The 72,089-nt window shown below is 39.3% G+C and overlaps 1 protein-coding gene across 1 annotated transcript; it reads left to right on the top strand.

The window, feature by feature from the left end:
* Positions 1-35,099: 35,099 nt before the first annotated feature.
* Positions 35,100-35,928, top strand: LOC148008716 (uncharacterized). Its single transcript, XM_087674041.1, has 2 exons — positions 35,100-35,286; positions 35,416-35,928. The coding sequence occupies exons 1-2, from the start codon at positions 35,208-35,210 to the stop codon at positions 35,691-35,693; spliced, it is 357 nt and encodes a 118-aa protein (XP_087530167.1). The 5' UTR covers positions 35,100-35,207; the 3' UTR covers positions 35,694-35,928.
* Positions 35,929-72,089: the final 36,161 nt, after the last annotated feature.

Here is a 72,089-nt window from a genome sequence, read left to right on the forward strand (position 1 = left end):
ATAGGTTTAGCAAACAAGCATATTTCATTCCATGCAAGAAAACATTAACTACATCTCAAGCTGCTCGATTGTTCTTGAAAACTTTTTTCACTAATCATGGTTTGCCAGAAGTTATTATTTGTAACTGTGATTCTAGATTCTGCAATAATTTTTGGATTACTTTGTTTGCTAATTTAGGAACACATATTGATTTTTCATCTGCATTTCATCCTCAAACAAATGGGCAAACAAAAGCTACTAACAGTACCATTTTAGATATTTTGCGTACATACACAATTTCAAAACCACAAACATGGGATACACATTTATATTTACTTCAGTTTGCATACAATAACACACCACATATAGCTACACACAAAGCACCATTTGAAATCATTTATGGATATAGATTACCTATCCCAATTACATCATTGTCAAACAAAGTTCAAGCTACTGATGATATTGCTAACATGCATGCTACTAATTTTAATGAAGTTAAAGATATGATTGTGAAAGCCTAGCAATCATACACAAAACAAGCTAACAAGAAAAGAAAAGCTATGAGTTTCAACGTTGATGATTATGTTTGGTTACACATTGAAAAGATAATATTACAAACACCCTGTTGTAAAGTGAGCCCCTAGATTTTATGGACCTTTCAAGATCATTCACAAAATCAATGACAATGCATTTAAACTAGAATTACCACAACACTGGAAAATCCACAATACTTTTCATATTAGTTTATTATGTCCTTTTAGAGGCCAATTACTTTTATATCTTGTCTATGAAAACCCTCCTTTGCTAGAAAGAGAAACTGAAATCCTTAAACCTGAAACTATTCTAGATACTGACTTTATGACCACTAGAATTGGCCGTAGATATTCTAGATATTTGGTTAAGTTTAAAAATCATCCTGTTGAAGAGGCCCAATGGATGCACACTCGAGACCTAAGTGCTTACCCTTCACTGCTCGCTCCACATTGAGCTAATAGCAATTGAGAATAATTGCTATCCCACCCCGGGGGTATGATGCCAAGAGGCATATTTCACGGTGGATTCCGTGAGGTTTGTGGCAGATTTCGTAAAATTATATTTGTTGTTGGGGCTCATACACAAGGTGGATTCCTTGTGCAAAAAGTCGATGGGGACGCCTGTCCTTTTCGGGTGTCTTGTTAATTTAATGTGCAAGTGGGTGATTCCATAGCGGGTAATTCTACAAAATACATATTTAAATTAATGGACGTTTATGAGTTTAGAGTGTGCACTCGTAATAAATTAAGGTTAGAATTGAGTTCTAATCAATTTATTTATTTTGTAGCTGAAGGTTGCTAGGTATTTAATTTTGTTGATTTAATTTTATTAATTTCTAACAATTGTGAATGCTTTAGTCGATGTGTAGAGCAGGCAGCAGTGGCGTTGGGAAGCACTAGGCGATAGCATGTATTCAAGTTATTTAGAAGAAATTATCATTTTGATGGGTGCATATCTTAGGGGTGGCGCCAATATTTATTTTGAAGTGCTTATTTATTGAAGCACCTGTCATTTATTTATTATTTTGTATGCGCATGGACGCACGATTTAAATATTTGTTATTCGAGATTGTATTTGGGCACAACCTGACTCTTTGGGCACCCAATCGCTTTAATTCATTAGTGGGACAAAAGTAAACACAAAAGCTAAAGCGTGCTAATTGTAAAATGGGTTGGTTTTTTGAGCTTCGAGATGAATAATATATCAAATACATGCTTTGTGGAGTGCTCACACAAGGCATGGGGGGAGATTGTACCCAATTAGTCTTTTGCTTCATGTTGTGCAAGTCCTCTCTCTTGTTTTTTGTGCAAAAGTAGAGTTTTTTTGTTCTTCGGGACCTTTTAGCACTCGCTACTTATGCATACAGTATTCGATCTGTGCACCACAATTGCAGGGTACTGATGTGTTGGTAAGAAAACATAAATAATGGCATCATTAGAGAAAGCTACCAAATAGAAGAAATGGAAAGCATTCAGAATCATGGAGGCTATCAATAAGATATGCAATATGGCGAATGTTGATATTGATCATAGATAGATGGCAATCAAAACGTGATAATGACGACCAATATAAGTCATGTGACGGCATTTTTGGCAGGGATGTTACAGTTTCGGACAGGAGGGCGATTATTCAAAACGACATCACAACAATGATAGTAATGGTAGTTGAAATCCATCGACTAATGTGGAATTAAGAAGGGTGTTAACGTGGCAGTTCTATTTGGGAAAGCATAGATTTGATGGCAATTATAGCAGCACACTAAATGTAGGGCAGTGTTATATAGCAATATGGTGGCTTTTTCAAAGGTCATGGCTAGGTGACATGTCATTGATCATTGGAAGACAAGGCAGAATATTCTATGAATGGCAGGCAGTCCAGAAGTTTTTGGTAAAGATAGCAGTTGTTGATGAGCACACGACGGTGTTCTAAAAATGCAACTTGATAATTAAAAGCTTGAAGACTAGAAGTTTTTGAAGTTATTAAAAAAAGGTGGAAGGGAAAGCAATGTATTAAAAATCCCAAGGCTTTTTAGGAAAGAAGAAAAAGCCTAAAAGCCTAACGTGTGTGCGAGTAGAAGGAGAGACTATATAAGGAGATTTGAGGAAAGAGCAAGGAGCTCCCCCTTGGAGTCTTCTTGTATCTTGTGAGAGATGTGAGAGGAGGGTCACATGCAAGAGAGCAAACTCTTGTTGTGCTAACTTCTAAAGTGGGAGAATTTGGATGTTGTGGTGTCGAGCGTCGGTTCAAGGCTTTCAAGGTATGAGAATACAATTCACTTGGTTTTGTCTTCGAAGTGTTGGTATTTCTTGAATTTCATGTTGAGTTTGTGTGATGCTCTACCCAAAATTAAGTTTCTTTCTCGTTTGTGAGCTATGAGAGGCATTGTGTGGTCTTTGGTTTCATGTGTGTTTCGTGTGGTGTTTGTCGAAATATTTAATTTTTTGAGTTGTGTTGTCATCTGACAAAGTCAATTTCCCCAACCGACACTCCTTAACGTCTCGTCGAGTTGTGAGTGAGGCTTGCTCTCGATCACCAATCACCTAACAACATGACAATGTAAAATGAGAAACATCAAAATCTAATATACAATTAAATTGTAATTTCAATTTCCTTGTGTAAGCAGGTAGGTATCAAACATTGATCCATTATAAAAATGTAATGTTTTAACAAGAAACACCAAAATCCAATTAGTTCAAAAGCACCACCACCCTATAAATATTTACTAGTATAGTCTCTAGTTGAAATGTTGTAAAATAAAGCATTGACCATACATGAAAGGATGTTACTAAATTCTATCTTTCTTAGGACATACTCAATACCATAAAGCATTTGAGTGTGCCATAATAGAATGTCAGTGAATGTCATGTTATTATATGTTCTTTTTATTTAAAGTGCCACAAGCTTCTTACTTTTATTTATGCATGCTTCACATATATAACAATATAAGAAGAAAGGACTTGCCATAGTAGATTGTCATGTCAAGAAGGCAAATGAAAAGAATGACACCATGAAGACTAAAGGGAAGAAGATAGTTAGTATGGACGAAGCATAGTTAGAGTTAATCATGGTGACCATTGAGGAAGTGTCTTCCTCTCGGTGTAAGAAATATCTAACACTAACTCATGGGGTATTGGATAGTGGTGCCTTCCATCACACGACCAACAAGAAATGTCTATATAGTTCTATGAAGCCTCTGTAAAAATCCATCATTATGACATTAATGATGCAAAATGCCTTGTTAAGAGCACATGTAATATTTCCTTTGTTACTGCAAATCGTGAACTCAAGAATCTTTCAAATGTATGATATGTTCTAGAGATTACGAGAAAAAAAGTGGGGTAGCTCTAAAAGATGAGCAATAGGACTAATGAAGGTTAGGATGATACAAGAGGTTGCAATATGGTGAAAATGCAGCCTCCCACAACATATAGATTGAATCCAATTTTATCATTAGTACTACAGAGCAACCTTAACTTTCGCATCTTGATGGTTTCTTGAAGCTCCTTGATCTCACTGGTTTGGCTAAGGATGGGAATTTGAAATGAAGCTTTGAAATTCTTTGGGTTGAGAAACTCTTAGCAAATATACTAATCTCTTCTTGCAAAGCTTGCAATAGCATTGGGGCACTAGAGAAGGGCAAAGAGATACATACTGCAATAGTTAGGGAAGGTTACTAGTATAGCTGATAAGCCATAGTACTACTGAGATCCAACTTTTGTGTAGGTAAACAACATCCATAACTTTTGTAGAAAATATTGTTATCGGTAAGCAGTCATTCTTGATTGTTGATATGCTGCACTATGTGAGTAGTTACATGATGATAGCTATGATTGATTCAAGTAAAGAGATAAATTGAGGAAACATTTTCTTTCAAGAAAAAAAAAAGCACATTGTTATATTCACTTAACTCTCAGCTAGTGATCTTGTCTAGTCTCTTGTTGACTCTACATCGCAAGCAAGGGCTAATGGAAACCATAATATTGTGCTAGGCACCACATTTATGTGCATTTAAATTACATGTGTTGTGCTTGGATGAGCTTCCATCATAGGATTTAGTATTGGACTACAATAATCATTGAATATGTTGAGCATGGACAAAATGATGATGCTTTGAAATGATTTGGGTGCACAAGTCAAGGCCTTGTCGCAAATTGCTACCAACTTTACTTGCATTTTGGAAGATTTTGGCAACATAGGAGCGATTGAGAAAGCTAAGAAATACTTTTTTTTTCCATAGTAAAGGAAAATGGAAAATCATCATATTGAGCAAGGCATTCCATTTGCAAGCATATATGATAACTGTGGTCCACTCTCAAAATCCATGAATCATATATTTGCAAGCATATATATGATACTAAGTTTGGTTTGTGGGGCATGGACATGCCACCATTCTATGCTAAAAGCCTGTGAAGGATGGTAGAAATTGTAGAGTAGATTAAAATGTATACCTCCAAGGATAGCTCGTTGTGAAGGTTAAAGATGATATTCCTTCCCTTCTCAATGATCAATGATTGTGGATGTGATTAATAGTTGGTGGAAATTCCTCCATAGTTATTAGAGTAGAGGAGCTACTACAATCTTGGAGTAAAGTTAGAAAGTTGAATTTTTTAATCTTTGTTTAGTGATAAAAATCAAGAAGGAATAGAAGGGAATGATGATTTTGTTTTAGTACAGGAGAAGTAGAAGAACTATTTAATGGGAAGAGTAACAATCATGCAAGTTATGGACTTCTACAATTTGTAGCAATCTTCATGTTAAAATGCTAGAGTTGACTATGCTAGCAGCTGGTTGATACCCCTAATGAGTGCAAAAACAAATGTATTTGGTATGAGGATGCTTCGAGATTCCTTCTTGGTCCAGTCCATTTTTTTACTAAAGATAGAGGAGTGTGCAACAAGACCTAAGGCTTAAGTATGTCATTGACTAGACTAGATCATCAAGTTGTATATGGGGGAGTGGCAAGACTCCTTATGGCAGCCACCCTTGTTCAATTCATACTAGGTATTTTCTTTTCTCATAGTTGCAAAAAGTCAAGTATGTATAAGCTTTGGAATAGGCATAGCAAGTATGCTGGTAGTGGGTCATTGAATGATAGCATCAAGTGCTACTGAGGTTTGGAGTTGACTTAAATATTTTGGATATGTATGGAGGATACTCTACAAATATTCTATGAAGTATGTGCTTAATTTGTATGCTTCTATGTGAGCAAACATCAATTAGAGGTGTGGAAGTGATGGAAGCACCACCCTTTATTGTACAATTGTTGGTGGATCGATAGCTTGAACAAACTCACAAATGCTTCTGATATGGACAGATGGTACCAACTCCATGATGCAAGATCATAGTAAAGGGTCTAGAGTTAATGGTAGTGTAGAATAACATCACATCTCCCATGTTATGCCCTTGTAGTTAACAGATTGTCTTAGCAATCACTTTAACATTGAGAGTCTAGAAGCGAGGTAGGCCCAATGATGTCCTCCCCACCAAGTTCATGAAGATGGAAGAAAATTAATGACATATGAAAATTTGGTTTCATGCTACTTTAGGTTCTAGTGTGGCACTAGAGTGGACCTTTAGAAATCCAATGGCTGTTGAATTTATAGGATGTGGATAAAAGGTGCATTGTTTGGTTTAGCCTTAAGGTTTCCATTTACTATGATCAGTTTTAACACCTTCAAGGTGTTCTCATGTCACTAGTGTCCCTTTGGTAATAGTTAGGGATTTACATTTATTAAAGGAAAACACATGCAATACATGCACTGATTTAGAGTGACTAGATGGAGGAAAAGAGGTCATCGTGTGGTATATTACCAGCACCTCTTGTAACATGAGAATATGGACGTACAGTCCTTTCTGCTTAAAATCCCAGATGAACATATGTAGAGGTGGTGATTCTCAACGAAAAAGGAATAACAAATAATAGGGATTGAATCATTACAAAGAAAATCTTACATAGGCTTTTGGCATGATAGACCTTGGACATTATTTGGCATGTACCTTTCAAACAAAAATAAGACCACCACTTGAACATGAACATGCACAACTACCTATCTATCGTTATTGGGGGAAGTATGGCTTAACACTAAATGAATATTCATTAACTTAGCCGCTCACTCTTTATGCATGCTTACCTCATGAACCTAGGAATGAGTAGGTGCACAACTATGGAGATAGATGTTTTTCTCAATGCCATGGAAGGAAAGTATTGAGATAGGGATGATCACAAGTTTTAATGATGGTGTGTGCGAATGAGTTAAGGGGGCACCTATATCTTATAGGTGCATTCCATAGCAAGTGTGTATTAAGAGGAAGCCTTAGAAAATGGGGAAGCAGGTTGTGCTGAACACACCATGGATAGGGATAACGCACATTATCAAATCTAAAGAGGATAAATCCTTGGAAAATTGGGAAACAAGTGAAGTGGCTACTTCAAAACTGGGAAAGCAGGTTGTTGAATAGGTTGCAGATAGGGATAAAGCATGTCATGAAAAATGAAGGGGATAAAGCCTTAGAAAATGGGAAAGCATCTCAAGCTAGTGTTGAATAGGCCAAGAATAGGGATAAAGCATGTCATGGATGGGTTGTGGCCATGCCAGTCATCTACAAAACTTAGTAGTATCAATCTCTTGTGAACAAAAAAAAGTAAGTGAATGCATATCTCCAATTATAGGTACTTTATTGGAGATAAGTATATTCATCTAGGCAAGATAAATCTTCATCATTTTGAACTTTGATCATTTCTAAAGCTCAAATGTGATATCAAACCACCTAGAAATTTTAGATCAATGCCATGTCTAATTCAAAAGGCTATATTAAAGCTATATGATCATTTGCAAGTATTTGTTTCAATCCAAAATTGTGGATAATTTTCAGATGTATATGACATGCATGTGATACAATGAACTTGATATTTTAGAAGGAACTTGACATGAGTGAGCTATGAGTGAAGTTCTTTAGACATGAATAAGCTAGTGTGAGGTTTTGAGGCTTGCATCAGGGTCTATTATCATATGTCTGTAGGATTCATGCATAAGCTAGTGTGAGAGGTGTAGATACCTCTATTTTTTAGGTACTAAGTTATGAGTTACTACACTCAACATTCAAAGAAATAAAAGAGTGGATATGAAACTGTCAGACTTGCAGATTGTTCACAATAGAGTGGAATCCCAAGCCTCCCAGATTAAATAGTTAAAGGACCAATTGGTGTAGTCACGATCCATTCCCCCAAGTCCGAGTGTCCCCATGATTCCTTCTATGTCTCAGTAGGACTTGGCTGCTCTTCAATGGAATGCCACTCTATGTCCTTTATTTCAGGCCAAGGTTGAGAGATTGTAGTCTAGAATGGATATCTTATGAACTACTTTTGAGCAGTTTATGGAGTTTGTTCCTCCTACTCTTTCTTTGTTCATTTATCAACAACAGAAGTTGGCCTTTTATGTTAAACTCTCAATCATGGATTTATCTCCTGTAGCAGATGGCTGGAGTGGAACCTCGTTTGCCGATCTGTTGTCTGAAGTGGTGAGGATGGTGTTTGAGGATGCAGTAGTCCCAGATTCAATGTTGATGTCCTATATGTACCTCAGAGGTGACTTGTTATGTAAAGAAGGACTAATCTATCACTTCAAGAGAAAGGCCCTATAGACGCGCACTGTACACGCGAAAATGCGGGCACGTTTATAAGCGCGCGTATCAGCGTGTCTATTCACGCTAGTATAAAAAACGTGTCTATATATCCGCACTGATAAACACGCTTATAGCTGTGAAAATACACGCACATATTTTTCATTTCTCATAAAGTCCCTGAATATGATCAAACCTCTTAACAGCTAGTATTTTTTTGAATAGGGCATGATTGGATGTATATACGACATAATTACACATGGATCATACGCTAGGACATGATATACATGTATAGGATCATACGTTAGGACATGATATACATGTATAGGATCATACGGACATGATATACATGTATATATGACATGATATACATGTATAGGGCATATACATGCATAGGACATGATATACATTACCAACTTTACTTCTTTCTGAGTATTACAAATATACATCCAATTATTCAAAGCTAATTACATATATGTGATTTCATGCCCTATATACATCCAATCATGCCCTATACAAATGTGATTGGATAGGGCATGATGATTGGATGTATATATAAATCAAAGGTTGACTTGTGCATTTGCAATATATATATATATAGAGAGAGAGAGAGAAAGAGAGAGAGAGAGAGAACTGATCAATACACTCACATGTCTCATTTAATGTTGTGCACTTAACCTAGCCATGCATGCCAATTCATAGCATGAGTAGATTGATGTAAATCAGTTGGCTTGTGCATATGCAAGCTATTCCAATCATGTCAAGGTGCACTTATAGCTCACATATAATTTTAGATAAGGTGGACCACATGTAACCAATCTGCACATGTCCTCTTTTCATCATCTTTAGCCAGTGTGTCCACTTGTTGGTGACTAATACCAACAAGCCAACTACAAATCTCTTATCTATGAAATGTATAAGTAAATTAACTTGGTTAATTTGATGAGGCCAAGTTTTCCTTCCATGGACAGTGTGGTTGGCTATATTCTACTTCAAGGTTATAGGAACTTGCAGAAGTCAATGGAGCATCCTAAAAATGACGATACTTTAATTACTATATCAAGTCACTTCATGTACATATCTTTGATTGATTGATGGATAATATGCCTTTCTCTATCTCTTTCATGTACACCTTCATTGCATTATCTTTCTCTAGCTAAAAACCATTCATGCTTTATCCACCTATTGATACTTGCATGCAATTGTAAGTGGGATGGTCTAGTAAGTCACTACATATGTGCCAATTGACTTGCCAATGTGTTATCTCTTATCCTCAAGCTTTGTTATATATGTCACCACATAGGTCAATTGATTCCCTAAATGCATGCATTGATTCCTTAAATTGTTCCTGTGCGTCTGTAAGCGCGTGTAACAGGAATTATCTGCGCATATACACGCGCCATTACACGCGCTGACAGACGCGCCACGCAAGTATAGAAAAATTTTAAAAAAATTGTGGCTTTCTTTTCAAACCTGTGCTTTCCTGTGTTTTTTGCGTGTCTTCTGCAGTTCGAGCTCGACATCACTACTCGTGTCTATCTATCACTTCATGAAGACAATGAGGCAAGGAAATAAGAGTAAAAAGAGGATAGGAGGAAAGAAGAGCCAAAGAGTAAAGAACAAGAGCCAAACAACAAGGAAGAGAACAAGATTGAAGCAACTTACCAAGGGAAGGGAGAAGGAGGACAAGGAGCTTGCAACCTAGCCATCGCCACCCGTTGGAACAAGTAAAGAAGGTGAGTTCTTCTTCTCTCTCTCAATATTGTTTGCTTTCTCTGTTTGTTTGTCTCTCTCTTCTCTCTCTTCACATGCTGGATCTTGTCATCTATGGAGGTTTTTAGCTTTGTTTTTAAAGCAAGTTTGAGAAGAAATGGTGCGACTGTGCGCGTCTGTCAGCGCGTCCAGATGACAGTGTAGACGCAGCTATAGACGTGGAAATAGACGTGCTGATAGACGCCCACAGAGATGCGTTGACAGACGCTCACAAAGACGCAAGTGTAGACGCGCACAGAGACACAGGTATAGACGTTGTATGTAATATGTTTTATCTACACAGGGTAATATGATTTTTCTTGTGTAGATGTGGAATCCTGAATCCTCCAACACCCCATTCAACAATGAGCAATTCATGGGGGAGATGACCAATTATCTTGGTCTCCCTCCCACTGCAGAGGAGGTTTTCAGTGTGATGTGTGGGACACCTATCACATCTTTGCCTACACAGGGATCAGCTGTGCTGAGGTACATGGATCAGCGGAAGCACGTGCATCTGCAGAAGCATGTGTATTAAGTGAGGTAGAGGGTAGTGCACGTCGAGGGAGGAGAGAGAGTGGTGCGGGAGGATGAGGAGGTCGAGGGCTTTGTGGGGGTTGCCTAGGTGGTGGCTCTCGATCACCCTCACCGGAAAATGAGAGAGGTGAGCCTCCACAAATGTACTACTCTATCACTGATGTTGGTGGTATCTTGCATGACTTTGAGGGGAGGGAAGTGATAGCCTACTTGAGGAGTGTCGTGCATGCCACATACAAAGATTGCATGATTCCCTTCAAGCACCAAAAAAATGGTTTGTGGCAAGAGGTGCTGCGGGCAGTACATAAAAGGTACCCTAATCCCGAGAATTCACGATTCTGAGATGATTGGGGACGGTCAAAGGTGAGAGATGCGCTTCATAACAAGAGGTCTCACCTTATGACGCACACCAAGGAGTCATTGTGGAGACAAGAGCAGGGGCGCCCTGGATATGGCCAACCACCCAATTGCCACCGCAAGGAGTGGAAAGAGGCCAAGAAGAGAGCAGCGGAGAAAATGACAAGTCGCCAGCATGCAGAGGCGCGACGTATCTAGATGGCAACCATGGGATCGTCGCATTATGGATCGGGTGGCAGGGAGTCATGGGAGGCTGAGTTTGTAAGTATTATTTGATTTCTTTTTTAAAATTAAATTTTGTAATTTATTTCACTTCATTATGTAGTGTGTCTTAATACGTTGTATGTTCAAATTATTTTGTAGTATCATATCGTTGGTAGGATGTCTACTCCTAGAGAGGTAGGCTACCATCGAGGTCATAACCGGGCGTTCATTTGGCAGTATTTCTACGAGGAGGGACTCATCACGCACGAGCAATATAATCGCGCCATGAGGATTCCACCACCAGAAGAGGTATGTTTTATTTTTTACATGAAAAGTATAGATAACTCTAATTTATTGTTTGTAATGGTATTTATATATCGTAATCCTTTGTGTAGGCGAACCCTGATGCAGTTGAGGATAGTGAAGGGGGGACTAGCAGTAGCGGTGGCGACAACGGCAGCGGCACAGGCAGCAGTGGTGGTAGTGATGATGATGCCTCTTCTGAGGAGATATAGAGGAGCCCCATGCATGCATGCCTCCCCTTGGCTTGTAATTTTCATTTTTGATATGTATTACTTTCAGCTAGTATTTGCGACCATGACGTCACAAGCACTAGAACTCATAATGTAAAAACGTTTCATCTATATATATGAAATTTCGTGTGCTACATACATTGTTTTGTTTTTAGTATCCAATCTTCGAAATAATCTTTCTCTGTTTTCCCTAAGCATACAATTTGATGTTGATGGGGGGGAAAAAAACCAGAGAGCATGCTTGCAAAGCCACATGCTCTCTGGTTTTTTTTTCATACCTCTGTTTTGCGCGTCTATCAGCGCGTCTAAATTGCAGGATAAATGCACGTCTATTCTTGTCAAAAACTTTCAGAGTAAACGTGGTTTTAGACGTGTAGATATACGCTTGTATAGACGCACAATATGAATATGTCCACTTTTTTATAAATATGATTATATATTTATGTAGCGCGTTTATACGCGCGTCTATAGGCGCATCTAAGTGTGCGTGTAACTCTGATCATAAGCGCGCTTTTAGACGCGATTTTGTAGACGCGAAAATAGACGCGTTAATAAATGCACCCGATATTTTTTTTCACAATTCAAATATTGCGTCTAGAAGCGCGTTTATGGAGCCTTTTTGTTGTAGTGTATCAATGGAAATGAACAGGAAATCAAACTAATCTAAGCTATAAATGACAATAAATGACCTAAACTAAGATTCCAACATGGCCATGCCATGGAACAACTTCCATTACCATAGCACAATGTTGCGTCTCAATCATTTTTGTCTGCTGCTCCATCTGCTTAAACAGATCGGAAAGAGTGTCCTTGGCAAAGGCTAGCTCTGTGGTTGCTTTATTCATCTAGCCTTTGGATTGCATCAATTCTTCATAAAAAGAAGAATATAACGGTTGAGCACAAGCTGTCACTAAGAGTTCAATAGAACTCTGGATGCCTTTACAAAGGAAAGGAATGGCATCCCCTGTCACCAAGCGGTTCAATGAAGGAACTAGTATATCCAAAGAACCCTCTCAATGTGCCTTGAATAAGTTATTGCATGTGAGGAATTTGTCAATAATAAGAGTATAGTAAAAGACATAAGTACATGTTTTCCTAAAATGCAAACATTAAATTGAGGAAAGACCATCCTAATAATGACACAAAACAATATATTTTACTGGAAAAGACAATAAATTGAAAAAGCACTTTGGTTGATATATACGTAGCTACTAGCACATACAACCATTATGGTTTTTCCCATTTCAATTTATATTTTAGTGTCTTCTCTTTTTCAAAAGAATTCTACAAGAAGCCAATGGTATTGTACCCTATGGGGTTTGATCGTGGGTTTAGTTAGCTGTGTGCCACTCCTGCAGCATATTACCAATGTATTCGTGACTCGAAAAAAGTGTAATGTTCCTCTCATATAGAAAAGCACGGTTTTTCCAAAAGAGCAATCATTTTATTGAAAAGTTTATTTTCTTAATTAGCTGATAGTCCAAGGAAATTAGATGTTTTTATTTATGAATATGTGGCTATCATTTAGGTGAAAATATTGGAAAGCACTTACACAATGAACAGTTTAAAGCAGCTTTGAATCTACAATATAACTTACAACTATTCAATGATTGTTTTCAAATTGTGACTGCGCAAAGCTGAACGGCTGATATTCCGATGCTTTTCACAAGCAATTCGGGATTCGACAGACTACAATTTTAACAGAAACAATTCCTGTTCCATTGAGTTTCTTAAAAGAGAATGGCACGAGCAAGTTGCAACTGAGCTCTTACTTTTGTATGCATAATCTACGACGTCGCGGTAAACAAGGCATGCCTGGGATTTGATTATGGTAGGTAGCTTGGATTCCCTTGGGCGTCTGGAAGAGGAGCTAAGTCGCCGAAATTTCATCATCGTCGTATGATGATTTTTGATTCTCTCGGGGATCGCAACTCAATTGACTGTAATACTGCAGGAATTTTGTTAATTGGCGCCATGGTGCTTTGACCTGAGCCGGAGGAGAGGATATAAACAGTGTAGGCTAGAGACAGAGTGGAAGAGGAGATGAAGGTGATTTTATGTGGGTATTACGGACATTGTCATATAAGAGAGAGAGAGACGAAAAGACATGGGCGACATGACGTGTCCAGACAGGAGCAGGCACAGGTCGTCGCCTGCCACCTGCAGCTGCTCGGGCGCCCTCGCCGGCCGATTCGCATTTCAGGCGCACGTTCGTGACGGCGCGGCCGGGCGGAAGCTAACGGTCAAACCCGTCGCCGGATGGCTAAAGTGCGGGTCGCGCTGTTCCACCACCATCCCAATCCCTACACACGATCTCAGGACTCTACGAGCAGCTGGCAGCTGGAGCAGCGAACCAGATCTGGCCATTGGACTATGTTGTTGGTATTCTGTTCAAGTTGCTTATCATTGAAGTTTGAGCATGCGTCAATAAGACTTTATCGGGTAAGTGTTCGATCTGTGGTGAGACCGTCAGCTTCTCAGTGGCTTCCCTTAAACCCTACCTTTTGAAGCTTCTCAGTGGCTTCCCTTAAACCCTACCTTTTGATTGAGAGAGAGTGTGTGTGTGTGTGCGCCCGCGCGCGCGCGCGCGAGGGGTCAAAGATCCTCTCCCATCAAGTTTACTTTCTCTCCCAACTCGTGAGACCTTATGAAGCTATACCACTACGGTTTCATCAAGTCCATGCACTTTCTAGACTAGCTAGTTTCCTTTTCTTTTCTAATGATCATCACCATCAATGGGTGCATAATGATTAGCATAGTTGGTGACGGCAAGAAAACCTAAATTCCTCTCTTTAATTATGGCATATATTGTATTGGTCGTTAAAGGAAAGCAACACTACATATAGTAATAGACTTCCTCTTTCACAAAGGGATATCAAAATGCTCTTCATAGTTTCATCGGTCATGCATATGTTCTTTATACCATGCCTTATGATTAGCATCCTTTTCTACTTTTCTTCGCACATTTCTTTTATACTTTTGTGGATCTAATACCTTTAAAGAGCACACTGTCCACATAATGTCCTACAGATCAAGCTTGCAATTGCTTCCTTCATAGTTGTTACCTAAACACCACTACGTCACTTTAGTCTCACATCATTATAATGTCCTACAAGATCAAACCTACAATTACTTGCTTCATAGTTGTTACCTAAACACCACTAGGTCACTTGGTAAATGTCAAGAACTGAGCTTTAAGATCAAACTAAACAATTCTATTGCAATCATCAACAATGCTTGGAAACCAAGCTACATACTCTTTCTCATACTAGTCTTTCAATACAAAATCAAGCAAGTTTGTGTTGCAACCACTATATCTAATCTTTTGATATTACTCTATACAGTCCTAGCTATAGTTTTATAATTCTGTGCATTATCCATGAAAACTTTACCACATGATGATGCTCTATCTCTTCAAGAGCCTTGCATAAAATGTCTACAACGTACTCCCTTGACTACATTATGGCCTTTAAGAATTTCTCCCCCTTGGTCAAACCAGTATGATGTTTATTATAGGGCAATGATGAACATTGGATCAAATATGTGATACAATGGGGCATTCAATAAGTCCCAAGTTGTGAAAAATGAACCTTTACATCCTTTCCTTTAACTCAAAGTGGCACTTATGAAGGACGTCATGTTGTATTGAGTGATAAGACAATGAGGAAATTCATCCCCAAACTTCCCAATTCCCTTCCATGCATCTTTTTTGTGATCATTGTTGGCACTCCTCATTGCATGGCCAGAAATGAAAATAGTCCTAGCCAAGGTCATTTGTGCTTCTTTTAATAATGTCATGTGAAATCTCTCATGGATAGAGCCTTGATGAACACTAGCTTTATTCTTGGATGATTATATGTGGCATCAAATTGTGCTTGGAACTCTCCAAAGTTAGAAGCATGGTGTGTTTGAGATTGAGAGATATTTGGCTAATTGACAATGTCACTCTATGAGTCAAACATACTGACTTCTTTTTATGACACTCTTGCAACAAAATTCCTCTTTTGAATGGCCTTGGTGCTTCTTTAAAAGCTAGGCATTGACACCAACATATGGACTTCTTCACACTACCAAGAAATGATATTTAATGTGGGGTACACAACCAAAATTCATGATATGGAAAAATTTACAATCACAATGCATATATTGACCTAAAAGGCTTTTGGTGAATCGCTACTCTATCCTCAGTGACTTTCTCTTGCAACTAGAACCTACCTTTGCATTAGGCAAGTTATAGGAAGAACCACTAGTTATCTTTGGATGTTGGGGAATTGGTGTCTTCATATTGGTGGATACCCCAAATTATGCACATGGATGTAGTAAGTAAGTGATCAATGATCACTTTTTCATAATCTTACTATCTACAACTTATAACAACTACTTACAATAAAACAAGTAATACATGATGGAATCCATACAATTTAAAAAAAACAAGTATTCAATCATTGAAATTCATAACCTTCAATATCCAGGTAAGCGTAGTTTAAAATTAAAAATATACATGCACATGAAAATACTATTCTTATATCATTTCGACATTTGTATGCAATTTACAAAATCTAGTAATTTTGATAATAAATTTTATCTATTTTTAATTCATGTGACATGAAAAAATCATTTAAAAGATAAATAAAAATGAAATAAGGATAAAATATTGATTGATTTTGTACTTTAAGAATAAGCATAGATTCAACTAAACATGTAACAATACTTGGAACATTTATAGCTTTTATATAACATAAACAGTCATAGACACATGTTTACACATTGTGTTCACATATTTTTATTGTTATATTATATAATTATTCAATAAGAAATGTGTATAGAACTTACAAACAATAAGTATAACATGAGATAAAAAAATTTAAACTAATGATAAAAAAAAGAGTAATGAACTAATTTTTACCCAATTAAGGACAACATAGTCTAAAACGAACTAACATTGTACAAGCTAGGATACTAGCCCATTTAGAAAAGTTAAGATATTCTTAATTGTTGTTATCTAACCCAATGCTTTATACCTATGATAAATGCAACCCATGAGAGAACCAAATATCTAATATATAAAGCACTTTGTGATTTCGCCATTGTTTGTTTAGAAGCAATGACTAAGACTAGCAAACATCAAGGATTGCATTCTTCTTTCATTAAAACAAATAAACCAATGTTATTTGCATATGCTTTGGTTTGAGATTTTACTATTCTCTTGGAAGGAGGGGAAGATATTTGCAAGCTTTACTAAAGGAGGGAGAGAAAGATGGTACAGTGCACAACAGTGAAGGAAAAGGCACCCTTTACTAGCATAGAAGCCCTAATGGCACAATGCTTAGCTCAAACCTAGCCAAAGAAGAGAGTAAAGCCTATACATGTATACTTTGTAATTATCAAGATTTACAAGAACTTCTTATGAGGATATTTGAAGATCCAAGCGAGAGGAGCTGCATATATAGCTAAAGGATGGAGCTAAGATTATGTGCTAAAGAATGACACCCTTTTCAAATGATCAAGCAATAGTTTTGAAAGAGAAGTTGGAAAAATCCCTAAAGGATTTATATATCAAGTGGAATATTTAGAGTGGGTGAATCCCATTGTTATTTAGGCTTAGAAGACTAGTGTTTGCAAAAGGAATATAAGAGAAGAGAGATAGGATGGAGAATTTGATATTGCTCACTTCTCCTAAGGATGTGAAAAAACTAATTACATTCATTCAAAGGTGCAATACTTATCCAAATTATTCCATAGGTACCTCAATTTCTACTTCCTCCTCAACTTGCAATAAGATTGGATCCTTTGATGTGGATTCGGGAATGTAAGGAGGTATTTTTGAAGATGAAGGAAGTCTTGGGAGGTTTTTAGTGAGTTTGCAACCCTTCAAAGTGTGAGAGATATTTTAATATGAATCCTTCATTGTTAATGGATGTATTTGGAATTACTTTATTACAAAAAAGAGAAAGGCTTCCAATAGATCAAGATAATCAGTAATGAAAATCGAGTGAATTGCAAGGCAAGAAGAAGTTTTCTAGAATAATGGAAACAAATTCCAATGAATATGGTAAATTCTTATGAGATATTTTTGGCATCTCCTTCAAATTAATGTTGGCACATTAATGTGTTTATATGTAGAATTCAACCAAAGAGGCCTAGAATTCCTCCAATTCCCCCAAATCCATAGAATGCAATCACTTCCTTAATTATCCAAAATCCTAAAATCAATGAAAATTGATCATAAAATTTCCATAGCTCTTTGATGAAATCCTAATCATCTTTCAAGAGGTTACAAATCTTGCACCACTATCGGTCGATTCGATCTTTCAAAAACTCTATTTAAGGCTTTCTCAATATCCATGTTCATCAAGATAATGTCATTACATTTTAATTCCATGATATATGCCAAGGATTACAATCAAGATAGTATATAAAATTTAGCTAGTAGCTAATATGGCGACATTAAATAAAGTTTTTAAATAGAAAGTGGTTGATCTAGAAAATTTTAACATTGTAATTTATAGTAGACAAGTATTTTACACAATGACAATAAAAGATATGTCATTCATTTATTCAATCACTCCTTGGAGAGCAAAGTTGCACTACATCAATGCCGATATGCATTAGAATAGGCTTCTAGATTGCATGAAGCACTACATAGTGTGCTTTGGGATATCATATTATGCAATGTAATAGCATTGACACAGATACAACAACAATTTATGTAGAACTAGTAAATTCAATGTGTATTATATTGAAATGTAGGTCTTATGCTCCAAACGTTTAAGAAAGTGCAAGTATTTTTGTGCTAATAAATCTATTTGTGGTATGATTACCAAATCTCCTAGCTAAAATTCTCGGTAAATATGTTTAATACAGTCACATGTGCTCTACAAGAAGGCTCCACATCTATCTTGTTATATTCAACCACTCATATCAAGGTTCATAAACTCATTCCAAGGAATATATGACACTTTATGTAAGTTTCTCATTTATAGCTTTGCATTGATAGTCTAGCATAGTAGATTCGACACTCCTCTAAATGGAGGTACAATGCCATCATCACAACAACCTTTACATAACATAGAACCTTTTCGTAAGAAAATATTGTCATCTAATGAATGATTTTATAACAAAATCTTGTGTAGATAGTATTGTTTAGGCACAATTCTTGACTGTTTGAAAGTACTTCTACCTTATCTAGATTTAAATCATCTCTTTCTCTTATCTGATGTGGTTGTTGTGTGACTTGTCAAATTTACGTGTTGGCACATCCCATTGTTTATATTTGAATATTTATTTTGAAATTTCTAGTTTGCAAATATTTCTACATAATTATGTCACTCAAAAATTTACAAGAGTTAGTTCGGTTGTGTTATTTCTATAGCTTTAACATACTCCAAAAGATCTTTAACATAAACTTATAAGGGGGATAGACCCAAATCCTTAAGTATTGCAAAACCTTGAACACAATTAGCAAGATCTTTAATGAATTTATCTATATCAATTGGACAAATGCAACTAATGTGTAATAACATGTTTCATGGTATGTGGATTGTCAAATATATGTAGAACTTATGAGACATATCAACTATTTACTAGATTGAACCATATTATTTCTTTATACAATGTGGAGTTGGAACTCCAAAGAAAATTGCCATTCCTACATTATAAAGGAGTATAGAAAAGCTTACTAGTACTTTGGAGTTTGGCAAAAAGAATCACACATGGAAATAACTATGTGAAGTATGCGTAAAAGTTTATTCTTAAAGAAAAGCACAAGCAACAGAGTATATTGACTTTGAAATCCTATGGACCCCACTTTAACATAAAAGAATATTAAAAAGTGTATTGGTCTCTATCTATATTGTCACCATGTTGACCCAATAAATCTCATCATGTATTGTTTTGGTGCACACTAGATTCAATTTTCATGTGTGCCATCTATATGCAAGCTACATTAACTCTTTCTCCCCTTTACTATATTGATATAGACAAAAAAAAATCAAATATTCACATTCAAAACAATTCAAATGAGGGGTTTTGACATACTATTAATGGATTGAGTTTAGAGACCACATTAGATGCACAATTAGTGTAAATTCATGTTAACCAATTTAATTTTGAGAATGTAACATGACTATCTAGAAATCGATTTTATGTAATTGCAAATAGTCAATGCAATGACTGCAGGATCCGGTAGTTGGTTATCTCAAAGATATTATAATGACAACATAATATTAGGATAATGATGAGATGTAGTCTTCGGGTAACAACTATGGAGGTGGTGTACAAATCGGATGCCGTAAGCACGCGTAGTGAGCGTCGGAAGGTCCCCAAGAACAAAAGAACTCTACTTTTTGCACAAAACTCAAGGTAGAAAGCATGCACGACATGAACAAGAGACCAATTGGGTGCAGTCTCCACAAAGCATGTATTTTATGTATTAATCATCTTCAAGCTCAAATAATAGCCCAAATTACAAAATAGCATGCTTTTGGCTTTTGAGTTTGCTTTAGTGCCAAGTAGAAATAAAGCTAATGGGCGGGCGCCCAAGGAGTCAAGCATACCCAATACAATGTCCAAATACAAATATCATAATCGTGCGCCCATATGCATACAAAAATAATAAATAAATATCCAATGCCTTAATAAATGGGCGCGACAAAATATAGGCGCCATGCCTAAGGTATGTGCCCATCAAAGTATAGGTGATAACTCGAATACACGCTATCCTCCAATGCTTTTCACTACCACTGCTGCTATCTCTACACATCAACTAAAGCATTCACAATCGTTAGTAAAATAATTCAATTAAACCGACAAAAGTGAATACCTAGCAGTCTTCAGCTACATAAATAAATCAATTGGTTAGAAATCAATCCTAACCTTAATTCATCACGAGTGCGCACTTTAAACTCATAAACATTTATTAATTATTCTTAACCAAACATAGGCATCAACTTTGAAATGCATGGCCTGTCTTTTCTTATTGGCTTGTTTTGTATATGATTGCTGGGCTTTGGCAATCATGTCTTTAACCTCATCAAAAATAGTAGCGTGTATGTTAGCAATATCATCAGCACTCTGATTTCTATTTGATAAAGATGCAATAGGTGTAGACAATCTATAACCATAAATAACTTCAAACGGTGCTTTCTTTGTAGTTGTATGTGGAGTATTGCTATATGCAAACTGGAGTAAATGTAGATGTTATCCCATGTCTGTGGTTTAGAAATAGTGTATGCACGTAAAAGATCTAAAATAGTACTGTTAGTAGCTTTTGTTTGACCATTAGTTTCAGGATGAAATGCAGATGAAAAATCAATCTTTGTTCCTAAGTTAGCAAACAAAGTAATCCAAAAATTATTACAGAATCTAGAATCACGATCAGAAATAATAACTTTTGGTAATCCATGATTAGTGAAAATAGTTTTCAAAAACAATTGTGCTGTCTGAGAAGCTGTTAAAGTTTTCTTGCATGGAATGAAATATGCTTGTTTGCTAAACCTATCTAAAACAGCCCAAATCATATCATGGTTAGCTTTAGTGTTAGGTAAACCAGTAATAAAATCCATAGAAATTTGTTCCCATGGTCGTGATGGAATAGATAAAGGCATTAGTAAACCATACTGTTTACCATGATGTCTCTTAACTCTTTGACAAATGAAACATTCAGAAACAAAGTTAGATACATTAGTGTCCATATGTGGCCAATAAAAATCTTCAGTAATGTACGCAAAGTAGATATAACACCTCTATGACCTTGACATGGAGAACAATGAATCTCATTCAAAACGAAAGATCTAAATGGAACTGTAACACATAATCTCTTTTCATAAAACATGAATCCATCATTGTAAGACAGTGAATCAATATGAATCCACTTATATGCAACTAATTTATTCCAATCAGCTTGAAAAGTAATATCTTGATGATAAGTATCTTTCATAGGAATAAGGGAATCAAATGATATGACCAAAATATTATGTATGGTCGGTCTTCTACTTAAAGCATCAGCTACTACATTGTCTTTACCTAGTTGATATTGGATAAGAGGATGAAAACTCTGAATGAAAGCTGCCCATTTGATATGTCGGTCAGATATTTGAGGTTGACTAAGGAGATGTCTAATGCTTTGTTGGTCAGTCTTAATCATAAACTCAGAACCCATTAAGTAATGTTTCCATTGACGTAAAGCTTGTACAACAGCTAACAATTCTTTATCATAAGTAGAATATTTAAGTTCAGATGGTTTCAGTTTACAACTAGAGTAGGCTATGGGATGATTATCTTGCACAAGTACGACTCCTATTCCAGATCCGCTAGCATCAGTAACTACCAAAAAGAATGGTCTATTGAAATCAGGTAGTTGTAATAGAGGAGCATGGGTTAATGCATGTTTCAATAAATCAAAAGATTTTTGTTGATTATCAGACCAATGATAAACAATACCTTTCTTTAAAAGTTTAGTTAAATGCAAAGCAAGTAATGAAAAATTTTGTACAAACTTCCTGTAAAAACCAGAAAGACCTAGAAAAGAACGTAACTCATGTACATTTTTAGGTATGGGCCAGTTCAAAATTGCTTCTATCTTCTTAGGGTCAACCTTAATACCTTTTGATGACACAATATGACCTAGATATTCAATTTCTGTTTGAAACAATTTACTCTTTTCTGGATTAGCATACAATTGATTATCTTTCAACAACTTGAAAACTAAAGACAGATGTTCATAATGCTCTTTCTCATTTTTACTGAATACCAATATATCATCAAAGAATACTATAGCACAATGCTGGTATTTCAAAAATATACGATTCATCATTCGACTAAATGTAACAGGTGCATTAGTCAATCCAAAAGGCATCACTAAGAATTCATAATGTCCAAATTGTGTTTTAAATGCAGTTTTGAATATATTAGATTTATCTAATCTCACTTGATGATAACTAGATTTAAGATCTATCTTACTGAATATGGCAGAACCTTGTAGTTTATCCATAAGATCATCTATCCTAGGAATTGGATATCTATTCTTAACAGTAATCTTATTCAGGGCACGATAATCAATGCACATGCGATAAGTATTATTATTCTTCTTTACCAATAAAATAGGTGCGCCAAATGGATAACTACTAGGTCTAATTAATCCTCTGTTTAATAATTCCTCTACTTGATTTTGAATTTCTTTCTGTTCAATCTGTTTTCCTTGAAAATGAATTTTAATTGAATGTGTGGAATAATCTATGTCAGGATTATGCTGATGACGCTAAGGCATACCTAGGATAATATCACTGGACTGTAAAGGTACAACTAGAAAATTCCTTCGTTCAGTGTATTCACCAATTTTAATTTCTAAGTCATGCACCTCTTGTGTTCCATTATACCTTGTGCCTAAGAATGCTGCTTTAATGCGATAATGCGTAGAAACAGTTTGTAATTTTAATTCTTTCACTAACTTTGCAGAAATAAAATCATGTGTACTACCATCATCATGCACTACAACAAAAAGGCCTCTTAGACGCACTTTTAGACGCGATTTTTGAATATAGAGAAAATCTTACGGGCGTGTCTATCCGCCCGTCTATTTGCGCGTCTACAGCCTCGCGTCTATAATCATATGTATAAAGGAATTTACACACAAAAATAGATGCGCAATATACGCACATATACACGCGTGAATACAAGCGTATAAAAAAATAAAATTTTTATTTATTTAATTTATTTTGTGCATCTACCAGCGTGTCTATTTGGCAAATTAGACGGGCATATAGACACGCCTGTAGACGCGCTTTTACAAGCACTCATAGACGCGAACGAAAAACAAAAAATCTTATTTAAAAAAAAAAGATATTTAATTTCATTTTTAAATTTGAATTCTCAAGCGCGTGTATGAGCGCATGTACTCTACATTTTAGACGCACTTATAGACGCGCGTTTTCTGCAATTTAGACACGCGAATAGATGTGCAAAACAAAATTAGAAAAAAAAACCCCCTCCCATACAGATTGTGCATTTGGGAAAAAGACAATGGATCTAAAAGCACGAGAATTGAAAATAAAAGTCCATGTATTCATTATAGATCAAAAGCATTTACATGGGGAGTTTAAGTGCTTGGGACCTAAAGCGTGGCCGCAAGCAGTAGGCTCAAAGATGGATAATACATATACAAGAAAACAAGGCCATAGAGGAGGTATGGTGCTCCTCTACGAATCTGAAGAAGAAACATCTTCGCTAGCACCACCATGGCTACTAGTGTCGCTATCCCCCTCCTTGCTATGCTCCACATCCAAGTTCACCTACATACACAAAAGATCAAGGTTGCTTGCGTAAACATGGTGGAGAAAAAGTTATAATTAGCTATACTTTTAATAGGAAAGTAAGAAAAACATACCTCCTCTGGCTGTCGAATCCTCATAGCCCGGTTGTATTGGTCCTCAGTGATGAGACCCTCCTCATAGAAGTGAAGCCATGTGGCTGCGCGATTATGGCCTCGATGGTAACCTACCTCTCTAGGAGTAGGTATCCTACCAACGATAGTAGTCTGCATAACAATCATGATATATACAAACAATTATGAGACACAATGTATTAGAATAAATTATATAAAGAATTGAAAGAAATATAAATGTTTAAAAACTAGAAATCAAAATATACTTACAAACTCTGCCTCCCACGACTCTTTGCCGCCCGATTCGTAATGCGATGATCCCATGGTTTCCATTTGGATCCGTTGCGCCTCTGTGTGCTGGCGACTCTTCACTTTCTTTGCTGCTTTCTTCTTGGCTTTCTTCCACTCTATGCGGTGGCACATAGGTGGTTGGCTATAGGCTCCACGCCCCTCCTCCTGCCTCCGCAGTGAGTCTCTGGCACGTGTCATGAGGCGGGATCTTTTGTTGTGAAGCAAATCCCTCACTTTTATGCGTCCCTAATCATCTGAGAATCGGTGACCCTCAGGATTTGGGTACCTCCTATGGACTGCCCTCAACACCTCCTGCCACAAGCCGCTTTTCTGATTTTTGAAGTAGACGAAACAATCTTTATACATCGCATGCACGACGCTCCTCATGTACGCCATTACATCCCTTCCTTCATCATCATGGAAGATGCCACCAGTATCTGTAAGTCTATAGTATTGGCGTACAGGCTTCTCTACGTGATCTATTGGTGAGGGTGATCACTTGCCACCTCCTAGGCAACCCCCACACAAGCCTCGTCCTCCCCCTCGACTCTCCCTCCTCCCTCTCTGTCGACTACCCTCTGCCTCGCTAGATGCACGTGCTTCTGCAGATGCACGTGCATCGGCTGATGCTTGTGCTTCAGCCGATGCATGTATAGGTGTTGCACGTGGAGTACCTGCAATTGGAGTCCGGGAAGTAGTGCCAGGAAAAGATGTCAAAGGCGTTCCAGACATGATGCTGAACACCTCGTCTGCTATAGGAGAGCAGCCAAGGTGTCTGGTCATCTCTCCCATGAAGTCTTCCCTACTAGGAAAACCTCCAAAAAATGAATTGACCCCCCTCTCGAACAAGGCCAATGTATCATTCATGCGATCCAAATCCGGGTCATTGCTAGATGAACCAGGATACGACATCTGCAAGTAAAACATAGGAAAAAGACAAATTTGTTTGCATACAAAAAATCATATATTACCTTCATCCACACCTAAACATTTTCAAAGAGCCATAATCCTTGATCCAATCCGATATTAATTATAAAAAATCATTCAGTGAGCCTAGAATCATTATGTAAGAGAAGGCTTTTGATGCTCACACATAGAAAAAATACATGGATGCTCATGGCATTTGAAAGTGCTAATAATCTAGCTTTCTTTAGACATTGAGCATAAAACTTAAGTGCTAATGCTTCTCATAAACAAGAAAACTGATAAACACAAACATGGGATTGGTCACATTCATCATTGCAAAAATATATTATTTAGGCAATGAAAATTGTTTTTTATCACAGCTGGCGCTGGCACATGTATAACTGCGTCTAAATTGCAGGATAGACACGCTCTCAGACGTGTCCCTAAAGTCAAGCCTCTGTCCAGAGCGTGTCTATATCCGCATTTGAGATGCAGTATAGATGCGCTGTCAGACGCAGTTTCTAGGTTCTATTTATTTTGAGTTTTGTGTATTTCAAATTGAGATCTTAGAATAATTAATACGCGAGCTTGAAGTTTTTATGTAAGCATATGAATGACAAATATTTTGATGTTGTTGTGAATTAGGTTTAATCATGTTGTCATCACCTAGTGCGGTGCACGCTGATGAGTCAACGAGCACATCCTCAAGTGAGGATGAAACATTACGTCTTCATAATCGAGATGCATGGCTACGACGAAAAATTAAATGCATGTGTGATCGTTGTCGAGGGTGTATTTTTCGAGCACGTCGAATTGCAATGTCACACATCAGCTTGTATGGAGAATGGGACCGAGAAAAATGACCGGTATTCATTGTTTTTTTTTAACACTAAGATTGCTAGTCTATGTTACTTAATATATATCAACGTACATGAAACTCCCTTTTGTGGTTGAGCAGGATGCGGTGCCACATCCTCAGATGCTCCCTCCTGGGCATCGAGAGGCTACAAAACATCGACGCAAGGAGGCAGAGTCTTCAAGAAGAGTGGAGACTCATGACCATGATAGTAGCCCTCATGAAATGCCCCATCAAGTTGTAGAGGATGAGATTTTGGACAACATGGTACACCATCTGTTTTCTCAACCGGTTCAGGGAGAAGGTCACTCTACGAGGCCAGATGATCCACTATATGTAGTGTCATCTACTCCATTGTATGAAGGTTGTACGTACTCCGTTCTTCATGCATCCCTTAAGATACTTAACTTGCAAACAATTTATGGATGGAGTAATGCCAGTTTGGATGCGTTATTGAAGTAGGTATCAATTCAGTTTGGCTTATGAATCATAATATTAATTGTTCTATTTTGAAATCAGACAAAAATATATGTTGGTGGTTTTTTAACTCACTTTTAAAAATATATGTAGGTTATTATCACAAATGCTTCCAAAAGGAAACAAATTGCCAACTAAGAGAGAGCAAGCAAGACATTACTTGACATCCCTGGGAGGCCTCGATTATGTCAAGATCCATGTATGTGTCAATGATTGTGTCTTATTTCGTGGGATTCATGAGTTCGCACGAGAGTGTCTTGTTTGTGGCGAATCAAGATACGAAGTGGAGATGAAGTCAATGGATGTGCCTCGTAAGGTTTTGCGACATTTTCCGATTGTTCCACGTATAAAACTTATGTTCAAGAGTAAGTCTATTGGAAAGCTCATGTCATGGCATGCTAGTCATTGTTCAAGTGATGGAAAATGGAGGATCCCTGCAAACACATCGGCATGGCAACATATAGATAATTTGTGGCCCGTTTTCAAAGAAGAGCCAAGAAATTTGAGATTTGGTTTAGGTATGGATGGAATCAATCCATTTGCCATCAAAAGCACATCATACAGTGTATGGCCAGTGGTATTGGTGAACTATAATATTCCTCCATCCATGGCAATTAAAAAGGGACATGTAATGTTGTCCCTTCTGATTTCTGGAAAGCACAAGGTAAAAAAACATGGACATTTAATTAGAGCCTTTGATTGAAGAGTTAGAAATGTTATGGGAAGGTATTGAGGTGCAAGATACAAGCGCATCTGCATCCTCTAGAGATTTCACACTGAAGGCCAAGTTGTTGTAGACTATGCATGACTTTCCAGGATACAGAGAGTGTTCAGGTACATGTATATAACTCTATATTTGAAATTCAAGACTTGAATCAATTGCATTTTATTAATTCACTTGTTTGTTCAAGTTTAACCACATCAGGATATCATGCATGTCCTATTTGCGGTCCCTCTCTAGTTTCCTCTAGGCCGGCATGTTTAAAGAAGGTTATCTACGAGAATCATCATCAATTTCTTCCTATTGACCATCCCAAATATGTTCTCCCTACTAATGGAATGACTCCACAATCTCTAACCATTCGAGATTGGAAGGAGAGATGGATTAATGCCGACACCCACCCTCCGTAAGAAGTGCATTTCTCTCGATTGACTTTAAAGTATTTATCATGATGAATTGTTTACATAATATATTGTTTGTTTGTTAGGTTCTCTATATTTTTTCGTCTTCCGTACTGGACTGAACTCAAGATCAATCACCTGTTGGACCCCATGCACATATTCAAAAATGTTGTATCTACATTATGGGATCACTTGATAGGGGCTCGTGATTCAGTCAATGTAAGGGAGGATTTACGTAACATTGGTTGCATGAGATGAGCCTAGCCACGCATTGGACCCAGAGGAAAGATTGAGCTATCCCATGCACCTTGGATGTTGTCAAAGAACGAGGAAAAAATAGTGCAGGAACAAATATGTAGCTTTCGAACACCCACAGGATGTATGAGATGTCTCAAGGGAGCCTTCATAAAGAAAAAGAAAAGAGGTGTCTGGTTTGAAGTCCCACGATTGGCACAAAATCATTCAAGTAAGGGTATCTCTAACCATGAATATAGTAATTAGTGGAGTAACTATGTGTAAACTTTGGGGTATGATGACGTTTTCCTCAACTAATCATTTGATCTATGAATATTGTTTACATTTAGTTCGTACTTCCTACTAGCATATCCCATTGTGTATCCAAAGATGTACATGATATTATTTACAAGATGGGAAAGCTTGTGAGGTGTGTATACATTGTATTTTTTCATTATATATCTTTGAATTTATACACAAAAATATACAATTCTCAAATACATCCTGACAGATACGTGAGCTCGAAGGAAATTGATCCAAACACGTTGCAAGATGCTCGAGTATTATCTGTTGAGGTGGTTTGTTTGGTGGAGGAAATTTTTCCTCAATCCATTTTGACTACTCAATTACATTTACTCATACATTTGATTGATGAGATCGCACTTTGTGGGGCAGTTCATGCAAGGTGGATGTTTTTTCTTGAGCGCTTCATGAAAACCTTGAAAGATTTTGTGAGGCAAAAAGCACAGCCTGAGGGTTGGTTAGTGCAATCATCCCTTGTTTATATATTTAAATATCTTGCTGAAGTGGACCCCTCTCAACCACGACTATGGAAAGATGATGAAGACTTGAGGATGACCTCTATAATACCTCAAGGAAAAGGAATGAGTAAAGTACTAACAAAAGAAGAACTTCGTAAGTTAAATAGTTTTTGTGTGCTCAACAATGATGTAATGAGCAAATGGGTGACAGTATATAATGAAGCAAGGGCAAGAAGAAAAAGCGAAAGACAAGCATTTTGCACCAGATATGGACGTAATGTCTCATTTCCAGATCATCTAAATGCGCTCCCACGTCATATTGATATAGATTGGTTACATGAGGAAATAGAGAGAATGGAAAAAGAGAAGGAAATTAATATATCTCAAGAAGAGTGGGAATACGCACGAGGTTGCTTATCAAAGGTGATACATACTATCAATTAATGTGTTTCTATGTTATATTTAATATAAATAATTGACATGTTTGATCTTTTATCTTTTACTACTAGTGCACATTATTCAATGCTATTTGGTGTGAGGGTAAACATCTTCGAACTCAACGTATAGATGAAAAGAGAAATACCCAAGATTGTGGTATCCTTGCTCACTTCGAGGTGCCAATGGTACCATGGAAGGTTATTGTGGCTTGATCCAAGATATTCTGAAGCTTGACTTCAGACGATTCTTTATATATGTACTGGATGTGAAGTGGTTTAAAGAAGTGGTAACAAATGGTGAGCATTGCACAATCAGACGTCATCCAAGTGGTTTTGTAATCATTGACTCTACAAAATTTTACCAAAAAAAGAATGACACATTAGTACTTATACCTCAACAATGCGAGCAGGTATATATGCAAAATCTAAATTTTTAATATGTATACATGTGATACATATACACAATATAATAAGTATTTAAGTTTCTTGCTTTTATTTTTCAAATACAGGTTGTGTATCATCCAATGGTAAACAATAACCGATGGTGGTATATCATCCCTATATCTAATCGTTCAACACCAATATATGGTAATATTACCGACATGGAGATAGCAGATGACAATCCAACAATTAATGATGATGTACATGATGACACCATAATGGTTGATATGCATGATATAGTACAAGATGAACCTCGTGAGGATGTTCAAGGAAATGCAGAAGAAGATAATAATGTGATTGTCGATGATATTGATGAAGTTATTGAGCAACATAGCAACACATCTGATAGTGGGATAGACTTATTTGTTTTGTTACCTCTTGGTAACATAGACCTAGAAGTAGATAGTTTAGCAAGGGCTGATCTCATTGAAGATGAGATGGATCATTCACTGTAACATACTTAATTTGCTTAACGATTCAATGTGTATTCTTAATTCTATGGTTTTTATCATGCGCACACATGCATACTCAAGAATAAATAGTCAAGTTTAAAGCTAAATTGAATTTTCCATAATAAAAATGAAGTATTTTTTATCATCTTCAAGTAGAGAAATTACGAGATACATATTGCAATGCTTGCTACTAATTGTATAGTAGGGTTTCTGTCGCTTGTCGCTAATTACTTATATCACGCTTCTCAACTGGAGGAATTTCCATTCATTAGAGAGCAATGAAAAAATAATTATTAACTCTGGTTTTTTTATTCAATGATTCAATGTGTATTCTTAATTCTATGGTTTTTATCATGCGCACACATGCATACTCAAGAATCAAATTCAGGTGGTTAAATAATTATTAACTCTGGTTTTTTAATTATATTAAGTCTAATTTTAGGTGGTTAAATAATTGCGCGTCTGGAGGCGCGTCTATATTGGCGTCTATTTACGTGGATATATAGACACAAAATTCGCATCTATTTACACGCTCTTTTACACGCACATATAGACGCAATGATAGACATGCCCGACTTTGCGCGTCTAACATGCGCGTCTATGCCTCGTTTCTATTGTAGTGATGCAAAATAATCTTTTCTTTTCCATGTACTAAAAATTTCATTGTCAACAAAGAATGTGGAGTTGGCATACTTGGTAAAGTATCTGAAGGAGTAGCAATGTCGTCCTCATCTTCCGTAAAGTCAGGCATTTCCTCATGTTCTTCATCTTCCATTGCTCCAAGATAATTGATATGGACAGGTGGTTTCTTTGATTGGCAATTGACTGCTAGATGTCCAGGTTGATGGCATTTGTAACAAACTATAGGTTTGGCTTTAGATACATTGTTGGCAATGGCAGGAAGTCTTGGAATATTAGGATTTGGCTGTGAGGATGGCTTAGGGTTTTGATTGGTATTTGATGGCAAAGCAGGTGGTTTTGTCCAAGACTTACGAAAAGATGATGAAGGAAAACGACTTTGATTGAATCTTCTAAAATTTGAATTGAATTGCTTGGAACCATAGTTACCATTTGCTTGAAATTGTTGTGGATGCTTGTCTCTTCCTCGAATCTTGTCTTCACTGTCATGAGCCAAAGAAATTGTATCTTCAAGGGTTGTAGGCTTGAGCATATTGACTTCAGCGTAGTAATGTCCAAGTAATCCAGACATAAACTTGCGCTTGTGAGTTGCTTCAGGTACGTCTTCAAGCATTCGGAGTTGCAGTAGGGCATTCCAAAAACGTTCGGTGTACTGAGAAATAGGCTCACGATCTCTTTGCTGTAGAAGATCCCATTGCTTTATGGCTTTTTCATGGAATTGAAGAGGAAGGAAATTCTGCAAAAACTTCTTTTTGAAACTCTCCCAGGTAGTGGGACAATCAATACTCTTGCAAACCACGGTCCACCAAAGAGAGGCTCGATCGACTAAATGATTAGTGACACATTTAATTTTGTCATTTTCAGCATATGTCTCTTCATGAAAGTAATCATCAAACTGAGTGATAAATGCAAGGACAGTCTTTCCATCTGGAGTTCCATTGAAAGTACGAAATTTGAAATTTCTTTTACTTATCTTTGTTTCTTTGCGGATGGATTGAGCTTCGAGCGTCGCATCGATGGTTCGTCGGATAAGATCTTCGGGTTGTGGTGCATCTTTGTTAGTGGTAGATCGTTGCAAATTGGCCAATTGAACTTGCAAAGCTTGTCAGGCTCTTCATTCTTCATCAAGGTGTATCATAATTAAATCCAATTTTTGTTCCATCGTAGGTTCAGGAAGATCACCTTCAGTCATTAAATCGTCCATATTTTGTTTCGTCATCATGTAAAAATCCAAAAGACCTCACACTCTCAAAATCCAATTAGCGGGATGAGCGTAGCTCAAAATCGGGTATACAAGGCTTATATATTTTCTTTGTATGGCTTTCACGGTCTTCGACTTTTGCGATTGCGGGATTTGTAGTCTTCGTAAAAACTGCGTATGACCTTCTGCGTGTGCTGAAACTGGTTCAACAAGTCTGGTATGCGAACAGAGTCTTCCAGTGAACAATTTTATAGTTCTGTGCTTCTGCGTAGGAACAATCCTTATAGGAGTAATTGAGATAAGTCGATTTTGATCTCTGTGGACTTGGTGAACTTGCAGAGTAATGAAACTTGCAGGACTTGATAGATTAGGAAGATTAGTGACTTGTAGCTTAGGTAACTAAGCTTAAATTTAATGAGTCAACGATTTTTGGGGGGGGCCGTTTTTTCCGTCGTCGCGCTGATCACAGCGTCAGCATGCCGTGATACTGCTTGATGAAGTTTATGGGCTTAAGCTTTATTATTAAGCTTAGTCATAATTAAAGCTTTTAAGCTTTTGAAGATATAGAGCTTATTTGTTTTCTCTGTTACAAAACGACTTGATGAAGGAGATATTGACGTGGTCCTCAGCTTCCTCAGGCCGGTCCTTCGCGATCAGAGTCTGTAGACAGAGGTTCTTGACCGCTAAGAATCCACCCGTATCGACCTTTCGCAATGAAACTGACTATAGATCTCGATCGTTCCAAGAGCTCCGCCTTCGCGCAAGATGGGTAGCGATTGGAAGCTCTCGATCTCAGCTTCGCTCTGATACCACTGGTGCACAGATCGGATGCCGTAAGCGCGCGTAGTGAGCGTCGGAAGGTCCCCAAGAACAAAAGAACTCTACTTTTTGCACAAAACTCAAGGTAGAAAGCATGCACGACATGAACAAGAGACCAATTGGGTGCAATCTCCCCCCATGCCTTGTGTGAGCGCTCCACAAAGCATGTATTTTATATATTAATCATCTTCAAGCTCAAATAATAGCCCAAATTACAAAATAGCATGCTTTTGGCTTTTGAGTTTGCTTTAGTGCCAAGTAGAAATAAAGCTAATGGGAGGGCGCCCAAGGAGTCAAGCATACCCAATACAATGTCCAAATACAAATATCATAATCGTGCGCCCATGCGCATACAAAAATAATAAATAAATATCCAATGCCTTAATAAATGGGCGCGACAAAATATATGCGCTATGCCTAAAGTATGCGCCCATCAAAGTATAGGTGATAACTCCAATACATGCTATCCTCCAATGCCGTCCACCGCCACTGCTGCTATCTCTACACATCAATTAAAGCATTCACAATCGTTAGTAAAACAATACAATTAAACCGACAAAAGTGAATACCTAGCAGTCTTCAGCTATATAAATAAATCAATTGGTTAGAAATCAATCCTAACCTTAATTTATCACGATTGCGCACTCTAAACTCATAAACGTTTATGAATTTAATATGTATTTTGTGGAATCACCTGCTATGAAATCACCCATGTACACACTAAATTAACAAAACACCCGAAAAGAATAGGCGTCCCCATCGACTTCTCGCACAAAGAATCCACTTTGTGTATGAGCTCCGGTAATCAAAGTTTACGGAATCCACCGTAAAACCTCACGAAATCCACCGTGGTACGTAATCCACCATGAAATATGCCTCCAGATGCTAGTTGACCTAACCTTGTAGGATGACTTATGGACATGGTGCTCTCCAAGGGTACCATCATCCCAAGGAATAAGAGAAAATGTGTCCACAAAAGTGCAAAGAATATTAAATTTAAGAGAAGGTTTAAACAATTGACACAAAAAGTGAGACAAGATATTCTACTTTATGCTTTTGCAAGAGAGGAAGTCTTAAATCTCTTGCTCACTTTTCACTTCAACAACTAATCAAACTTGTACGATAACCAAAGGGAAAGTGTAGGACAAGTCTGATGATCGCAACATTGTCCCTACTAAGTTCAAAGTTAAGAACAAAGAGATCAATGTAGTGCAACAACTTGACTCTGACGATGATTATATACTTGCAACTTCTTCTTTGGATGAGTCACAACTAACAGATACTTTGCTTGGTTTTACTTAGTGTTAATTGATGGATTCAAGGGCTTCCTTTCATGTGACCCCTCATAGAGAGTGGTTTCACTCCTATCGTAGTATGACTGGATTTGTCCATTTAGAGAATGACTTGGCATTGTAGATAGTCGGTATTGGTGATATCTGGGTGCAGTTTGATTTAGGTAGTATGTTTACTTTGCATAATGTTTGGCATGTATCAGCTCTCACGAAGAGTCTTATCTCTATTGGCACAGTGGGATGATGAGGGTTACTTTTCTTTCTTTCGGGATTCTTCTTGAAAGATCACCAGTGGTGGGAACCTTGTTCTGGTACGTGGTGCCAAGTCTAGCACTTTATATCCCTTGGTTGTATATGGATCTGTAGATCATGTTTTACCTGCGGCTGCAGTTCCACATGTATCTCTTTGACATTGTCACCTTGGGCAAATGTCCTTAAAGGGAATGAAAATGCTTACTCATTTGCAGTATCTTCCAGCCCCACCCCCCCCTTGACTATAAGTGCTTTGAGTAATGTGATCATTGTTTGTATGGTAGGCAGACTCGTAGTATGCATAAGAAGTTGGGCACTCTACACATGGGTGAGCCTTTGGCTCTTGTTCATTCTGATGTCCGTGGACCTATGTCTTATCAGTCATTAGAAGGTGTGAAGTACTTGTACGATAACCAAAGAGAGGTATACCTTTGAATTTCTCTCTTGCAAACTTCTCTCTCTCTCTTTACTTTTTTGAAAGGAGCAACTATTTGAATTGGAGGTGGGGAACGTTTGAATAGGAAAGGAAACCTTTATCTAAAAGGCAAAGCTTGGAGTGGCGAGGTATCTTTGTATGACAAAGTATCACGACAAGGAGCCCCAGGTCTTGGAAGTTTAGGGGGTTTGATAACTGCGTAGTGGCATGCGAAATGGGAGAAAGCTTAGGAGGAACTCTCACTCATGGCGCTCTCTCTCTCTCTCTGTCTCTCTCTCTCTCTCTCTCAAAAGGTAGAGTTTCAGGGAAGCTACGGGGAAACTGGCAATCTACCAAGCACTATCAGACCTTGACCACGGGAAGCTGGCAATCCAGCAAGCACTATCAGACCTTGACCATGCCCCGCGGACTCAACAGTCTCTCTCTCTCTCTCTCAAAAGGTAGAGTGTAAGGGGGAAGCTACGGGGAATCTGGCAATCTGGCAAACACTATCAGACGTTGACCACGGGAAGCTGGCAATCCAGCAAGCCCTTATATCAGACCTTGACCATGCATCGCGGGCTCAACACACAGACACACACACATATTCTTTCTCTCTCTCTCGTGTCTATATAAATTGTCATGCTAGATGGCTATTTCTGCATGCCTGAGCTTGCAAGATAATTACAAACAGCCCACTCACAGATCTAGAGTTTAATGGCTCCATCCGCCTCGCAGGTCATCAATTTAACGATCGCCGCAGCCATTTGCATCATGCTTCTGCAGCTACTCTCAGGTGATACATCACACTAGTGAAAATTCAGTACCATTTATGCAACCTGCAATTCGTGCCTATTAAATAGGGAATTACATTGGTGGTTTGGACTCAGTATATTTTTATCTGGCTTGATTTACACCTAATCAGCCACTAAGCGCCGCCAGCTTACCGCCAGCTGCGCATCGACTGAGATCGTGCGACGGAAGGAGTGGTATGATGGTGCGGCAGCGCGACCTGCAGTTCAATCACCCGGCCACGACGGTGACCATCACCTTCCGGTGTCCCGGCTGCGTCGCCACCAACGTGCGTTTGAGGTGCAAGTCGGCCGCCTGGAGAGCGGTAGCTCCAGAGCAGCTGCAGGTGCTGGGCGGTGGCGTGTGCCTGCTCCAGCCCGGCCAGGTCATCTCGCCCATGTCCAGCGTTAACTTTCTGTACCTGCACTCCCCTCCCCTCGACCTCGAGCCCATCTCCTTCGACTGTGCTTAATTAACCATATATGTGTATATCAAACCACCAGCACCACCTCCTCTTCTCTCTCTCTCTCTCTCTCTCTCTCTCTCTCTCTCTCTCTCTCGCCGTGTTAATTGTGTTTATAGCATCCCTCGTTCACCAAAACACGACCTAGCCGCCCCCGCCTCTCTCTCTCTCTCTCTCATACATTCCTAACTTATATGTAGTCCTTTGGCAAACATGTAAAGTTATTTTTCCTTGCTAGTGAGATGTCTCGATACCTTGGGTGTTCCATTTTGACAATGCTCCATAATTTCTAACAAAGTATGTGTTCCATGTCTTCATAAAATGTGCTACATAGGAAAAAGATTTGCTATACCTCTTAGAAAATGTAAAACCTATTAGTTTGAGTTGAAAAGCAACATATTTACTAATAAAATTTGATGCTACTTTGAGCCCTAGGATTTACCCTTTATGTTGTACTTATCTAGATTATGTTGTGTATTATTCAGAGTAAGGAAGACAAAAAGAAAATTAGAAAAAAAGCATTTTGGCCTCCATCTCTTTTTTATGTTCCTAAATAAGCTTCTACTCTCATGTATTGTGTGTGTGCTCAACACAACAATTCGAGCAAGTCCCCCTACCATACACTTCATGAAATGAACCATAATGAGAGAAAAGTAAGCAATAACTCATCAATCCTTCAACATAAATGTTCATCTTTAGAATCATTAGGAAAAACTATCAATGTAAAAATTAATGTAAAGCAAACATCACCACATGGTTTTCACCCCTCTATGAATAGTAAGGATGTAGAATGAGTACCATATATACCATCACATCAATCTAAACATGGGAAAAAAAAATAGTGAGTACAACACTATAAAAGAATAAAACTATAGATGCAATTGTTAGATCATATGCAATTACAAGGAGGTCTATAAATACATTAAAATACTTGTGCATATGCATGGGTATAAGTTAAATTGTTTTCAATACAATTTTACATTCACCCTTTTATGGCTATTTGAATGCAACTAGTGGGTTGTAAATGCTACTCCTTTGGCACTAGAATTGGCTGTGAGTTTCATGGTACATGTAGGATAATGAAAATAACCGTAGGTGCAACTATACTCAGATTTGTGCAACTAATCTCAAATGGTTGAAATGCAAATGATCTTCCATGCCTAGACAACATATTCACAAAATATTTCTTCTTTGCAAGTAAAAGAAAGTCATCACATCTTATTTTTAGCTCTTTGAGAGACTCTCTAGTAAACCATTGTCCAATCCCATATTCTTGATTTAGAAACTCTATTATCACCTAGTACATATCCAAAGAACATGCATGTACCATATTATCTTCAAATTGTTAGGTAACAATTTATCATAGTTGACACATCCCTATTATTTGTTCTTTGGCTTCTAACAACCCTTTTCATTCAAGTCTTTCTCTACCTTGAATACATTCTATTTTTTAGTTCTTTTGGCATTCTCAACCCTTTCAAAACATATAGAACATCCTTCTAACAATCCATTCAAACTTGTAGAAAAGCACATGTCTTCTCCACAAGGCAAGATCTTTCTCTATCACACACCATTGTAGTTGGGCTTTACAAGGTTCCAGCTAAAAACTTGATTCTTGAGAATATCTAAACTCTTTTACTTTTAGGGGGGCAAAGGATAATCTCTCAATGTATGAAGGTTCCTTACATTATTCACATAAGCAATCAAAAACTATGCAGCCATTTTGCCATCACAGCTTCTAATCCTGACATAGGTCAACCCATTTAACATCTTTGTCTCCATATGTATAGCTATGATATATGGGTGCCCAAGCATACTCAAATATGAAAAGGAATCCTGTACAAACAAGTACTCATCATCTTGGACATCTCCAATAGTCACCTTAACATTGGGACAAGTTGCATATAAATCAGGAGGGGCATTACTGGTAGCTCGCATTCTCCATCGATCGCTCATCTATCATTCTCATACAAAATTCCAACCATAACATTTATTTAGAACCATGATCAATAAGAAAATTGCAGATGTTTCTAGATTTTCAACCTTCCATATTGTTTCAGTGGTTGCACAAGTGCAATAATTTCATGTAGAGTGGCTTCTAGGTATCACACCTAAAGCCTCTTCATCAATGTAATGCATTTGACATACTCACTTTTGTGTAAATTTCCAAACCACTACATTCTCAACCTTAACACATACTTTTTTTAATATCAATAATTACATTTTTGGCACCAATAAATTCAATTCCAACACCTTCATCTTGATTAAAGAGTGCATGCCAATACCATGCAATCTAGGCTCTTCTTCTCCTTGTATCATAGCATGTGTCAAGTCTCCAAGTTTCTATCGTTTTCTCTTAATAATATCAATGATCTCTTCATGGAAGTATGCCTTAAGAATATTAGTGATCTTCTTCATGCATGTCTCTCTTGGCAATTCCAACAATCTCTCTCAAAATAGCTTTCACTTTACTATTCAAGATGTGTCATCCCATGACCTTTTTTAGGTCTATAGTAGTTTCAATGTTTTTTTACCACATATCCTAGTTGTTTTTCCTTTGTTTTTACATGTCATTGCTTCCTCTCTTTTGAAGCATCCTCCAATGTATGCCCCTTTTTCTTGTCTTTTAAAAAAACCTCCATAGTACGTTCATGTGAAGTCCTAATAGCAGGCGGAGGTGAAATTGAATCAAATCTACCACTCCCTTTAGCTACTCTCTTAGTCATACCTAGATTTTCATCATCTTTTTTAAAATTTTCTTTCAAAACAATAAAATTTTTGTTCTAAGCATAAACAAAAATAGAATCTACCAGAGCATCCCACCTTGCTTTTTCTAAACACTCTTTCTTGCACGATTCAAGTCTTCTTTAGAAAGTTTTTCCTTTTCTATGTTGTGCATAGTATGTCAAAATTTTTGTCTTCTTTCCAAGAATAGATACATGACTAGTATATTTCTCAATCTATAAACGAAAGGTAGATGCTTTAGCTATAGTATTTGCATTCTTCAGAGCCATGCCATTAACCATTCTTTGTATTCCACACTTTTCAAATTTTGGATTAAGTAGTAGTCCTATCTTGCTTAGATGGATCTTCTCATCATTAAAGAAAATAAAATTCTTATCCAATGCATCTTTATATATCTCACAACTCATGTGCTCTTCCTTTGTGCTATGTCACGAGATACATCACCGTATGAAGACTTTTTGTATCATAGCCTTTGGTCTTGCAATTTGTCCCCTTTCCTAAGCTTTAATTGCAAGTCAAACATAACCTTAACTTATCCATCCATTACATCATCTTTTATAGGAGAAGTAATAGAGACTAGTTTCTTACTTGCATATTTAGTAGACTTGGTTGTAGTTGAAAGCATAGGCCCAACATTCATCCTAGGTCTTCTTCTTTGCCTCTTGACAAGAATAGACATAGTATATTTTAAATCTTGCCATTTGCTTTTGTAGCCTTGAAGTATTCATTATGTATGGTTGAAATCCATTGTGACTCAACTAAGAAGTATTCAAAATACAAAGAAAAGAAAATTTATATCAGAGTTAGACAATAAATAGTTGAAATCTAAGAGATAGAGAAAACCCAACTGTAGATTATGTCTCTAGCATAAGACCTTGAACTCAATACCTATGCAACATATGCATCCACATAAAGGCTTTAAATCCAAGGATATGGCTTAGTGAAATTCCAATTTGATTTAGCGCCTATGATTGAGTATCCACCATAAATGAGATAAGCATCAAACAACAAGTATGAGGCTTTAAAAAAGGCTTGAAATTGGATTGGAATAGTCTAGTACCAAAGTAGCCCAACTAGAGTATTATTATTTGGGGCTTCTAAAGACTTGTATAAGAGCAAAAATCTCTATTTTAGTCTACTATAGTAGTAGAAAAGGAATATCCTGAAATAATCCATACAAAACCCCTATTTGGGACGATCATGAGCAATAATCTTAAACATATTTAAGTTAGATCAAACCATCCATGCATGAATAATAGTAGACAATGTGTTTACCTTGTTCAACTTAGTCCACTAGAGTCTAAGTGATCATAGATAAATCCTCTAGTTCTTCACAAAAGCATTAATGTGATCTCTTCTAAACTTTGCAAGTGCTTTCCCTTTGTTTGGAGTATGCAAGAAAATGGTCAAACTTGAAGAGATGAGTGTATTGATGGGATCAAAATACTAGTCTATGGGGACAAGTCACTATTCACATAGAACATAAAGAAAATATATTAAAGTAAACTAAAGGTATTCGAGAAAAAATTTGGGATACAAGAAACTACAAGATCATTTGAAAAGACACCTTGGGAAAGGTGTTAAAATTGTGAAATGATTTGTGATAGAAAAATAATATTTATATGGGATATTTCATACATTGAATCTTATAAAGGGACACATTGCAATACTTAAAATTGGAGATCATATAGGATAGACTAAGAGATTGTGCAATTACATATGCAAAATCATTCTACCCTACCATCCCCATAGTTAAGACTAACACGGCACATTTATACATGAATGAAACAAATATGGTTAGAAACACTTGGATTGATAATTGTCTAGGAAACCTAGCCTATTGTAGCATCTTTCTCTTAGTAGAAACATTCAATAAATGTGAAAGGGAAAATGATGTATCCACTAAGTTCAAATGACAACTCTATTAGCAAAATCCACAAACCACTCCCATTTTGCATTCCACCATCTCATTTGCAATGAATCTTAATGAGCTATACATCAAGGTATCCTATTCAAACAATCCCTAATCCAATAACTTCTTGAATCAAAATTAAGCTACCAAGGTATAAAGGAGGAAATACTTCCTACCAAAGAGAGCCAAGTTAATCATCATATCGATATTCAACCTCTCAGTTTTAGCACACATTCAATCCTCCAATTAAGAAGGTGAAGGTGGACAATACATAGGAAATATTACTTGAGGTATCGGAGGGTTTGGACTTAGTGGTGTTGCCACCTTTTCCTTAGTTAGTTTTCCATCCTAAGTACATTTCCTTGGAATGAGATCTATTATGACAAGGAATGTCTTTCTTTTATCCTATAATAATTTGAGTTCTTTCTATTTTTCTCATTTTTTCTCTTCAATCTTTTAATCTATGTTTTCAATGTTCTTACCATTTCTCAACGAACAAGTTAACATGGCATGGACTGAAATCCTTTTCTCCCACAACCCTCACTTATACAAGATATAGGCCTCATACCGACGTTAAAAGCGACGAAAATGTTCATAAAGAAATTTTCCCCCATCGTCGCAAAAAACGTTGTTATTGGCGATGCCATAGAACAATCGGTATTAGCTTCGCTATTTGCATCGGTATCAGCATCGCAAATGTGACGCTGATATCGACGCAAATAGCGACGCTAATAACCACGCTTTGCGACGCATTTTGCGACACATGCAATAAATTTGCGATGCTAATAGCGATGGTAATAGGGGAAAAAAATGTGTGGTAGGGCAGCAAGTCACCCTACCACATATAGCACGATGTGCTTTATTTGGGCCATACAAAATAGTTTCAGTAATGTGTACAATGCTCATGTAAATAAATGCAAAGTGTACTTAAAATAATAACATTGATACATTAAAAAAATACATGATCACGTAATGAAAGCGACTTGTACAATCATGGCAAGATACTACTACTACATAGAAAATGTGTACATAGATCATTTGACCAAAAAAGAAGAGTATGTGAGCTCCAGGGATCCAAGGGCGAGCTATAGATCCTCGCCATCCGAAACCTCGTCCCGCCATAAAGGAGCATCGAACGGACTCTGCAAAAATAGAAACAACTACACATCAGTCCACCATACAATAATGCATTTTAATTAAACTTAGTAACTTACACGGCCGCCGCGTCCATACAATCAATCGATCAATGCTGTGAGACCGTGCCTCTCTGCATATTGAGTCTCAAGGCCGGTGGGATCACGGTTTGTAATGGAGTGCTGCACAGAAAAAATAAAATACAACTGTTAGAAACACGATTGTCATTACAAAGGATATTGCAAAAAAATAAGCAAGCTGAACAAAAGAAAAACTTACAAAGTCCTTCAAATATGTCCTCTGGCCACCACTCCCAAGATGATGGACCACTCCGACCTCTAGTCATGCCCTTGCTGCCTCGCGCTGCTGTCTCCAACCTCTTGGAGAATCTCTAGCCTCCTCCTTGAGCCGGCGCCAGTCGTCCGTGTCTAGCCACTCGGGCTTTAAAGCCCCACTCTTGAGTACCTTGCATGCGTCTGATTGTCTGTGTGACATGTATGCACACATGCACTCCATCATCCAGCCCGTAGAAAACCTATCTACTGTGGCTGGTACCGAAAACTCCTCATGCAAGGATGTTATAATTTAGTCCTTGCTTCCCTTCCGTATGTTCTTCCAATGATCCAAGACGTTGTGCCACAAAAAACTTGTCGGCACAACTCTCTCATGCGAGTCATCACCCTCCTCCCCCCATCATTCATGATGATGGCTTGTGACCTATCATCTAGAAGATAGGGATACTCCTCTGGGATATGCCTAAGATGGGTCCTCTCCCACCTGCGACCATGCTCCTAGGCATATCCAGGAGACCCCTGTACATCTGGCTACTGATGGTTGAGCAAAAGCCGGAGTGACTAGAGTAGACGTCTCCACAGGTGTGACAAATCTCAGAGGTGACGCAACTCCAATAGAATGACGAGACAGAGATGCTGCATCAATACCTCCACAAAAACCACTTGAGCCACTCTCTCTCAAATCGCCATGAGAGCGAAAGCACCTGTATCTTGAGCAGACCGTGGGCTCACTGCATCTAGATCTCCGCAGCATCCCCCTGAACCACTCCCTCTGTCTGGCCCAAGTCTGGAGCGTCGACCTTGTCTACTGGAAACTGAAGCACCAGAGTGTATTGAAGTAGATCTAATAGAGCGGTCTGATGGTGTCCGAGACAACTTCTGGTCTGCCATATCTGTGAATCTCACTATCTGATCTGGAGACATACGCATGAAGATCTCTTGGAGCTCCTCATCACTCATCCCTCAACTCATCGTAATGATCTAATTATCCACAAAGGTCACCTTCACAGATAAAATTTGATGTTAGCATAATCAATATAAATCATAAAAAGCAAGATAATATAAATATTTAAAAAATGATCTTACTTAAAATGCATATCTTATGTACCCTTATAAGCAATTCGTCAATGAATTGAGTAGGTGGATTGCTCTAAGTATGGAGTACCCTATGGTTCCATGTCAATCTCCTGATACAACTCCGCATACACTGGAAGGTCAATAGACATGTCATCACAACAGGATGAGTCCACCTTGTTCTCAAAGATTTCTTGTTGTTTTAAAATAAAGGGAAAGGTAGCATGAGCGTAAGGCTTGGTGTCTTTTCTCATTGCAGCACATAAACGCTAGCATGGAAATCATGAAAAGAATGGTTTTGCACGATGCACAATGCTGATTTTCTTTTGTTTGTGCACTAAACCGTTCACATTATGCATTATGCATAGTTCATGGTATCAACGGAGAAGCTCTTGGACTGCATAGTACTTGTTTTCTTAGGAATTTGACCCACGATTGAGAGCGTAAGGTTATCCCTTGCCGTAGGATAGAGGGTCGGTTTCCTAAGGGACTGTTAAGTAAGGACACATGGTACCTCTCTTGGATTCGGAATGAAAGAGTGGAGTTTGTTCTGTTGTCTTATATGTTGAGCAGCACATCAAGGGGCTAATCCCTGTGATGTAGGAGAGGTGCAGTGGGGCCGTGGTGTTTCTACCGAGAGGTTGCCTCCCATGTATGTGATTATTATGGTATTTATTGCCAATGTGTAAGGGTTCTCCCTCTGTGGAGTTTATAGAAAGGGAAACGTTGGACTAAAAACTATAAAAACTATAAACGCAGATATTAAGCTTTAGGACAGTTCGTCCTTTAGCAGAAGATAGACGCTCCTGGTCTACAAGGCCGTGAGGGTGTGTTTTTTGTTATGAGTATGAGGTCCGGCTAGTGCCATAGCCAGTGCCGGCCCATTTCAGATCCCATCACCCTAGGCAAACTACTTTACACAGAAATGTCAGGATCGAAGGAGATTCATGCTGCACTTGGTTCAAGGAGAATGGGAAATGAGAGGGATGCAAAGCTCGACACTCTACCCATAAGGCATAGTCCCATTCCGCTCCCCTAAAACATCATAAATCGGGATTCTAGTAACCTAAATTCTAGGTCAGTGCCCTTGCTATACATTTCCTTCAAGAAGAGCTCCTTGCTGTCCATTTCATTTGAGAAAAGTTCCCGGCCAACCGGGACCGCCCATCTGTAGGACGGACCCATGGCCACATCCACTGCACTTTCCTCACGGTTGTTTTAGTTGTCTAATTACCTACCACATTTAGTTGCACACGCATAAAATAGCTTCCTTAATTAGCCAGTTAGACACTGGTTCATTCACGTAATTCTTAGCACTTGACATAGAAAAATAGTGTCAAACAAGTTTCTTTTCAACAGTTGATCTAATTTATCCATGGAAAACATCATATAATCCAACCCGTAGGCTAATCCATAATTCGCTCAAAGGATATCCATAATCTGCCCGAAGGCTATCCAGCAATCCACAGGGATTACTAATCCAACATTCCGCCTGTAGACTAGTATGCGGGCCTCGAGATCCAATCCCGAGTCACATTGGCCTCTTGTGCAGGGCTCGGAAGACAAGGGATTTACAGCCAAAGCCCCGCCTGGCACCCAAACGTCCTCCTCCTCCAAGTAGCGCCCAACGGAGAGACCTCTCACAGTGGGTTCGGTCCACATTCCCATCACGACTAAAACCCCCTTGGTTAGGGTCAGGTAGACAGTTGGGGGTAGCTGATGCTGCGTCTCCCTTCAGGCCTTCAACTGGAAGCATTAGTTAACTTTCCATCTTTTAGTTCCTTGAGCAAACAATGCAGACAATGCTCCTAAACTATTACAAGCACAATCAATCCAATGGTCGTTTATTTGGCCAACTGCTAAGGAGTGAATCCTTCTCTCCGAATGCATCCAGCATTCGATCTGGGATCAATTACGACTTGGCAAGATCCGCAAGGGTTTGTTTGTTCACCCTTCTGTCCTTGGTTTAGGGTCATACCATGTCAACCCAAATTAACCATTACCTTAGGTTTCTTAAGTTAAGTCAGCGAATCCTGGCGACCATGTCGCTCCAACTAATTGATCCTTTTCTTACCAAGCAAATACATAACTTCTCTTAACTTGGCAAATCATCCCAAGAAAGGTGAAGTAGTAGGATGACTACTCATCCTCTTGCAAGTTAGACTTGCGCTAGAACCTACCAACCTCATTCCAAGGAACGGCAAATCTATCTTTTGATTAACCCACAAAGCCATGTAACGTTGCAACTTGTTGCATAAGTGTCACATCTATCTCATGGGATCATTTCACCCATTGAACGGCGTTTCCTGGTCAAGGAATTTTGTTTAGACAAGATGCGGTTTTAGGGTGTCTTCTTACCCAACCCAACCCTTATTCTACTAGGCTGACAATGTTCAGTCCTACGGTTTCCAAACTCAATTCGAGTTCTAACATTAGGTCAACCGATTCTTAGGGTAGAAACCCTAGATCGTTGTTTGCATGGCGTCCGATTGACCCAAACATTCCATGAATGTGGGTAGGACCTTTGGGTTTGAGGGCTTCGACTTGGCATCCAAATACGATACTAGGCTGCATTTCTGATGTGCCAAGCCCTAGCTAGTACTTGAGGTGTTTATCATGTCAACTAGTTATGCCTATACAAAACCCTAACAGTTATAATATCACAAGTGATTTGGGTAAATTGACCTACTTGTCTTGCGACAAGGACGATCCTTTCCCAGAGATGCTAAACTAGTTTGCAAAGTGTCACAATACATGTAAACATGCAAATCATTACTTCTACGCACCAAAAGGTTTGCAATAACCCTAACTTTTCTTGCTAAAGTCATTATGCATGATAATTTGGAGAGTAACTTACATAGGACCTACTAGGTTTTACTTCAAAGAATCATGCCTACTACCCTTTTGTCTAAGCTTTAGAATTTCATGCTTTGATAAGCCACGCAATCTTTTCTAAATGCAACTCGATGAAATGAAATTTACGAATATGTAACATGTGACCCTTAGATACAATATCGTAAATGAAGTTCATGTGACATGCAACCTTCAATCCATTCAACAAACATCTTTGCATGCAACGTGCAATGTCCATAGTTTCATTTTCATGCCATGCAACAGAAGTTAACAATTTCCTCATGCGAGTCATAACAAAGGAAGTTATTGACTAAATGCAAGATACTCTTTTCCTTCACGGCCAATGCACTTAACAATTTCCTCTTTAACCCTAGGCAATATGCATTTTAGACTTCCACTTTGAAAATGCACGACAAGGCAATTTGCGACTAAGTTCATAGGGCGAGTAAGTGATTTACATTCATAACTTTGGGGAATGCAAACGATCCAATTGTATGATATGCACCAATCCTAATCCATCGTTTACAGAGATACTTTCTCAAATGTACTTTTATCACTACTACATGAATTAACGATAAGCGTAAAATGCATTCTCCCTATGGAATTAAGCGTGCTTAAAGCATTTCTTTATGTGGAAATAAATTCGTGGAACGTGGGCTTGTGGATCCGCAGTGATGTCCATGTGTAAGTTCGGGGAGGAACCTCCCGCGGGTGCGCCTTGTGTATTCTTGGGAGCCATCGTTGATGACTTGAACTCCACGGATTCCTAGCTTTGGCAAAATAGCCTCCATGGCTGCCTGCTTTCTCCCTTGCGCAAGAATTGGGGCTTTACGAACCCGGTTTTAAAACCAGGGAGAGCACGTAGGAAAAGGCTTATGGGCCTTATCCTTTAGAGGCTTCCCAGAAGCTTCTAAAGAGCTTCTGACTCTCAGAAAATGTGGAAGGGAATGGCAACGATTGGAAGGAGGGAAGTTTCACGACGACAGGGAAGATTGATGGCGATCGTGGAGCTGCAGTAGCGCTGCAACAGCAGCAGCTAGCGACAAATGGTGGCGGCATCCCCAAGTAGCACGGTGGCCTATTTGCTTCTTCTCCCTTTGATCCTCCTCAGCACGGCAGCCCTTCCTCCTTATGTTATCTCCCCCCAATGCCTAAGGGGTGTTTTTATAGTGCAAGAGGGGGGGAGGTGGTAGCCACCACATGGCCTATGCATGGCCCTCCCTCCTCATGCTCCCTACACCACACCTACTTCCTCTCCCACTCCCTCTCCTCCAGCCATGCATTGTTTGGGGGAAGGGATAATTAATTTTTAAAAATTTGACTTAACATTACCATTATCCGTTTTGCCCCTTCAAAAAGGGTGTGGTATGGATTAAGTTGCCAATAATTACGGTGTGGGAGATAGCATTGCACGGGTTTTTCGCGACGTGCGGGGAGTCAAGTTCAATAATATTTTTGAGCGGGAATATTACAATTTCTTTTACTTATCTTGGCTTCTTTCCTGAGAGATTGTGCATCAAATAACATATTCAGGTTGCGCTCTATCTTGATCAACAGTAGATCGTTGAAGCATAGCAAGTTGTGCTTGTAAATTTTGATGTGCCCTTCACTCTTCTTGAAGTTGCATCATGATTAGATCCAATTTTTGCTCCATAGTTGGCTCTAGAAAATCACCTTCACCCATTAAGCAAGATGTGAATAATGGAATAAGAGTACTCAGATCCGGATAAATACATGGAGTGAAGGAATGGTTAGGAATCTCATTCAATTTCATGTGTCAGCATGATACATAGATTTCAATTTTCTTGGTATGTTTTCATACATAGATCTCTTGTTGGCTACTCACAAGGGATAGAATAGAAGAATCAATTCACAAGAGAATTCCCAAGCTTAGTCACAAGAGAGTTTAATATTTCATGAATATGCATGAAAAGAGAATTGATTACTGCCTCTAAAGCCTCTGTTGGTATAAGCAAGTCATAGAGCTCTGATTATATAAGGAAGAAGTGATGCTGTGGAACAAAAATACACAATCTTAGTTTCCAAGTCTTCACAAATCCATTGCCAAGTGAAAGCTTTAGACTTGTTCATCTAACACTTCTTCTACTAGAATAGGAATTTTTTTGCTTCTCATATCCAATCATAAAACTTAGACCTTCGCCGTTGCTGTAGACGACCATCTCCTTTTCATATTGAACTTTACTGTAGGTTCCCAGAGACATTACATAAACTGATAAAAATCACCTTCAATAAGAAGCAATATCACCATAATCTACTTAATATCACAGTCACCCTCTTTCTATCAACATTCGACAATCAACTATCGCGTTGGTAAAAAATACCAGACTGCCACTACAATAGGCGTGAGCCACCCTGGACTACCACTGAACCAATCGGCTTAGCACCTTCTCAAAAGACACACTCAAGCTTGAGTCTTCAGAGACTCGTCAGTAATAAGTAAATTTTTATTACAATAATTGCAGCTTATTGACATACTCTAGAACAAAGAGCACTTGCTGGATCTTTTTCGCTTTGTCTATGTTGCTGACTTTTGTTTTCAACAACACCATCTTTGTTTTCTTCTGTCATCCACTCCAGTTCTTCGCGGCCTCATCGTTGCAGTCATCCTCTGATCCTCCATCACCTCTACCATAACAACCTTCGCAGATGATCTCTCTTCGTCTCTAATTTCACGTCACCAACTATAGCTTCTTCTTCATTGCCTTTGTCACAACAGCGTCCACCTTTGTGCTTCCTTCCATCCTCCTTCAACTTTAGAAAAGCTAATCTCTTCTATTGCTATCTTCCATATCAGCTTCATCTCGCCACCTACCTCGTCGATAGCTTCTTCATGCTTTTATAACTATCTCCACGTCTAATTACGACGTAGCTTTTCTATTTCAACTTTTTCAAAGCTCTTGCGCTATTTATCATACTTTCACAGATCACACGTTTGACATCATTGAATATGTCAGATATGCCACTCTAGTTTGACTAGCAGTGCAAATCTCTTTTCAAGCTTTTTCCCATCAGTTTATTCTTTAGCTGAAGAATCTTTCAACTTTATCAACCTCTTCATACTTGTTTCCAACCAAGCTATTAGCTTGTTTTTAAGATATGCTATCAATCAAGATTATTGTACTAAGGGTTGATAGTTTTAGATTCTTTTGCAAGTCACTTTTTTAGGTCAATCATTTTGGTTTCAAAGTACATACAACATATTATTGTTTGTCCTAAAATCATCCATGGGTATTAAACACCTTCCCATTACACAAAGTGCGACAACAAGATTGCAGTAGAAATTCAGACCAGTCTCTTTCTTCATATTGCAATTAACACCTAGAGAGGCCTTTGTCCAAGGTATATATAAACCCAATAAGTTTTTCCAAAATTGAATATATCTTTTTACAATGCGGCAAGTTGTTTTCATGTTATCAATGCTCTCATTTTCACTTAGGCCAAAACCAATCTCCTTTCAAGATTTATTGTATCTGTAAGCAGAATATGTGGTCACATCATAGCAAGTCTCCACCATCTTCACAAAGAATGTGAGTGTTGGAAGTAGAAATAATCCACTTAAATGTCCACAATATGAGTGGATAACTTTTTGCTTCCATAGTTTGCTAAATATTGATCCAATGTTTCTTATGAAGGGACATAACATCCTCAGTGGCAACATCCAAATTACAATCTTTTCCTCAAGTCTTCAAGTCTTCAAAAACAGAAACCTTCATGTGAACCATTTACCATGCATTGTGGCCTATCAAGATCATGCTTTAAAAAAAACTTCATGCTCAATCACTCATGCATTTTGCAAATTAAAGGCCATGCTATGCAATCAATCGAGCGATGCTTCCGCAAAAAAAAAAAAAAAGCACTGAAGAAATCATGCCTAGCCTAACTACATGTGCTCATGCAAATGCAAATGCAAACACAAAAGATACACACAACCGAAAATAAACTCATAGTGATGCCGACTAAAGAATCCAAAATCCTAACAGAAAACTCCACCCTTAGGTTTGGAGTGGTAGACACGCAAGTGTGACGACATCTGCCCCCTCCAAACTTGCACATCCTCTGGATGGGCCACAGCTAGCCATCCTCATCACAGTCAAACTTGACAGTTAATGCAATCTCTTCATCTTCTGCAAAAGTATCTACAATGTCCACATCTTCATCTTCATCATGTCTTGGCTTAAATCCATCATAAATCGCATCATCCAACTTCTTGACTACATAAGATGTATCATCTCTTCTTTTGAATCTCTTCCCTGCAATCAGAATCCCCAAGGCCATACCATCAAGTTCTACTAAGGAATATGTAGCATTGTCATGGAGATGTTGCACTAAATAAGGCCCAAACCATCGTCTGGAAACCTTGTAGATAGCATTATACTAGTTGTCTAGACTACTATCATAAACCAATACCCAATCTCCTTTCTTAATCTGTTTAGGCCTCAATCTGTGTCTACTATCAAAGTGATCTTTGTTGCGAATCCTGGCCTCTTTGAGATTTTGAATTTCTTTCTCAATATCTTCAGGTCTTCTCTCAAATTGATGAATACAAAGAGCCAAAAGATCTTCTCTAGTCATCTCTTCTTACTACCACGGTAAAGTACTCCAAGTAAGTGTGCAAGTCTTTGTAGGCATGACTGGCTTCTATCCATACATCAACTCAACTAACATATATCGTGTAGTGCAATCGGCCCATAAGGCATAAGCAACAACCTAGGCCAGTCCCAAACTCCACCACCACATGCTTTGGCTAAGGCTTTCACGATCGGCGAATGGCGTCTTTCATTCTTCCCTTTGCCTTCTAGATTGTATGTCAAAGTCAAAGAAAGTTTAATGCCAAGGTGAGAGAAAAACTCCCTATCCTCATCAGCATCCAACTCACCTCTATCTGCATTAACTTTTCCAATACATCCATACCTACAAATAACATCCTCCAATAGAAACTTACAAACCACTGAAGTAGACTTTATTCGTAATGCTCTTCCTTCCACTTCACTTGTGAGATCTTCTCGCGCCAAAACATTATAGCACATCTACCATAAACCAACAGCCATAGTAATCAAATCAAGAACCCACTTGTAATGAATACATAGCAGGTAGGTAGGATGAAGCTCATCTCTATGCCTCACTGAAGAGAACAACTGACAATTAGGGCATGTCTCAACAAGTTGTGAGATATCTCTATACATGCCTCTCCACCAATAGCACTCTTTGATCTTCTCATAGGTTGCCCAAATAGCTCGATGCCGAACCCAAAGACTTTCATGGAATTCTTTCATGATCCACACATGTGAGGCTCTATCACAAAAAACTCTCAATAGCTGTTCTCCTCACTTTCATAGATGCTTCCAAAGTAGCCCACTTCACAAGAAGAAACCATAAGCTTTTCTTCTAAACTTCTTGAAGTTTGCATCAATCCATCCATCCTCTCTAGACATAGTACTCAAATAATGTCCAATTGTAAATACTCTTCTATATACAAAGTCTCTTCAAAGCTTTCCAAAGCAAACACATGACAAATATGTTCAGCATGCATGGTTGAAAGATTAGCCCCATCATCAGCATCATCAATGCAAGAAAAATCCATATCATCATACCTCGCTCGTGAAAGCATATCAGCTACTAGGTTGTCTTTATCTGCTATGTGGCTGAACTCAAGAGTCATGAATTTTATGTACCCAATCCACCTAAGCATGGAAATAGCTGGAGTAGAGCAACTTGTAATCATACCTAAAAGAGGCAAACAATCAGACTCAACCACCACAACAGCTCCAATGAAGTACTCTCTGTCATTCTTGAGAGTCATGACAACTCCCAAGAGCTCTCTCCTAACCTATAAATACCTTTGTTGTTGTTCATTTAGGATTTTTCACCCCAAACCGAATAGCATACCTATTCCCATCTACATCATCTCGGCCAACAGCGCCAACAACCCATCCAATGTTGATAAGACTAGTGTAGCGTGCCCGCCTAAGCACGTTTTAGCATTTTATCGAGAAACGATTCTAAGTGTTGCTGCTCGGCACTCCTATGGAATGTTCTTGGATTTGTCACCTAGGGTTTCCCGGATCCACCTAGCAACAGAACGTTCATGGCCCAACCCACTAGGATCGACCTGAAATTTGGGCTCCTAGTGGCTAAGGTCTCCTGACAACATTCTAGTGTACGGTCCTAGACATCCTACTTTACGCAGAGATAACCAAGCCAAAGCTGACCCATACCGCACTTGGTTCAAGGAGAATGGGAAACGAGAGGGATGCGCTCCTCGACCTCTCTGCGCGTAGAGCATAGTCCCATTTTGGTCCCCTAAAAAGGCATGAATCAGGATTCCATCCTAACAATTTCTAAGGTCAAAGATGATAAAACCTTGTGAGAAGCCTCCCAGTTCTCTGAGACCACCCTGCCGTAGGATAGACCCGTCAGAAGTTCCGTCCACCCGCTTTCCTCAATGGGATTTCTTTAGTTATCTAATAAGGTCCTATCGTATTTATGTGTGACATTTAAAATCAGCTTTCTTGATTAAGCTTTTTAGGAAATAGGGGTATTCGCGTAATTTACAGTACAAATATGAATACAAAGCAAGAAATCCATTGACAAACAAGTTCAAGCAAATTTCTTAACTTATCTTCACATTAATCTTTGTCTCCCGTCCATACAGGAGAAATTATGTAATGCTTCTGTTGAACAGAAGTATCCCTTCTACCCCTTGCAAAAGTAACTGGTCCAAATCACATGACACCACAGTTTCTGTCCTTTATCTAGAATAGGATCTCCCAATATGCCCAGACATTGGGGGCCATGGAGGTCTTCAACTTCATTCTAGACCTACGAAGGGGTGTCCAGAGCTCCACCTGACCCCCGCAAGTTGTCTAGGAGTGAAACATCATTCCCATGGTTGGCCTTTTCACCACTCGACCTTCATCCCATGAATCGAGCAGTGTCCTTTTCAGGTTAATCCGTGGTGCGATCATGGAGGTGATTCACCCATGCAAAATATCATTTCTTAGTTAAATCCTTTAAGAATCTAGCACAACAAGGTATTCAACCCTACTATTATCTTTTTCACCCTCTTTAGCCTTTTGGCCTCTTGTAACGGCTCGTAGGTTAGAGGTTTCAGCATCATTAACGCGTACAGCCTCAATAAGGCTGACTCCATTGCCTTGTGCAACTCTTTTATAGTGGTCTTTTCCCTTTGCAATATTTGTCTTGGTCCATCATTTTGCTGCAGGTTATTACCTTGCGCTCTATGATTAACTAGACCTAGATGTTTACTCCCTTGTTGGAGGGAACTAATCTTACTCCAACAGGTAGCGGCTAAGTGGCCTGACTTCCCACAAATATCACATTTAACATTTGGACAGTTTCTAGGGAAATGTTGTCCGCCACACCACTTACAGCTGAATCTTGAGGGTCCACCCTCTTCAGGGCATTAACTCCCTATCAGATTCTGTTGCTTCTTCAAGAAATTGACGTCAACAGCTATTTGCCGATATTGTTTAGAAATCATGTCGGTGTAGTGCTTCATCATATCCTTAACTTCGCCAAGGACATTAGATGCACTCGACTCATAGCCTTGATCGTCTATCCGTCATTCCATTGGCCTAACAATTTGATTGGGCATTGGTTGTTGACTCACAGGAACAGCATTAGGATTCGAAACTTGGCCTCCAACACTTGGTGGAGCCAATTAACTAGCCATAGGCATAGTCACACTGGGAGGAGCTGGCAACAATGGTACATTTTGAACCATGCTTTCTCTCCCATTAGGGTTGTTTATCGGCATCCCTTGACTTCCATTTGTCAATGCTAGATTGCGTCCAGGTACTAAACCTGCATTAAGATTTATTCGAGAGGAGTAGGCCATTTGTAATCATGCTTCTACTCCTTCTGCATGCACGATGGCGGTGTGTCTATATCAGCCAAAACCACACTGCTCACTTGTACCTGAATATTGAAATCCAATCCATGCAAGAAGTATTGCAATTGAGCAGCCGGCAGAATAGGAATGTAAGTTTGTAACTTACGAAACACTTCCTTAAGCTTCTTGGCATAGGCTTTCACATTCTCATGCGGGCCTTGGTGCGTTAAATTCAAAACACGCAACCAGTATTGGCCACCTCTTTTAGGGGCATATTCACCTCGGAAAGCTACATAAAATTGGTCGATTGTGGTTATGGTTCCACTCTCTATGCTATGATACCATACCACAGCCCTTCCTTTTAACGTCATGTTAAAGAACATCATAAGATGTCCCTCATCTTGGATGCGATAATTAAACATTAGTCTTTGGAATTTACAAATGTGAAACTCTGCATCTTCTTCGGCTAACCCATTAAAAATGGGCAAAGGAACTCCTAAATCTGGCAAATCCGACGTCCCTGCAGGAATCGCAATGGGTTGTGCCATGACGACAATCGGACTGACAATAGGAGTTTGCACTGATGGAAACCCCCACTTGAAGTGGGTTGACTTGGTGGAGGAGAGGAAGAACTTGCACTTCCTCCTACACCTAAAGGACTATGTGCAGCAGTTGGGTTACTAAGACCACAGCCTCTTATGCGTATCGGGCTACTCCTTTGAGGAGAATAGCGACTTACGATCTCCAACCGCCATCTAGCACTCTCAGCACGTTCTACTTTTTGTATTTCGGCTTGACGGTCCTTGTCACAGGACATAAACCAACTTTTTTATCCCTAAAAACCCTAGATTCGAGAACCACCACTTGTTGGCACCTCCCGGCAGACGCACCACTGATGGGACCTGAAATGGGCCGGCACTGGCTATGGCACTAGCCGGCGGCACTGGCTATGGCACTAGTCGGACCTCATACTCATAACAGAAAAACACACCCTCATGGCCTCACGGACCAAGAGCGTCTATCTTCTGCTAAAGGACGAACTGTCCTAAAGCCTAATCTCTGCACTTATAGTTTTTATAGTTTTGTAGTCCAACATTTTTCTTTCTATAAACTCCATAGAGGGAAAACCCTTACACATTGGCAATAAATGCCACAATAATCACATACATGGGAGGCAATCTCTCGGTAGAAACACAGTGGCCCCACTGCAGCTCTCCTACATCGCAGGGATTAGCCCCTTGATGCGCTGCTCAACATATAAGACAACGGAACAAACTCCACTCTTCCATTCCGAATCCAGGAGATGTACCATGTGTCCTTACTTAACAGTCCCTTAGGAAACCGACCCTCTATCCTATGGCAAGGGATAACCTTACGCTCTCAATCGTGGGTCAAATTCCTAAGAAAACAAGTGCTATGCAGTCCAGGAGCTTTTCCGTTGATACCATGAACTATGCATAATGCATAATGTGAATAGTTTAGTGCACAAACAGAAGAAAATCGACATTGTGCATCGTGTGAAACCATTATTTTCATGATTTCCATGCTAGCATTTATGTGCTGCAATGAGAAAAGACACCGAGCCTTATGCTCATGCTGCCTGTCCCTTTATTTTAAAACAACGTCCTATAGGCATGATGCAACACATAAACCAGATTTTAGTTTATGTTTTGACACTCAACCTCCCCTCTCACCCTGCCGTTTAATGTTTTGCATTGGTTGATAGGTGAAAGGGTCCTTTTATGTGTGTTTCCTTACAAAGAAAGCGATAAACATGAACGAAAACATAGAAACGAGGGTAAACCGAGGCCAATCTCATGCTTTACCTTCATTATACGCTGCACAAATACATATGTAATTTCTTGGAATTTTTCTTTTACTGTTTTCTAATTTTCTCCCATTTAAAACCCATTTTCACCATTTGTGTTGGTATTTTTCCTCTATTTTCTTCAATTAAAAAAATGACTAAAAATTAAGATTGATTGTCGGCTATGGCCCTTAGGTTCCTTGATAGCAAAATTTCAGGTTTTGTAGCGTTATGTCTCATATTTCCCATTTATTTTGCAAAAACTCCATTTTTACCCCTTAAACGTGTATTTTTCGGGTTTTATAACATTAATTGCAGCTATACTGCTTATGATTTTTTGATTTTCTGATTATAAATTATTGAAAATCATAGAAAACAACATCATAATGAATATTCAGCCCATGGGAATAATGTTTCATCAATCAAATGGCATAAAAACTCATTTTTCTTCATAAAAATTGAATTACCGCTTAGGTTTCATGTTTCGGGATTTTGGTTTTGCTGCGGGACTGTGGGTCAGCCCACGTTCAATGTCCAGCATCTTCATAATCAGCAATCTTCATGTCTTCATCGACCCGGAAGCAATCTGGTCCCAACCGGACAATCTTTCCTTCACCATTCTTCATTTCCTCTTGCACGCAAGAACAACCCTTTAGAGGAGAGAGAGGGAGGAGAGAGAAAGACTAGATCTGGTTCTCTTCATTCAGTCCATCATTCCACGAGCGAAGGGCAGCGATATGATCAGCAAAGGGAGAGAAATCAAGCCCCATGATCAGTTGTAGGGGTTGTTTGCAACCTGCATACTCCATCTCCATGAATGGAGCGAAAAAATCGGCGCCTACAAGCCACGCATCTTCACGCCATGCCTCATTTCTTCTCTCTCCATGTTTTGCATGAAATGTTTCATGTGGCATAAAATTTGGGGGGGTCCAATGCTCCCAAAGGTCACACCCCCTTTTGGCCAAACTTTGGCCACCTCTTCATCTCTTGACCATTTGTTGGCTCCTTCCTCGTTCAGCATCCGATTCGTGCTTTGAAAAATCCCGGGCATCCGACTTGACATCCCGCATTGACTGGCAACTCCTGACAACCCAAACGACAGTCTGAATAATTATAAAAAATTCACAAGTGTCGCTGGGGTGCCATTTAAAAGTCGTCTTTCACTTGGTGCTTAAAATCATCCTACCTGGAGCCGCCACCTTCGATGTTAAATATTTTTCCCTAAATTCTAGAAATTTTAGCAAATTTTAGGCACATCCCAGGCTCAAAACTCCGCTCTCATGGGGCTTGACGCTAGCCGCCATTCTATGAATTTGACCACTAGAAAAACCCTGATTCAGGTCGGTCCTAAGTGGGAACAGCCAGAATACTTCCGCTATGTAGCAGACTCGAGAAGACCTAGATCGCAAACCCCATAACATTCCATGGGAGTGCCCGGTAGAGCTTTTTAGACTCTCTTCCCGATGGGCTGCTAAGATGTGTCCTGAAAGGGAACAGGTGGACACGTTAGAATTGGTATCAAAGCAAACCAACGAAGGATTTGTCTTTATAAGAGAACTTAATAAGAAGAAGTAAAGAAAATGTTGTTGTTAAGAATATTCCCTTACTTATCGATGCTGTCTTGCAGAGTCATGAAGCATGGAACAGATTCATGGTGTTCCAGGTCATATTTATGACCGCGATGTTGGCTTCGGATTATCGACGAAGGATCGATATGATGAACATCCTAGACCGCATCTACAAGTCATCGCCTCTATACGTGGAACGAAGATGGACGGGTGATTCAGGAATCTATTATATAGTTGCCCACCGATTTGCGTACCTTCGAACCAACCTAAAGAGAATCAAGTGGTTGGAGGACCTGAAGATCGTGAAGCTGTTCATCTTTGTTTAGGCTCATGTAAATGCAACTTTACATGTCGAAGGTTGGAAGGTCAAGCTGAACACATATGTGTACGAGGAAGTGACCCGCATAATCCCCGCTGACAGGATCAAGGTGTTGGGATGCTACGAGAAGAATGGGTACCAAACGAAAGGATACCCTAATCTTCCAATGACTTATCGATTCTTGAAGATCCATGACCCAAATCCATACTATTACTCAGTTTCCGTGGCTGAATGTAACACAACCTTATTCTTCCCGAATTAATGTATCAGTTTGGTCTACTATCCCAAGAAATATTGTACTCTGAAACGGCTATCCCCATATGAATGAAATAAGACTTATTTTTATCAATGATTTTCTTGACTATGAGTATTGATAAAAAGTTAAGTGATCCGGTCTTTGGCTAAAAGCTAAATTGGGTATGAAATGTAATGTAAGTAACAATTAGCGAGTTGTTAACGTTAAGAATCTCTTACCCAGGCACAACCCCAGGTACAGATTCCTAGTCCGACCCCTACACCAAGCATGGCCGTGATTCAAGAGAAGAAGTTTCTTCTCAAGCAGATCAAGCCGCCAGAATTTGACGGAAAAGGAAGGACTGTCCAAGCTGATGCTGAGATTTGGATCGAGTCCATGGAAGATTAATTTGAAGCAGCCTGTACTGCCCCTGCCAACCAAGCAATGCTAGCCAACCTGAAGCTCATCGGCGAAGCCAGACTTTGGTGGAAGCAATGGTGCAGAGACCAAGGGATCTCGGAAGGATCCGTCACCTGGAAAAAGCTGAAAAAAGCTATGCAAGGAAGATACTTACCACCTGTGTATCACACGTAGAAGATGAATGAGTTCTATGAGCTGAAACAACTTGGTTTGACTCTTGACGCATACTACTCAAAGTTCGTCTCTCTTTTGAAGTATGCACTACAAATGGATATGACACAACAGGTGTCGAAGTTTTGTGCCGGATTAAACCCACCTGTAAACACCCGCCTCAAATCAATGTGCCCAAAAAATCTTCAGGATGCACTCATTCGAGCTGTGCCCATAATTTAGGAGGTGCAGACGAGGCCAAGAAATAACAAGACTTGGTCTTATAATGATCAGAATAAAGAAGTGTATAGATCCCAGGCAAAGAGAGTTCAAGGTCAAAATCGGGGACAAAGGAAGAAAGCAAGGACCAACAATGTCAATAACTTTGTTCCTACCCAAGGTAATGGCCACAATCTCCGTTGCTTCCATTGCAACGAGCCCGATCATTTCAAAAGGCAATGTCCCAAACTTGGCAGAGGACAACATCAAGGACCATTCCAAGGAATCAACTGTGGCCAAGGAGCCGCCACCTGGGGCAGAGGAAGAACCGCCTGTGTTGCCAGCAGGAAAATGTGCGATGAAAAGACCCGACCATGGAAGAAGACTTTCAGAGGGCAACAGTCCATGCCGCCCTTCACAAGAAGGGGCCGAATCGGCAGTTTTCGATGATTCAGACACCATCGGATTATCAAGGTAAAGGTTTCAAAACCTTGATTGATTGTGGCAGCACGCATTCCTTTATCTCACCAGCTTGTGCAAGAAGATTAGAAATAGCCACAATCGAAGCACCTACTTTTCTTGTGGAATTAGCAAATGGTCGTGAGGTCACTTGTACCAGGAAAACTGCTAAGGTGGAATTCTTTCTAGGAGGAAATTGGACTTCGGTCAGACTCAAGGTTATGAACCTAGGTATCCATGAGTGTTTTCTCGAAATGGATTGGCTTAAACCTAATGACTCCCACATTCATTGCGGAAAGGGCCAAGTTTTCTTTTGAAACTCTGAAGGGGAATTGGTCACAACTCAAGGAGAGGCTGGAAAGCCGAAAATTCAATTGGCCAAAGCGTCTCGAATTATAAAGGGAGTTAGAAAGGGGCTACTTGTCTACTTGATTAAGCTTAATAAGCTAGATCAAAATCAGGAGTCTAGTGAAGAACCTTCATGGCTAAAGGAGTACGTAGACGTATTTTCTGAAGAGCTAACATAACTTTTGCCTCAAAGGAAAGTTGATCATGAGATCAAGCTAGTGTCGAGAGCTATGCCAATTGCAAAGAGGCCTTATAGAATGTCCATCTCGGAAGCAATTGAGCTGAAGGAGCAACTCAAGCAACTATTGGATCAGGGCTACATCCGTCCTAGCAATTTGCCATGGGGAGGTCCAGTGTTGTTCCAGAGGAAGAAAGATGGAACGCTTCGGCTATGTATTGATTACAGAGGGTTGAATCAATCAACCATTAAGAAGAAGTATCCTATTCCAAGAATAGATGAACTTCTTGACCGTCTTCAAGGTGCGAAGATCTTCTCCAAGATTGATCTTAGGTCTGGATACTATCAGATAAGGATCAAGGAGGAAGATATTCCAAAGATGGCATTCAACACAAGATATGGACATTTTGAGTTCCTAGTCATGTCGTTCGGGTTGACAAATGCACCTGCCACCTTCAACAGGTTAATGCAGGATATCTTTAGGCTATATCTTGATGACTTTGTACTCGTCTTCTTCGATGATACCTTAGTCTACTCCAAACAGGAAGAAGATCATGAACCCCAGCTTCAGATTGTCCTTGAGACAATGAGGGCACACAAGCTTTATGCCAAGATAAAGAAGTGTGCATTCTTCAAATGTGAGATTGAATATCTAGGATTCATCATGTCAGTGGAAGGAATCTTAGTGGATGCGGCCAAAGTCAGAGATGTTCTGGAATGGCCAATACCAACAACTGTCAAAGAAATACGCGGTTTTCTTGGATTGACAGGATGGTATAGTTCTTACTCTTCCCAAGATAGTGGCAATGTTAAGTAATCCTTAAATTCCTTGGCGAGGATTCCAATATCAAACTGGGCATAAACACGAGCAAGAAACATGATTTTGTTACACAATTCTTGAAGGCAAATAGTAAATGGTTGATTCTCATTTTGGGAAATTTTTGCAATCGGATCTATTAATTTTATCAGCTACAAGTTAGGTCTCAAATGGGCTCAAGGTTTTGGGTGGGTTGAGCTTGATTTGAGAGTTGCTAACTCTCTGGGGTTGATTGGGTTGGTGCTAGTAGTCCTCTTTCCTATGGTAGTGGGCATATTTTCATTGGCAAAGTTGGTGGGTTTAGTTGTGACTGGGAAGGGCTACTTTTGTGGTTCCACTTCTTGATAGCAAGTAATAACAACTAAGTCAGTGGACTTGGAAGTTATAGCTATGGAGGGAAACTACAATCTTAGATCTTGGTTTTTTTTGGAAGGGTTCATGGGGTGAATGAATTCTTGTGTATTTGTGGCTCCTTGTGGATGTATCTTAAAGGGTAATGACTCATTCCATTTAGATCCTTTGTTAAGGGTTTTGTGAGGATGTATGGATCCTTGGCTATTACAACTTGTTGATCATCAAGTATATGGTTAGGATTAGGTACATACTTCTTCAATAGGCTGATATGAAATACGTTATGAACCTTTCGGTTCTCATGGAGTTGCACTCTATAAGCATTGGGTCCTAGGCACTTGAGGATCTTGTAGGGTCCACAATACCTTGGACTTAGCTTCTTGCAATCTCCTAAGGATAGGTAACTCTTCTTTGGGTGTACACGAATGAAGACCATGTCTCCTTCAGCAAAGGTTCTATCTTGACGTTTCAAATCTGTGTATGCCTTCTGTCTATCCTTGGCGGCTTGGATGTCCTGTCTTATTGACTTCATTTGGTCATCCATATCTTCCAGCATCTGCCTTGAAGCTTCAACTCTTAGGGTTGGATGTGAGAAGTTTAAAGGACTTCGACAGTCATGCCCATACAATGCTTGAAAAGGGGTCATCTGAATGCTTTGTTGGTAAGAAGCATTGTAGGCAAACTCAACTAGTGGCAAGTATTGAATCCACCTTTTTGGTTCACAGCAGTAGTGTGCCCTTAGCATATCCTCGATGACTTAGTTGACTCGCTCCGTTTGACCATCGGTTTGGGGATGGTAAGCTGTACTAAAACAGAGTTGAGTCCCAATGGCTTCGAAGATAGCTCTCCAGATGCACTACAACAAGCATCAGTTATAGACGCGCTTGGTACACGTGCATAGTCGGGCGCGTTTAACTGTGCGTATATAAGCGCGTCTATAAGATGTGTATACAAACGCAATTCGTGTCAAGATTGTGGGAGAGAAGGAAGGAGTCTCACTTGTAGCTTTCTTGCTTGCACAATGGGGAAATACACACAAAGGTGGAGGCTGAAAACAGTTTTCCTCTTCTTAGTTGTGTAAGCCAAAAAGAACTCAAGTACATAGAAATAGAAGAACCCTATATATGGGTCTCAAACCAAACTCAACTAACTAAGGTGGCATACTAACTGAGCCACAAACTAGAGTAGATAACGATAGCTGTCATCTAGCTATTATTCATGGATGGTGTACCAACCGCATCTACAGCTAACAAGTCGGTGACATAAATGCACAACGGTCACCCTAGCATATCACGAGTGGAGCTCGATATCTCAACACTCCCCCTCGAGCTCAATCCCAATTCCTCCACACCAAGAAGGCCTCTGAACTTGCGTAGCTTCTCTGCGTCCAATGCCTTCGTAAATATGTCAGCTACCTGATCCTCTGTGCTGACATAAACTAGATCAATAAGACCTAGTAAAACCCTCTCCCGCACATAGTGATAATGCACCTCAATGTGCTTTCTTCTAGCATGATAGACTGGGTTATTTGCCAAGTGTATACTACTCATGTTGTCACAATAAATGACAACTGGCCCATCTGTAGGCTGATGCATATCATAAAGTAGCTTATGCAACCAAGCTACCTCACATGCAGCCATTGCTACACCCCTATACTCAGCCTCTGTGCTCGACAAGGCAACTGTAGCCTGTTTCTTGTTGCTCCAAGTGACTGCAGCACTCCCAAAAGAGAACACATATCCACTAGTAGATCGTCTATCAGAAATACTACTAGCCCAATCAGCATCAGTGTATCCATGCAACTGTATCTGAACCCCAGTCTCATAAAATAGTCCATACTGCAATGTGGACTTCACATACCTGAGTATGCATCTAGCCACATCCCAATGTGGTTTCCTTGGAGCTTGCATAAATTGACTTACCAATCCAACAACATAGCTCAAATCTAGCATGATAATAGTCATATAAATCAAACTTCCTACTATGCATCTGTACATAGTAGGGTCTTCGAGAAGCTCACCTGCATCTGCACTCAACTTCACATTTTGCTCCAAAGGAATTGAAATAGGGTTACAGCCTGTCATCCCATATTTGGACAGCATGTCCAATCCATACTGCCTCTGCAAGAGCCGTATCCCACTTGGTGATCTAATCACCTCAATGCCCAAGAAATAACACAGCTCTTCCAAATCCTTCATCTCAAACTTCTGCTTCAATAGTATTTTCACATGAAGGATATCTTCATCACTGTCACGTGTCATAATCAAATCATCAATATAAATGACAAGTAGCATAATAACTTTCTCTGTTTTTCTCACATAAAGTGAGAAATCTGCCTTGGAAATCTGAAAGCCAATAGTGATAAGATACTGTCTTATCTTGTCAGACCATGCTCTAGGTGCTTGCTTCAAGCCATACAAGGCTTTCTTCAACCTGCAAACAAACTCAGGATGAACAACATGCACATAACCTGGTGGCTGCTCCATATATACCTCTTCTTGCAAATCACCATGCAAGAAGGCATTCTTTACATCCATCTGATGTAAAGACCATTCCTTTGATGCAGCCATAGCAATGACTGCTCTTACGATTGCCATCCTTGAAACCGGACTGAATGTTTCTTCATAATCAATGCCATATGTTTGTCCATACCCCTTGACTACTAATCTTGCCTTGTATTTGTTCACAAAACCATCTGCATTGTGCTTCACCTTATAAACCCACTTACAACCAATTGCATTCTTACCTTTAGGCAAAGGTTCCAATTCCCATGTAGCATTTGATTCCAAGGCATCCATTTCTTCATCCATGGCTTTCTCCCATTTTTCTTTTCCCATGGCTTGCTCAAAAGAAGTGGGTTCTGGTTCTTGTATCACTTTGACCATATATGCATAGTGAATGGCTGTAAATCCATCATATTTCAGCCTATCCACAGGATACCTAGCTCTGGTAGACCTGCGCAAAGTAGATTCCCTCCCAGATGCTCTCAAAACATCCCTGGTCTTCCTTACTCCAGGTGTAACAATAGAAGGAATACCCAACTCATCATCAATGCTCTGTTCTGAGCCACTGGATTCACCATCCACATAAGAGTGACCTACATTCACATCAAACATGGGCTGATCTACCTTCTCTTTTCCTTTTCGTGATACATGCATACCAATATCTGCATTGCTTTGAGAAGATTCTCTTGATCTCAATCTGCCTATCCATGGCGAAGAATGTGAACTACTGCTAGAGGACGCTCCAGGCCCACTAATATCTTGTGACTACTGCTGTGAATTCTGTGCAGCATTACCATTTTGTGCATCTACATTATCAATCACATTTGCTGGTTTATACCAGCTACTCATCTCATAAAAAACAACATCTCTGCTCACTGTAAACTTACGAGTAGAAGGGTTATAGCATCTATACCCTTTTTGCTGCAGAGAATAACCAATAAAGATGCACTTCTCAGCTTTTGGATCCAACTTGGATCTCAACTCATCTGGCACATGAACATAGGCAATGCAACAAAAAATTTTCAAATGAGAAATATCTGGTTTCCTACCAGTATACCTCTCCTCTGGAGTCATCCCATGTATTGCTGCAGTGGGAGTCCTGTTCATTATGTAGACTGCTGTAGCAACTGCTTCAGTCCAGTAAAAATCTGGCAAGTTTTTTTCATTGAGCATGGCACGAGATACCTCTCCAATATGCCTATTTTTCCTTTCTACAATTCCATTTTGTTGTGGGGTATGACTGCATGGATATTGTTGCTTTATGCCATGCTCCTGCAGGAATCTTGCAAACTCATTTGAGAGGTACTCTCCCCCTCCATCTGACCTTAGGCATTTTATTTGCACGCCTGTTTCTTTTTCAACCATAGCTTTAAGAGTTTTGAAATGCCCAAAAACTTCACTTTTCTTTTTCATAAAATACACCCAAACTTTTCTGCTATAGTCATCAATAAGAGTGACAAAATAATGATAGCCTCCAAGAGATGCAGCTTTAGTAGTCCACACATCAGAGTGAATTAATTCCAATGGCTTCTTACTCTCTTGAACATGTCTAGGAAATGGTTTCCTTGCCTGTTTTCCAAACTGACAGGCTTCACATACCTTATGTATTTCTGCAACCTTGAATTTAGGCAATCCTGCAACAATATTTTGGGCTTACATTGATTTAAGTCGCTGTACATTAACATGACCAATGTGTTTATGCCAGATATCAATATCTGCAACTACACCGGTCCCATGTGCAAACATTGCTGCGCTCAATTCAAGCATGTCTGCATCCAACGTAAACATTCTGCCCTTCTTCTTTCCTTTTGCTATCAAGCGACCTTTATTTTTCATATCCTCAACAAAGCATCCATGAGAGTTAAATCTGACCTGCAAGCCCTGCTCAACCATTTGACCAACAGAAACTAGGTTCTTGGTGATATTCGGGACATGAAATACATCCAACAGGTATTTCTTTTTCCCATCCTATATAGACAAAGTAATTTTTCCAATCTGCACAATAGGATGTGCAGTATCATCACCAGTCTCCACAAATCCTGGTTTTTCCATTTTCCTTGCATCCTGCATCCATTCTGCATGACCTGTCATGTGGTTTGATGCACCTGAGTCAACATACCACACATCATTTCTTTCTTCTGCACTTGTCACAGAATTGGTCATGTGCTGCACCATAAACAAATGCTCATTTCTATCATCACCTTGTCTACTAGAAGATGCATAATTCCCTTGTTACAATTTTCCATTCATGATGTCTTTCTACTTTTTATAGCAGTCTTTAGCCATATGACCCATTTTACCACAGTAGTAGCATTCATGCTTTAAATGTCTGCATTTGCTGTTGATTGGAAACATCATGAATAACTGGTTCTTCTTCATTTCCTGCAACAAATTCCCAATATCCTTTTCCCATAAGGAAATTCGTCATTCTGAACTTCCATGCTTGAAAGTTGTTCTTGTCAAGCTTTTCAGTGACAATCTGTGAAAGAGAATTAGACGCCACTACAAAACACTGCAAAAAATTCTGTCACTGCAAAGAACACAACTTCAGCCTCACAAGGGCTAATCTGCAAAACTGACGAAAGTGGTATTTGACCACACAATTGCTTCCTAGTGACGATTTTGCATCAACAGGCAACAAGGATGATTCTGTTACTCCCAATGTCTCTATGCACAGGCATATGATGCAATTTCTACAGTAACTTTTCACCGACCTGTAGAACAGTGGTCGCACAGCATAAAATAGGGCCTTTTCCTGAGTGCGTGCAGAAAACTTTCACCTCCAAAATAGGCCCCGAAATGGCCTCAAATCAAAAAAACAAAGCAACCTCTTGCTTCACCACGAAGGGCGTCTCAACCTGAGCCAATGCACTCTTGCACTTTCCGGCTGTGCTACCTGCAGAGATTTGATCCCAAAACAGAGAAATGAAAGCAACACTGGTCCTCTTGCCAGAACACCGTGAACTTGGTTGCTTTCTTGAGCTCCTTACCACGAACAAGGCTCTGATACCATGTCAAGGTTGTGGGAGAGAAGGAAGGAGTCTCACTTGTAGCTTTCTTGCTTGCACAATGGGGGAATACACACAAAGGTGGAGGCTGAAAATAGTTTTTCTCTTCTTAGTTGTGTAAGCCAAAAATAACTCAAGTACATAGAAATAGAAGAACCCTATATATGGGTCTCAAACCAAACTCAACTAACTAAGGTGGCATACTAACTGAGCCACGAACTAGAGTAGATAAGGATAGTTGCCATCTAGCTATTATTCATGGGCGGTGTACCAACCGCATCTACAGCTAACAAGTTGGTGACATAAATGCACAATGGTCACCCTGGCATATCACGAGTGGAGCTCGATATCTCAACAGTTCGTGCTTCATATACACGCGCTTTTAGACGTGTGCACAGACGCGCACTAAAATTTTAAAATTTTTTGAAAAATATTGTTGGTGTGTCATTCTTCTCAAAGTAGTCCCGTCTTGCGTTTCTTTTGGGTTTTTTTTATAGGAGCACGACACAAAGAGAGGAGAAAGGAAGAGGCAAATAAGAAAGGGTAAAGAGAAGAGGAAGTAAGAGGCAAAGAGAAAGGAGAGGTAGGAGAAGAAGGAGTTTGTAGCCATGTTGCCGCCCATCACAACACCGATTCAAGGTGAGTCCTTATTCTTCTCTCTCTCTCTCTCTCTCTCTCTCTCTCTCTCTCTCCCCCTCTCCCTCCCTCTCTCCCTCCCTCCCTCTCTCTCTCTCTTTGTCTCTCTATCTTTGCTTTGAGTTATATTTTGCTACCTTCTTAGCTTTGGTATGTTTGTTGCGACGAGGAGAACAGCCAAAGAGCAAGGAGATGGAGGAGAAGAAGGAGTTTGTAGTCGTGCCGCTGCCCATCACAACAAATATTCAAGGTGAGTCCTTCTCTTCTCTCTCTCTCTCTCTCTCTCTCTCTCTCTCTCTCTCTCTCTCTCTCTCTCTCTCTTTCTCTCTGTGTTTACTCTGAGTTGTATTTTGGTTCCTTCGTAGCTTTGGGTATGTTAGTTGTTGCTTGCTTTTCCTAGTTTTATTTTGTGCTTCACTGCTAATTTGTGTCTACAAGCGCGTCTGATATACAGAGTAGACGCGCAAGTGTTAAAGATCCATCAAGCCTCGTAGGTTTTTTTGAGTTTTGTGGAGCTGGCACGTGTAAGAGTGCGTCTGATCCACAGAGTAGACGCGCCTGTAGACTGCTCGCGTTAAACAACCACACCTCCTCTGAGGTTTTTTTGTGTTTTGTGGACCTGGCGCGTGTAGGAGCGTATCTAGCGTGTAGTGTACACGCGCTGATAGATGCGCAACTTTGTTGTGCAAAATATGAAAAGAGAGAGAGAGAGAGAGAGAGAGAGAGAGAGAGAGATATAGACAGACAGACAGACAGACAAACATATAGAGAGACAAACAAATAGACATGTAGATAGAAATACTCACTACAATGCAATGGCACCTTAAGTGTAACGGATCCTTGCAACGGATCCTAGCTTATAAAATCACTTTTTTTTTGCTGTATTAGCTACCTTGTAAAATTACTTATCTCTCACATTGGTACTACACGATCTTTGTAATGGACTTTTACAAGAAGGGGCTCATCATAGATAAGGTATGTTTTGTTATTGCATGAGAAGTATGACTAATATTCTTGAGTAATGTTCTTGTGTTTTCCCCAAACACACAAAATTTGATGCTCTCTGATTTTTTTTTCATACACTGTTTTTCGCGTCTATATTTGCGTCTAATTTGCAGGTGAAATCGCATCTATGCGCGTGTATATGCGCATGTATATGCGCATCTATAAGTGCGTCTATATGTGCATCTATATTCGGGTGTATATGCGCGTGTAGTTTTCACTATAAGCACGCTTGTAGACGCGAAATTGTAGACGCGCTAGTAGACGCGGTAATAAACACGCCCGATATTTTTAAACACAATTCAAATATTGCGTCTACAAGCGCGTCTATGGAGCCTTTTTGTTGTAGTAAGTGTGATGTGAAGAGAGAACTAATGATTCTTCAGGGTAACCCATGCACTTTGAATATCTCTTTGATAAATAACCTTGCGATGTCTGAGGCTTTATAGTTTGTCTTTACACGAATAAGGTGTGCAACCTTAGTGAGCATATCAACCACAACCATAATGGAGTTATGTCCTCCCTGAACTTGGGATAGGCCAACAACAAAGTCCATACTAATGAATTCCAATTTCATTTGGGGAATGTCAAGTGGTTGCAACTTTCCTAGCATTTTGACATGTTTGGCTTTAATACGTTGACAAGACAAACACTCAGTGATATATTTGTTGAGAACGTCACCTTTGAGCCTCTCCCAAAAGTAGCTCTTCCTGACTGCATTGAGGGTATTGGCATAGCCAGGATGTCCTGAAAAGCGGGAGTCATGAGCTTCCCAAAGTATCTTCTGCTTGAGTGACTGGCTTTCCGGTATACATAATCTCATTCTATAGTAGACAAGTGCACAATTGATAGAGAATTCCTAATACTTAGCCTGTAGCTTTGGATTTTAATCCTTGATAGGGATCTTCCTTAGCATCTTTTGATAGGTTGGATCATGGCATGCTTTTCTCTAGCTAGCTCAAGTATTGGGTTGTTTGGCATGGATATCTTTGTGGCTAGAGATCTAGCTGCTGATGGATCCTGCAAGATTAGAGAATAAAGGAATGCCTTGCGACTGAGTGCATCGGCAACTACATTCTCATTTCCAAGCCGGTATCTAATTTCAAAATCATACTCCTCCAGCACTTCAATCCACCGACGTTGCCTCATGTTGAGCTCCTTCTGGGTAAAGATCCACTTGAGACTTTTATGATCCGTCACTAGGGTAAACATGTTACCCAATAGGTAATGTCTCCAAAGCTTTAGAGCATGGATGACAGTTAACAGCTCTAGATCATGGGTAGCATAATTCTTCTCATGGCTCTTCAGTTTTCTTGAAGAGTATGCTACAGGGTGACCTTCTTGCATAAGCACACACCCTAAGGCAAGTGTGCTAGCATCAATTACTACTTCAAACTCCGTATTGAGGTCCGAAAGTTTTAGGATAGGTGCTGATACCAAACTTTGCTATAGTCTGTCAAAGCTAGATTGTTTAGCAGGTGACCATACAATTAATGTTTGCTTCTTCAGTAGATCCGTCAGAGGTGCTGCAATCAAAGCATAGTTTTTTATAAAGACCTAGCCAAGGAGTCCTTGAGGTATGGCCTGACAGGATCTTAGATGTTAGGGAGAGACAATTGACATCCAGAACCTTGAGGGAATACCCCTAGTTCTTCTCGAGATGAGGACATCTCTATTCCCGCTCAAAAATTTTATTAAACTTGACTTCGGGCATGCCGTGAAAAACCCGTGCAAGGCTATCTCCCACACTATAATTATTGACAGCTTAATCCGTACCGCGCACATGTAAAAATAAGGCCTCCGCATTGTGAAATCGAGGCCGGGGTTGCAGACCGTAAAAACCCACGGGGGAAACACCCTTTTTGAAGGGGCAAAATGGATAATGGTAAGGTTAAGTCAAGATTTTTTTAAATAATTATCACTTCCCCTAGCCGATGCATGGCTGGAGGAGAGGGAGTGGGAAAGGAAGTAGGTGTGGTGTAGGGAGCATGAGGAGGGAGGGCCATGCATAGGCCACGTGGTGGCTACCACCTCCCCTCCTCTTGCACTATAAAAACACCCCTTAGGCATTGGGGGGAGATAACATAAGGAGGACGGGCTGCCGTGCTGAGGAGGATCAAAGGGAGAAGAAGCAAATAGGCCGCCATGCTGCCTGGGGACGCCGCCACCATTCGCCACCAGCTATCGTTGTTGCAGTGCTTTCCACGATCGCTATCAATCTTCCCCTGTCGACGTCAAACTTCCCTCCTTCCAATCATTGCCATTCCCTTCCACGTTTTCTGACAATCATAAGCTCTTTAGAAGCTTCTTGGAAGCTTCTAAAGGATAAGGCCCATAAGCCTTGTTCCTATGTATCCTCCTCGGTTTTAAAACTAGGTTCGTAAAGCCCCAATTCCTACACAAGGGAGAAAGCAAGCGGGCTTGGAGGTTGTTTTGCTAAAGCTAGGAATCCGTGGAGTTCAAGTCATCAACGATGGCTCCCAAGAATACGCAAGGCGCACCCGCGGGAGGTTCCTCCCCGAACTTACACGTGGACATCATCGTGGATCCACAAGCCCAGGTTCCACAAATTTATTTCCACATAAAGAAATGCTTTAAGCATGCTTAATTCCATAGAACACAATATTAGTGAGTTTGGGAATCTCCCAATTCCCATTTTTTGAATACTAAAAAGGTGGCACCCAGATAGCATGCCCATAAGTTTCTCAAAACCAGATGATGTGACCTATCATTGGAAAGAACTTGAAAAATGGAATCTATTGATCTATAGAGCGCTCGATTTGGAGTTATATTGTTCAAGTTATGACTAATCTAAACATTTGACCATGTGTCCCAAACTTATGGGAAATTCCCATATTTCCCAATATGGTGCTATAGGGAGAATGCAATTTACGCTTATCGTTAATTCATGTAGTAGTGATAAAAGTACATTTGAGAAAGTATCTCTGTAAACGATGGATAAGGATTGGTGCATATCGTGCAATTGGATCGTTTGCATTCCCCAAAGTTATGAATGTAAATCACTTACTCGCCCTATGAACTTAGTCGCAAATTGCCTTGTCGTGCATTTTCAAAGTGGAAGTCTAAAACGCATATTGCCTAGGGTTAAAGAGGAAATTGTTAAGTGCATTGGCCGTGAAGGAAAAGAGTATCTTGCATTTAGTCAATAACTTCCTTTGTTATGACTCGCATGAGGAAATTGTTAACTTCCGTTGCACGGCATGAAAATGAAACTATGGACATTGCACGTTGCATGCAAAGATGTTTGTTGAATGGATTGAAGGTTGCATGTCACATGAACTTCATTTACGATATTGTATCTAAGGGTCACATGTTACATATTTGTAAATTTGATTTCATCGAGTTGCATTTAGAAAAGAATGCATGGCTTATCAAAGCATGAAATTCTAAAGCTTAGACAAAAGGGTAGTAGGCATGATTCTTTGAAGTAAAACCTAGTAGGTCCTATGGAAGTTACTCTCCAAATTATCATGCGTAATGACTTTAGCAAGAAAAGTTAGGGTTATTGCAAACCTTTTGGTGTGTAGAAGTAATGATTCGCATGTTTACATGTATTGTGACGTCTTGCAAACTAGTTTAGCATCTCTGGGAAAGGATTGTCCTTGTCGCAAGACAAGTAGGTCAATTTACCCAAATCACTTGTGATATTATAATTGTTAGGGTTTCATATAGGCATAACTAGTCGACACGATAAACACCTCAAGTACTAGCTAGGGCTTGGCACATCAGAAATGCAGCCTAGTATCGTACTTGGATCTCAAAGCTCTAGCAAAATCTTATAGAGGAAAGATCAAAGAATGCCCTAAAATGCTACATTTTGCATTATGGGCTGACCGGACTACTCATAGTTCAGTGATTGGCTATATGCCAGCTGAACTTATGCATGGACAACAACCAATTATGCCAATTGAAAAATCTATTCTCACATGGAGTCTTCTACCTTGGGAGGAAGGCATCAGTAGAGAAGAGTTGCTGACTTTGGGCATATGGCAGCTAGAAAGAAGGCTCGAAGATGTTCAAGTAGCTATTGAGAAGCTAAAGGTAGCAAGACTAAAGAATAAAAGAAGTTTTCATAAGGGACATCGACTCCGGTCAAGATTTATTCAAGAAAATGACTGGGTGCTTGTCTATGACAACAGCTTAGGCTATCCATACAGTGCTTCTAGGAAGATGGTGAAGCGTTGGTTTGGCCCATATGTGGTAAAGGTTGTTCATGACAATGCCACATATTCATTGACTGAATTGGATGAAACAAGCATGAAGATACCCATAGCTGGAAAAAGAATCAAGTTTTTCAAACGAAGAGAAAGTTCAACATATGAGCTAGAAGACTTGAATATAATTCAAGAGCATGAAGACATAGAGGAAGAAGAAGAGGCAGAAGATGAAGACATTGGCATGGTATAAGATACTTCTTC

This window comes from Lygodium microphyllum, unplaced genomic scaffold (genome assembly GCF_053477565.2).
Source record: "Lygodium microphyllum isolate KBCC unplaced genomic scaffold, Lygodium_microphyllum_v1.1.10 scaffold_73, whole genome shotgun sequence".
NCBI classification, from domain to species: domain Eukaryota; kingdom Viridiplantae; phylum Streptophyta; class Polypodiopsida; order Schizaeales; family Lygodiaceae; genus Lygodium; species Lygodium microphyllum.

Coding starts and splice junctions, on each gene's coding strand:
- LOC148008716 (XM_087674041.1), top strand. CDS start 35,208: ATGGCTCCATCCGCCTCGCAGGTCATCAATTTAACGATCGCCGCAGCC. Junction 35,287..35,415: donor GCTTCTGCAGCTACTCTCAG/GTGATACATCAC, acceptor ACACCTAATCAG/CCACTAAGCGCCGCCAGCTT.